Source organism: Mesocricetus auratus, unplaced genomic scaffold (genome assembly GCF_017639785.1).
Source record: "Mesocricetus auratus isolate SY011 unplaced genomic scaffold, BCM_Maur_2.0 Super-Scaffold_100048, whole genome shotgun sequence".
Lineage (NCBI taxonomy): Eukaryota > Metazoa > Chordata > Mammalia > Rodentia > Cricetidae > Mesocricetus > Mesocricetus auratus.
The window spans coordinates 6,336,277-6,399,887 of NW_024429225.1; the positions used below are offsets into that span (position 1 = coordinate 6,336,277).

The following is a 63,611-nucleotide window of genomic DNA, read 5'->3' on the forward strand; positions in this document are numbered from 1 at the left end:
ATTATCCAAATGAGGAAACATGAGTATTAGTCCTGAAATATACTTGTGTAGTGACGTTTAAAAACATGAAATGCCAGATGGGCGGCAGTGGTGTACATCTTTAATCCCAGCACTCAGGAAGCAAAGACAGGCAGATCTCAGTGAATTCGAGGCCAGCGATGTCTACAAAGTGAGTTCCAGGACAGCCAAGGCTGTTACACGTGAAATCCTGTTTTGAAAAAAACAAAAAAGTGCAATGCCAACATTCTAGGGAATGTTATTTTTTCTGCCCAAAGTGTATGATCTATCTAAAAGCAATGGGGCACAAATGAAGACAGTCTAGGGTCCTAGTCTTGTGCATACCAAAGCTAGCTGCATTTGAAATCAGCACAGGATTATACCAACTCAACCACTACCCACCAACTACACAAGGAGCATTTGAGACAGTTTTTATTAAATATACAAAAGCAAAACAAGCTCTAAGGACTAAGGGAGGGTTACATGTTAAGTTTTCTTTGGACAATGGTACCACACCATCAAACATAGGCTACATGGCTAACTACATTTCATGTTTTTCTTAGTTTTCGGGTCTACTCAGTCATCAATCCATTGAAGAAACTCTCATTCCCAGAATACATAAGCACAACCAAACAAATCTAAGTATTGAGAAAAAGCACTGTATAATAGTTAATACTGACATCTAGGAGATATCATTCTACATGTCAAGACGCTCAAGTCTTCTATAATGAGTATCAAGAAAATGAATGCAGTGCAAAACCTCTCTACCTCAGATTCACTGCCTCGTGGTTAGTAAACGGAATAGGCAGCTATTACACACTCCTTTCAGACACTAGCTAGAGATTTCTGAATTTTCCACAGAAAATGGCTCTGGGAAAGTCAACAAATCCAGCGACAGAACATCCTTTTCTCTAGGAACCACCTTGGAAGATTCATTCAGAACCATCTCCTAGGTTATAATGCTAATATCAGACACATTAACTGCTCATCTGGTCGCAAATCAACTGGTTTGAGTAAAAGAGCTTAAAGTCACTTGAAACTAACATTACTAACTTCCAGCAAGGATGACCATTTATGAACAAGGCTAGGCAATGAAGCAATACCTTTCTTTCCCCTCTAAAATATTTTTTCTCATGAAAATTTCTGACTTGCAACTGACTAAGCTATATATTTGTGGAATTAAGTGACAAATCGCTGCATATACATACTTTTTAATATAGATCATTTGAATGGGCTAGATTAAGTTCTGTAGTCACACTTAACAATGAGAGCTTACCCTGCACGGAGAGATACATAGAAATCACTAGTTACTATCCAGTAATTATATTCTAGGAACACTATTAATAAAAGCACAACTCGATGTCCTTTCTATACATTAGACACACCTTCACAATGTATGGAGCTAGGACACAAAGGTGACCTCCATGCTAGCTCCTAGCTGGAGAAGAGACACATCTTGCCAATGGCCTGTCCTTTGTTTCCTAGTGAGACTGTTACTCAACATACAAACCTGAATGAAAGGCCAGACAATTCATCGCATATAATGAAACCAGTTCCTAATACTCAAATGCAAGTTAAAAGTGGCTTACGGGGCCAGGCGGTGGTGGCACATGCCTTTAATCCCAGCACTCGAGGTGGAGGTGAGTTCACGACCAGCCTGATCTACAAGAGTTCGTTCCAGGCCAGCCTCCAAAGCCACAGAGAAACCCTGTCTCCAAACACCCCCCCCCCCAAAAAAAGGTGGCTTATGGAGTCATTTCCTGTCACTTTCCTGTTGGCATAATACAGCACTACTCAACAGTCACTGCTAAGCAGGCATTTGTTGTGGAAGGCTTCTAACTCAGAAGAATCTACAGCAAGAAACAGTTGCTGCTATAGATGGTACTACACGGTTCCACTAGATGCAATGAAGCAGGCACAGATAGGGAATGACTTCTGAATGTAACTGGTGATGACGAGATTGCAAGAAAGCATGATGTGAGCATCTGAACAACTGCAAAAGATTACAAGTCACACTCACTACCTTGGCTGAGCCAGGAAGACAGAAGCTAGACCAGAGCCAATCCCAACAGGTTGACCTACAGAACAAATCAGAACAAAGAAAACAACCAGTGGGATTCCGTCTTCTGCTTTCTCCTTGTAAGAAACTACTGCCGGGCGGTGGTGGCGCACGCCTTTAATCCCAGCACTCGGGAGGCAGAGGCAGGCGGATCTCTGTGAGTTCGAGGCCGGGCTGGACTGACAGCCTCCAAAACAGTACAGAGAAACCCTGTCTTGTAAAAACAAAAACAAAAAACAAACAAACAAACAAAAAATAAGAATCTACTTCCAGAAAACACTAAGAAGGCAAGTGAGACTGTCTAATCACAACTGTATCATCTGCATGCTAAAGTCTACGAGTGACATGGTGAACCTCACTGCTCAAACTATCTGATTTGGGGAGAAAAACCAATGAAATCTCAACTAATTCTAAAGAGAATCCAAAATAAGAGGAAGTTTCTTAAAAGTTAAAGAATAATGTCTATCCCTGTAATTTAACCTCGGCCAGATCTCTCGTGTCAGTAGTCCTTGTGAGCAAGAAAGGAAAATGAGAAGGGGCTGTGGCATAATTAGAAGGTTTAGAAACAAAATGACTGAGGGTGCCATACTCTAAATAACCCTGAGTCTTCAACGTCCAGCAAGTGCTCGATAATTTCCTGCACAGAGGAGTCAGTCCCCAGCAGGTGCTCTGCAGACTGCAAGTTAGTCTGTAAGGCCTTCTTCGCAAAACGGCCTCCTCATACTGGTTCTCCATTCCCTTCTTACACCTCTATCTTACCACCTATCCCAACGGCAGCATCTCCCCCACACTCAGGAAGGTTATCCTGCACTAAAGAAAGTACAAAGTCTCCTTGGAGTAAACAGCAGACACATCCACACACTGCCGTGGCCATTATGAATCTCCACAAATGAGTTGTCTTTTATCATTTGCTGAAGAAACTTCTAAACAGTACTTCCAATTGCCTACCCCCTCATTCTAAGAATGCTTATGGAAAACCAGACATTCAAGACTTTACACACCCCAATAACTTGAGAATCAAGTGTGTGCCTGCAACAGGGAAAGACCAGTCCCAAATGCTAAACAGTGATGCTAACAATCCGTTCAAAATTTTTAATGATTTTCTTAACTTCGTAAAATGACAACATTATGTCTTTTATTATGATGGGCTGAGTATGAGAAATAGCTGTCTGTGATCTTTAAACAACACACTGGAAACTGGAAAGGATCTTCATTTCAGAGTTTTATTGTGTTGCACTGAAGGAACAGCAGGGTGGTTACACAGTTCTCTCGTTCATTTTTGAAAATCTAAAGTACTTGCAAATTCTTAAGAATACCTTGACCACTGGATTAGGACAGTAAGCATAATATAGCCAATTTCTTAGTAAATAATGTCTTACAAATAAAAACACATTTAAAATAGCTTTAAATGCATTCTTTACAGGTAATTCAACATATGCTTATATCACTTATGCTTAAGAATTAAAGCAAGTGTACTGATTACTCTGATGGGAAGGAGGGAAATCCCTCTCTCATGCAATACATAGGGATAATATTCAAGTCGACAGGGGAAGAAATCCCACTCTTCTTATTGTCGTGTCCATACACAATCATCTACAGTGATAAGTGGGGAAACCTACAATGCTTCCCACAAGTCACATACACATTTTCAGTTCACCAGAAGCACCTCGTATCTACAGCTAATTTATATTGAGCCCTCTAAACAAAACTCCCAACGGACTCAGGGCAGTCAGTAATTAATGCAATCACTCGGAGGGGTATGGCTGTTCCTTAAGAGTGCAAGTTCAACCTGTCAACACCAGAGGTAATCATTTTATATTAATTTATACGTAATTCCATTTAGAGTCTTTATCCAAGTATAACATATGAAAACAGTCTTTCCACAAGCAAAAAATGTGGAAACATTTTAAAAAATAAGGAGTCATTTTTTTTTTAAAGTAACTGATCAGATTCCGTAGGCTACTCTTGGAAACAGGACCTTGCTGGATAGAATCCCTTCATTAGAGGCGGTTTGCATGCACTTAACTGGACCGATTCTTCTGCGTTGTTCTATGAGCTCACCAAAACATAGATCATGCTGAAATGAAGAGAGAAGCTGTTAATTCAGACACTCCTAATCACAAGAACTAGGAATACAAAGAACTGAGCCTACTCTATACGGGCTGCTCATGCATGGCATCAGAGTACCACAGAAAAGACCACTCAAGTCCAGAGTGTGATCTCAAGTTACGTTTATGGACTTTTGCCTGTTGCCCTCTAGTTCTTTTCCAATTGTAGCACGCAGCACGATGCAACTGAGCCCTCAGTGAGGACCAGAGCTTAGAGAAGCAATCCACACAGCATCTCTCTGGAGCAGCATCGCAGGAAGTGTCTGGAGGGCTGGCTCAGAGCTGCGGCTGTGAGTCCTTCACAGGCATGACCTCACGCAGCCCTCCAAGCGCTCTCATTTTATGCAAGACAATGGTCAAGGGAGGAATGCTCCAGTTAGAGCCTAGAACAACTCTTACGCAACAGAAATTGGGATAGCAGAAAGGTGGGGGGGGGGCGGGGAGGGCAGTAGCTATGTGATTTGTGATTTAGGCTCACGGAGTGCCAAGGGCAATGACATTACAAAAGGCACAGGGAGGAGCAGCCAGGGGAGGGGAAACATGATCAAAGCACAGTGTGTGAAAGTCTCAGAAAGCAAGTAAAACATTAAAAAAGAAGAAAGAGAGGCACTGTGGCTGGTGCAGAATGTACATTCTTATCTCCAAACAGACTAGGAGATGAGCCGCCGTGGACAGTTTTAAAACAAAGCGTCCTGGCGAACGTCCCCATCCCTGTGCATCCCAATGCAGCTGTTTGCTCGTGCTTTCTCTTCCTGCAAGTGTGTGTTAAATGCAGTCCCCAAAGTCAGCTAAAGAAACTTAACAACACGAGGCCTTGGTGGCGCACGCCTTTAATCCTATCATTTGGGAGGCAGAGGCAGGTGGATCTCTGAGTCTGAGGCCAGCCTGGTCTACAGACTGAGTTACAGGACAGCTAGGACTACACAGAAAAACCCTGTTTCAAAAAAACAAAATTAAATTAAAAAAAAAAGGAAGTTGAAAGTCAGCAAGAAATTGGAAAACAGATGGATTCACCGTTCAGGTTCTAATCATAGCTAGAGATGATGCAGCAGCAGAGGCGAGGGTCCCACCACAAAGACGGAGTCTAGTCACTATACTTGTGCAACATCTCCAGGTGCACGTAGGACGGCCTCAACACAACCTAACACTTCATTCGCCCTGCTCATAAATGGGAACTTAAATGATATAGAAACAAATGTGAAGAGAAGCTTAAGAGGAGACAAATATAAATTAACAGAAGCTTAATTATTTCACCTTAAAATAGCTCAGTTTTAATATTTGTATATTCCTATGTATTTGGGTGTTTGCCTGCATGTCTGTCTGTGTGTCCCTTGTGTATAGTCCCTCAGAGTCTGAAGAGGGTGTTGACAGACCTGGGCTTACACATGGCGTTACAAGTGTGAGCTCTATGTGGTTTCACACTCACCCGTACAGGTAGTAAAAAAAGGCTAGAAGGTAAAAAGCTAGCTTGCACCACCCTTCCTTCTGACAGTAGGCTAGGATGTCCGCGTTCATGATGGTCGTCGGGTCGTAGAGTCCAGGGCCGCTCATCACCGGTCTGCTCATGTACCTGCAATAAACACAGCTATTACGGGCGGGGAGGGAGCAGCGCTCCACACACAGGCACACCTGTGCTCTCGGGCCCAATTCCCTATTTACCATCTAAAGCTAGAACTGTAGATCCTGAAGAACAAGAACGGGACAGTTAGGCCTGCTCTCTGGGGTTTCAGAAAGCCAGGGAAAATGGAGTAACTGCAAAAGAGAAGTGTTTGCTTTCTCTCGCTTTGAAGACCTGCTTTTAGTTTATGTGCTGACTAACTTGCCTGTGTGTGCATCTGCACCATGTGTAGGGTATGCTCGTCCACAGAGCCAGAAGAGGCTGTCAGATGCTCTGGGACACAGTGGAGACAGCGAGGGCCACCGGGTAGTCTCCTGGAAGAGCAGCTGGTGTTACAGCGCGGAGACGCCTCTTCAGCCCTGACTGTTTCCTTCAGCGCTTTATCTCCACATAGGCTCTCACTCCGGGAGGGAGCAGGCCCCTACCCAGAGGCAGCTGCTGCTTCATCCACTCGTGCTCTGCACCCCTTTCTACCTCTAACCGTGAGCTCAGTCCTTCTGAAAAACTCCATTCAGCTACAGACACAACAGCACTTTCCACCCAAATATTCTTAAAGTGAGGTACGAGATTCTGACATGCCCATTTAAAACAAAACCTTTAACTTATGGGGAATGCGAGGAGGAAAAAACTCTACTTAGGTCAGGCATTAACTATATCAGCTTTAAAAAAAAAAAAGGATGGTTGGAATGTAAAATTAAATTAAAAAAATAAATTAAAAAACTATATAAGCTTATGGAATCTGGTTTTCATCTATAAAATAGCTAAATGCCTTAAAAATTATAAAAGAAATGAGGGGCTGGAGAGATGGTTCAGTGGTTAAGAGCACTGACTGTTCTTCTAGAGGACTCAGGTTCAATTCCCAGCACCGGCATGGCAGTCCAAAACTGTCTATAACTCCAGTTTCAGGAATCTGACACCTTCACACCAATGCACATAAAATAAATAAGTTAAATAAATTTTTTAAAAAATAAATGAAAACTTATAGTAGGAAAAAGACAAATACTGCACATTTTTTGGTGTGTATGGCATTTAAAATGGGCAAAACTAATCTTAGCTGATGAAGGTCTGTGGGAAACAACTTGATACTGGGCTCAGAAAACTCTTCTGAGGGCGGGAAGTGCGTGTCTTCACCTGTGCGTGTGCAAGACGACTCACTTACTTGTACCCGGCAGACTGGTGTGCTGTCACAGCTCCTCTGAGGACTAGGGGCAAGCACCGCAAGGGCACTGAGAGTCACCTGCTTAGCAACCTGAGTGGGATCAATGCTAAACAACCCTGGATCTTCATCCAGACATACAGTACCAAACACACAGCATCAACCTCCGCAAAATCAAACTTTAACTAGGAAAACATTTTAAGGGTATTTAAGTATTACCTCCAAATGTGATATGCCAAAAGGGGCATATTGAGACCCAGTGTGAGCCACTCTGCTGCACAAAGAAACATGACACAGAAGAAAGCATGGATGAGGTACTCTGGCAGTACAAGCTGAAAGAAAAACATAAGCCATTATCACAGCGCCTGGCTTGTCAGCCGCTTATCTGGAAAGTAAGTGGCAACCAAGTTTCCATTAAAAAAAAAACACTGTTTTCTTAGAACTGGAAATCAAAGATGCTACTGAGTATTGCATCTCCATATTTGACTTCTTACCAAAAGTATGATTATAAGCAAACTGGCCAAAAGATATGAAGCTTTCACTATAACAGTAAGACAGAGAACTTTAAAACTCATAGAGCTGCAAGTATAATTGCAATTACTAACCCAGATTGTCTGATTGCTTGTCAATCAAGTAGAATGCTTTTATTTCCATCATTCAGCAATAAAAATATAAAGATGAAATAACCTGAGCACATGCAACATAAAAAAAATTCACAAAACAAACTCCCATTTTTAAGTTTATGTTAGTGTTTTTAAGCCTTTAACGAAACCAGGATGCTACATGTACAATATTTAGCAAGTCACATCACTTTCCCACAAGTTGCTCAATGGAAAGCCAACCAGCCACCATCTCAGCACAGTTGGGGACAACACTGAGGCACACAATGCAAGAGGCACACTTTCTGCAATGTAGGAGGGAAAAGACGCAATTCTTAACTAAGAAAAAAATTGCCAGGTTCCAGAGTTCCCATTATTAGCCTTTGTGTTCCCTAGTGCCTATCAACAAGATGCTATATGGCAGAAGACCAGTAGAACCTCAGACCCCAAAAAGAAAATAAGCCTTTTCATAAGTAGTAATGAGGAAAAATTAGTTCAAACGACATGCACTTATAAAATGACCAAGACTTAATGATTTGTCTTGAATCATTTTTATCCTAAATGGTTCAATCTAATGAGTTATTAAATATCAAAACTATCTGAAGCCAATTCTAGCCCAAACTCCTAAGTCCCAGCTGTAAAGTCCAAGTTATCAACTGGCTTTACCCTAGGTTATGAGGCAGGTCCTTCCTGTGTAAGCCGTGCTGCAGGACTAAAATTACCCTGCATACTTAAGTCCATCTTCTAATACTCTCTACTTTTTCCAGCTCAAAGCCATATGGTGAACTAACTTTGCCCCATGCTAAAAATCACACCCAGGGCCACAGGTTCTGAGCCGCACTCTTCCACTGAGCTACATCCCCAGTCCCATCATCAGATTTTTAATGAACATTATTTTAAATAAAATCCTAGTAGAGCCAATTAATCTAAGTCACTAACCAGATATTTTCTACAAATTTAAGCAATATAAGTAACTAATATAAGCTCCATATATGCAAGCATGCATATTCGTGTATGTGTATTGATTTATTTCCATACACGAGAAACTGTCAAAGGCCATCTTTGAAACTCAGTAGCTACAACCAGAATAGATCAGGAAAAGCGTGCAGGACAAGCTCCTCTGCAACTGTTTTCATAACAGCAGTCTAACAAGCTTACTGACAAGCCTACTGTCAGCCCTAAAGGCAGAGCCCTAACCAAAGTGAGGACTTTGCAACTACACTGGACAGAGAGGACACGGGGCTGGAATCACAGGCCCCATGGCTCCTCCTCTCATTAGACACAATGTTGGCCCTGCACTCCACCTGCAACTTCTCCTCATCCCAGGGAGAACCAAACCGCACTGTGGCTCCTCAGAAACGTCTACTACGTACTTCTCACAAAAATCAGAGCTTCCAGCCATTCAATTACCACAAAACTCAGTCTATTTACAACCCAAAGCTCATATTAAGACTAGTATCAAAGAAAGAAAAAAAAAAGCCTCATGCGAACACGGCTGAAATTAGGACTGAAACATGTAGAACTCTATTCGCTTGTGAAGTTTACATTTTTAAAAAGAATACTTGTCTTCCCCCATACTTTGGCAGAACTGTCAAAACAAATCTAAATAGGGAAAACTGTCAGATGCACTGCTGTTCAGCCAATGATCGGCACCCTAGCCAAGCACAGCTCATGGGACTAGAGCGATGGCCTTCCCCTCCTGGAGCTGCAGGCGTCCAAACGCATGTCTTTTCTCTGTGTGAATTTCTTTCCATTGAAAAAAGTCAGAAAACACACACTATACTCTATGGTGAAATTTATCCCTCTTAAGGTTAAAATAAAGTCAGGCTGTCTAGCTTGTATCTGTGGTCTCTGCTTAACCTCTGACCTGAGCCTTGGTCAAAGCACCTGGACCTCATAAAGCAACTCAATCAACTGTCCTACTCATGAGAGCAGCTACTCACCTACCTGAACTCTTGAAAACCTCCAGGCAAATGCTTCTGTGCAGAGCCTAACACCCGGGGAAGTGTTCATTTGACTCTAGCTAGTAACCTCATCATCTGAATAGCTAAAATAATAAACTGCCCTTAGCACAAAGTACCATTAGCAAACCAAAAGAGATCCCAGCTTCCTGACTTCCTGACAACTAGTTTGAACGACTGAGGCAAAGATGTTCTACAATGCACACCTGTCACTTTCCAACCAGAAAGCGCCCTCTCGCTTTCTACTTCCTACAAGAAAGGGAGTCAGTAAATTAAAACTTGGGGTTGTACCTACACAGAGCCTTACTGTAAACGTTCTCTACGAAAAAACTGGAGACCTATACACCACTCACATTTACCTGGGGAACAAGGAGAAAGCAGAAACTGGCTTTTCCAGGTAACAGCCTGGGAATGCAACTCTGCTGCTCTCCTGCTGTCTTGAAGCAGCCTTGAGGGGTAGCCCTGCTTCCTACTGTTTGCCTGTGCCTTATCACAAGCAACTCTTCAGTTTCTGACCAATTAGGCCAAATCAAACCTACAGTCTAGAGAAGAATTTTCCTTCAGATACCAAGTATGTATCTAGACTCAACCCAAAACACCACAGAGTCACATTATCAATAAATCTGCCATGGGAAATTGTTTTAGAAATCAGAGGCAGGTACACTAGACTAGGAATAACCACGTAGACATTTGTATATAAACTGCTAGCTACAAAATTCTGGCATCTTGAGGCCAAAGCACAGATCACCACAAACAAGATTCTGTGATCCAAGCACAGAGCTGAAACAAGGCTGGAACAGCAACTGCACTAACCCATTTGTCCCAGCAGACACATAACCAGAGATGAAACGAGATATGGCAGCTAGGTCCATACCAGAGTCCATGTGTCCAAGTCACAGCCTGAGAATAACTTCCCCACGACTAAAGTCATCTTATATTGGCCACCTTTCAAATGCTGCGCTAAATAATTTAATAGAGACGTGCCTATGGCTATAAGAAAAAAATGCATAAGCATTTAACAGCTTTCCCTACTTGACTGGGCCAGCAAGCAAACATTTGCATAAAATATGAAGTTTCATGAAATCATAACCCTCAACAGGCGTATGAACAAGCACACTGAGCAGAACAATACGGATACAAATGCCCTAGCCCTCCCCGCGAAATGATGTGGCATTAAAACATTCAACTTTTATAAAAAGCAGTACACACCTTTAGTGCAATTTTGACTCTTTTAATCTTTTTGAGCTTTTCAACTGTCTTTGGCCGACAATGTAAAAAGCAGATTGGAAGAATGTTAGTATGACAGCTGACAAGATCACCAGCAGATTAACAACAGAACAGTTGAGTGTGACAGGAAGAGGGCTCTTTATTCTGCCTACTTCAAAAACATTCAGAGACAGCATGCTACCGAGAATACTGGCCATTTTCAAGTTATATCAAGTTAAAGGCAATTAGGTTTTTGAAATCTACAGATAAATGTTATGTCATAACTTACAGGGTTCAGGGTATTACACTGGTCTATAGGGTTCTTGTAATCGGTCTTCAGCTCATCAAACGCTATGATCTAAAATAAAATGACAATAGTTAGGACGGCTCACTTTAATATAAAGCAGCAACAAGCCTGCCCAACCATCAGAACATTGCTGAATAAAACAAAAGTGTAGTATTTCAGCACAATTTACACAAAGACTCAAATGTGCTAAAAAGAACAAGAATCAAAGACCTGCAAACATGTCATTATGGCTACAATGATCTGAGCCCACTCTGTGATCTGAAATTTCAGTTTACCCAATGCTTCCAGTCGTTTTCTCCATGTGATATGACTTTCCGTGCTTACATAGTTATTTATTAGAAGTTTTCCTCATCCTGAAAACCCCTCTTCCCGTAACACTCCTTCTGTAGCTGTTCCAAGGGGGTAGAAAGTGCTGTGCCCGCATCTCTCTCTGACCCTGCAGTACGGCATCTCTCACCCTGGAACACAGGTGCGTCTGCCCCAGTGGACTGTGTGGGGCTCGGGGAGAAAGACCATTTTTAATTATGTGTGCAACCCTCTCCCTTGGCACAGTGTTCAGGGACTCTAGAATGAACTCAATTCAATTTATTCCCAATCACATACATTGCTAAGGCGCTTTTTGCCCATGTTTCTAAGAGAACACGGCTTTAACCTAAATGTCTTAACACCTTACCCAGAACTGCAGAGTTAAACGCACAAACAAAACCGGGGATCCGCAGCACTCGGGCACTAACTCACGCGTCAGAGGGCAGATCAGAAGGGTCGAGGACCCGTTTTGTCGGTGCCACACAGGTCACACCTGCCTCTCATCCTCAGATGCGTATGGGCTACATCCTACCATCAGTGGTCAACGGTACATTGTCTAGCTTTCGCTGTGCTCACTTTTCAGTTAAAGTTCTTAGTCTCAAAAGAGCACAGGTTTTTCTTAATCTCCAGACATGTATAAAATACCCTAACCTTCTGTAATAAAAACTCGAACAGGAATAGGAAGAAAAAATAACGAAAGCATTAAAAATGCAATATCCAAGGAAGCCAGCAGTTTGAGAGGAGGAGGGGCATGGGAGGAGCTGGAGGAAGGGGAAAAATGGAGGGAAATGATATAAATACATTTTAATTTTAAAAATGTAAAAAAAATAATTATTTAAAAAACTAAAATTACCTAAAATTCACAGGCAAATGGACAGAACTAGGAAAAAACTATTCTGAGTAAAGTAACCCAAAACCAGAAAGACAGATATAGCATGTACTCACTCATAAGTGGATACCAAACATACAGCAAAAGATACCCAGCCTACAATCCACAACCCGAGAAGCTAGAACCCTCTTCCAGAAACAGATGGAAGCAGATGCAGAAATCCACAACTAATCAATGGGCCAAACTCCTGGAGCACAACTGAAGTGAGGGGGGAGCGATAATATGAACAAAGGAGTCAAGACCATGATGGGGAAACCCGCAGAATCAGCTGACCTGAGCTAGGGAGAGATCACTGACTCAGATCTGACAAATGGGGAACCTGCATAAGACTGAACTAGACTCCCTTAATATAGGTGACAATGGTGTGACTGGGACAGTACATGAGGTCACTGGCAGTGGGTCCAGGATCTAACACTAATGTACAAACTGACTTAGTGGAGCCCATTCTATATGGAGAGACACCTTGCCCAGCCCTGACACAGGGGTGTGGGGGTGGAGAGGTGCCTTGGTCCTGCCTCAAGGAGATGATGGGGCAGACTCAGTAGACTTCCTAGGGGAGGCCTTACCCTCTCCAAGGAGCAGACAGAGGTGAGGGGAGTGGGGGAATGGGAAGGAGGGAGGGTGAACTGGGATTGGAATGATAAAAATAAATTTTAAAAAACTAAAATTAAAAAACAGATGACTGTTGTGTGGGGGCCCCTGCTCACCAGAGGCTACACCAGCTACTTTAGTAACAGAAGCGCAAGGTAAGGGCCACAGCTGCAATAATGATTACTTGCCATTTAGCAAGAGTCAATAGCAAATTAACAGAAAGCCATTTTTGGAGGCAGGACTTTAAGAAACTCAGAATCAAATGTAGCCAAGAAGGACTTGGGAACTTGTGGTCACCCTGTCCCCGCCTCCCCCAGTGCTGGGACCATGGGTGTGCACCACTATGCCCCATTTACACGGTGGGATTCTGCGCATGTCAGACAGGCACTTCAACGGAGCCACACCCCTCTCAAAACTAACCTTTTTGACTGAACAGTCTCTTTCAGCTGGTTTCCAGTGATCTTTTGGTAAATTGCTGAATGGGTCTCTAATAGATTAATGTGCACTAGACATATACTTGAAGTTATTTCCAAAAAAGTACTGAACTAATGAATCCCTGAGCGTAAAAGCTCTCCACTGATCTGTGATACAATTTTTTTTTAACCTGGACACCCTCCTTTCTAACGGAATTAGCCATTTTTTGAAGTGCGGTTCCAGGGGTCTCTTAAACTGAAACACAGAACGTGGGGAATGTGGGAATCTCCACCATCCCAGAGGGCATTTATAAAAAGAGCAATCGAGCTAAAGTCACATCTAGACACTTTGAGACATCTAGACTTTTGAGACTTCTGCTGCCATTTGGTCATTCACACGATGGTGATGAAACCTGACTTAACACTTACACGAGGCTTCTTCATTCAATTCGGACCATTGTTCCAGAGGTACAGGGAGGGAAGACACGAATGAGATCAACGTTTTGTTTGTTTGGAGGTTTTTGGGTTGTTTTGGTTTTTTTTCGAGGCAGGGTTTTCAAATCAACTTTTAAGAGTGGCTGATCTCCAGAGAGCTCTCAGTGCTACGCAGTAGAGAAAACCATAATTTTCTACCCCAAATAGAACGGTCACCGCGGCCTATGCACAGTAAGAACATAAGTCCACCTACAACGGCGATATGCGGAGCTGAAGGTTTCTGAAGATTTTTCAAAATCAAATGAAAACTCCCTCTCCTAAATCAAGCAGCCCTGACCGCAGAGGTGGCTTGGAAGGCCGTCTCCTGAAAAAGCTCCCGCGATTCCAAGCATGACTTAAGGGGGAAAAAATCGGAAATGTGGCCAACTTAGTAATCAATCCAAGCTGCTTCGGAGTTCACCGGGAGGAGCCATCATCCGAACCAGCGTTCGACTAGAAAAGCGCCCGTCAGAGCGGAGTCGGACGTGCAGCTAAAGTAGCTTCCGATCTGGGCCGTGCTCCGAGGAAGCCTTACAAGGCAAGCTGTAAATTCAGGGATTAAGAATCCGGCAAACTTCACGCCGAGAGTCGCCGCAGCTCGGTGCGCGCTGGGCATCCTCCTCGATGGAGGACGCGGGCAGCCCGGGCGCAAACACGGCGCCGCCCGCCCCGCCCGGCTCGCGAATAGCGGAGCGCGGCCTGGGCCCGCAGCCGTGGCGCCCACACCGGGGTCCCGCACGCCGAGCCCTCCGGACCCCCGGCCCGGGAGCGCGCAGCCCCGCGTCCGCGGCCCCCGCCACCCGGCCACGTCCCGGCGCGCACCCGCCGCCGGGGCCACCCCCGCTCAGCCGCGGGCCCGGAGCTCCAGGAGGCTGCGCCGCCGCTCGCCCTCCTTCCCGCCGCCCCTGCTACTCACGTGCCAGATGGCGAAGAAGATGAGCGCGGCGGTGAGCAGCAGCGCCAGCATATAGCAGAAGGCCGCGAAAGTGAACGCCATGGCCGGGGAGGAGCTGCCGGGCGCGCCGGGGCCAGCGGAGAAAGGCGGCGCACGGCCCTCTGGGTAAAACCATTCACTTCCCCCGGCCTCAGCCTCCGCCGCCGCCGCGGCCTCCGCCCGGCGCGCCTGCGCACAGGGTCGCCCGCGCGAGCGCCCCTGATGGCCGGAGTCTGCGCAGCACGTCTGTTGTCAGCCGGCGCAGTCGACTGAATTTACTCTTTGCAAGTAGTCACTGAATGAATGCCTAGTTTGTCCCAGAGACCGTTCTTCTGCTTGAGATGCAAAAGTAAATTAAAAAGTGCCTGTATGGAAAGGATTTAATCTACTCCCAGAAACGAGCGACTAAATAATAGTGTTATAACCTGTGAGCAGGTATCTGGGCGTGCTATGAAAGGTCAACGAAAGGCGTCCATCCCTCCTCCAAGTGCCTATCCCTCCCTCCTCGAAGCTAATCTGAGGCTTATATGATAAGTCCATGCAATGAGAAGGCAGCGCTAGTAATACGGGAAAATGGTTGGAATGAACAAAGGCCGAGACGGAAAAAGGAAAGGAAAAGCTTGTGTCTTGGGTGCAACTAGCAACGGATCTGTTTGTGGAAGTTGGGTGGAAGAGTGCTGGGAGGTCATAGACACCAAAAATGTTCTGTGCAAGAGCTCAGGTTACACCCAGACCCCCGGGGTTTTCAAACGGTCTTGCTTATCAGAGGGTCTCAAAGATTTTGTTTTTCTCATTGCAACCCTGTGGCATCATAAAGACTACGAATTAGAAAGCCAGAAGAGAAAAATAAACAAAACCAAAATAAAATTTCTACAGAACAGCACTTGTTTCACTTTTAATGGGGGGATACAACCCATAAAAGCAATTTGCCACCTACCAGCTGCTGCTGATGGAATTGAAGACTTCTAAGCAAGAAAGACGATGCTAATTTTACATTGAAATGTAGAACGGTTTAGAAGGTGTATCCAGTCTGTCTGAGAGACTTTTGCAGTGGTAGACATTCACTCCACTGGAACCCATACAACAGCCACTGGCTACTTGTAGATACAAAGCGGCTAAGATGGGCAAGGAATTGGACTTTAGATTTTGCATCATTTTAATCAATTACAAAGCATTCTAAAGTTACGCTTATTTATTTATTATTTATTGTGTGAGCGCACACCCACCGGTCTGTGGTGAGTGGAGGAAGCCCTGGGTGAAAGTGTACTCTTGACATGGGCACAGCCGTGTCAAGGACCCCAAAGCCTCAGATCCACAGGAAAAGGCAAACCCTCCCACACCTCCAGGCTCAGGGAAATGGCAAAACCTTTCTCTGGTCTGCATGAGGATGTACTCCCACCGAGATTTACTACACCTGCCTCCTTGTCCAGCTGTATGCAATAAACCTTCTCCCTGTTCATTGTCCATAATAAACACCTAAGCTTCCAGAAGTTGTGCTTTCTCCATCCAAGGGCCCAGTCTGCCTGAGCCAGCTGTTCCTTGCAGCACGAATTCTATTTGTTCCTGATAATAAAATCTCAGAGTCAGATATTGGCATTAATGCTGAAGATCAGAGGAGCAAAGCGGCCAGTCACTAGAGAGTTCTCTCCTCTACCGATGCTCAGACCGAAAGGAGGCGATCCTGTCCTCAGACTGAGTCCTCAGACTTCACTGTTCCTCAGACTGCATCTCCTACCTTATAATCCTTTCTCCGCCCAGCCATGTCACTCCTGTCTCCACTTCCTTGGTGCTAGGATTAAAGACGTGTCCACTCCAAATGCTGGAATCACCTCTATGTGAGCTCCATTTCTCTTTTAGATTGGGTCAATCTCGTGTAGCCCAGGGTGGCCTCGAACTCACAGAGATCTGCCTGCCTCTGCCTCCCGAGTGCTGGGATTAAAGGTGTGCGCCCCCACTGCCTGGCCTCTATGGCTGACCAGTGTGGCTAGCTCTGCATTCTGATCTTCAGGCAAGGTTTGTTTGTTAGATCATAGATAAAATACCACCACAGCTCCTGGGTGTGTATATCTATCTGTCTTTATTAATTCACTCGACACCCCAATAAGGTCCATTCCTGGAGGCCAAACAATGACGAGGCATAGGTTAGTGAACAAGTTGCAGGAATCCGTTCTACCGTGTGGCTCCCAAGGATGGCGCTCAGGTGGCCAGGGCTAGCCAAATGCCTTTACCCACTGCGCCAACTCTCCAGCCTTCAGCTGAATGTCAGATAGCTGCATGTGGCTGAGGCACCAGACAGTGAAGGTCTGCATGACCAGGATGATATGGCAGGAGCAAAGTGCGCTTTCCAGACAGACAGAGGCCCACTCCGGGTCTGGGGATCTGATACCCTCTTCTGGCCTCCACCGGAACTGCACATACATAGTACACAGAGGCAAAACACCCATCCACATAGCATTAAAACCTTTAAAGTAGCTCCTCAGCCACACTCGTCGTATTGCTAGCACTCAGTGTCCTCATATGACTCGTGCCTGAGCTACCTTGAGTACAGGATACATCTACGATCACAAAAATATCCTCATGAACACACTGTGTGGAGTATCTCGCAGCTGTAAAAACTGCTGCAGAGCACGCTGCAGAGCACGCTGCAGAGCACGCCCACTTTAACGAGGGCAAAGCGCCAATAAAAGCAACCAACCACACAAGGCAGTGCATAAGGGAAATAATCAGTCTACCTGACGATTCAGAGGGCCGTTACCAACAGTGAACAGTCTGTGCCCTGTGTCCAAATAGCTCCCAGTATTACCTGGGATTTACATTAACTCTCTCAGAACACAAGAGCGTTTGTAGTACACACTGGGTTCCTGATCCTACTGTACAGAGAGATGGAGCTGAATGCTTACTGGTTTATGCACTCTTTCCATCTCTCTTCCTCCTTGGCTCAAACTGTCTTCCCATCAGTTGGCCTCCACATGCCCCATTGATCAGGCCCTCCAGCACATATAACCAGACGCTGTCAGTCAGGCACTGATGACCTAGAAGGTAAATCCTACAAAGTATCTAGTCTCAGAAAAAGACCAGAAGCAGTTCCGATGCACACCTGAAGAAACGTCTCTGTCCCAGACTAGGTAATGCTGGTATACAGGATGAGAGGGAGGTGCTAAGCTATTTTAAAGGGCTGCATAGGGCCTCAGCAGGAACCAGCACCATCTTGTCCAAACCTAGGGAGTCTCTTCGCAGCCCAACTTGGTTTTGCTTTCTTTCCTTTTCATCACCTGCCCACGGGCACTGCCAACTGGCAGCAGGGTACACTTCGCCCATTGTTCTTCCAGGTGGGAGACAGCTTGGTATTCTGGTCAGCACCAAGTCCAGTCCACACCAAGGGGACAATCCTCCTTTGGTTCAGGAGGCTCTGAAGTCCGTCATCCTCTGCCAGGAGAGGCAGGAGTAGGACATTTAAAGGTTGGGTGGTAACAGGAAAGTAACAGAGTCTTGGACTGATCTGAATTTACCTCCACTCAACTCCAGGACCCCCATAGAGCTAGAACAATGTGGGGAGGGGGGGTGAATGTCATCTCAAGTTATGCAATGCTTTGGGAGGTGTCTTAGTTAGGGTTTCCGTTGCTGTGAAAAGACACCATGACCACAGCAACTCTTAGAAAGGAAAACATTTCATTGGAGCTCACTTATAGTTTCAGAGGTTTAGTCCATTATCATGATCAGAAAGCATGGCAGTGTGCAAGCCGACTTGGTGCTGGAGAAGGAGTTGAGAGGTCCATGTCTGGATCAGCAGGAAGTGAACTGACTTGAGTCTCTGAGACCTGGAAGCCCACCCCCTAGTCATGCACTGCCTCCAACAAAGCCACACCTACCCCAAGGCCACACCTTCTAATAGTACCACTTCCTATAGGCCAACGGGGGCCATTTTCTTTCAAGCCACCCCAGGAGGACAGAGAACCACTCCTTCTGTAAGGATCCTCCAAGCACAAAGAGGACAACTGTAGGACAACAACAGTTCCCAGTCTGCTTTAAGAAGTTTGTGTATTTGGAGAATAGTAATCTTACCTAGAAATTGTGAGTGGCTGTGGGTAACACAGGAAGCCACACATGTTCCCAAGACATAAACCTTGAGGAGAACAGCTAGGAAATTGGGGAAACTAAGACAGGTAACAGGAAGTATGGGTAACCGCTAGTCTACTGTTATGGTGTGGACATTAAGTGTCCCCTGAGAAGGCTTCTGTGTTAAGGGTTTGATTCCCGATCTAGCAGTGTTCAGACGCAGGGCTTTGGGGGAAGTGATGCCTCAATGGATTCCTTGATGGAGTCATAGTGAGGTGGCCTTCTTGGAGGTGGTAGAGAGCAGGAAGTGGGGCGTAGCTCGATGGAGTAGGTCACAGGCTGTGTACAGAGGTCTGAATGGGAATGGCCCCCGTAGGCTCACATGCTTGAATGCTCGGTCCCTAGAGCAGAACTGTTTTGGAGGATTCAAAGGGAGCCTTGTTTTTTGTTTTGTTTTGTTTTTGGTTTTTATGAGACAGGGTTTCTCTGTATTGTTTTGGAGGCTGTAGGTCCAGCCCGGCCTCGAACTCACAGAGATCTGCCTGCCTCTGCCTCCCGAGTGCTGGGATTAAAGGCGTGAGCCACCAATGCCGCCTTGTTCCTGACGTTCCCTCACAGCAGGAGAACAGTGACAAGAGAGGATGTGTCTTGGAAAGATAAACCATGCCCCTAGCCTGTTCATCTCTGCTTCCTGGCTGCCAGAGGTGAACAGCTGTAGTCTACCTCCCTGCTCTGTCATGATGCTCTTCCAGAAACCGTGGAGCCAGCACAGCAGAGCATAGGCTATACAACTTCTGAAGTCAGGAGCCCAGATGAGTCTTCCCTCCTTAAAGTTGCTGAGCTCAGGTGCTTGTCCCAGTTAGTCACAGCCTCATAAGTGTAACACACACACACACTCCTTTCTCATTCGCAGACCTCAGAGTTTGCTCAGGGGTCATGGCCCTTCTGCTACTGCTCAGAGGAGGAAGTTTTCCCAGCCCCAAATCTTGAGGAAAGGTGGCTTTCGTCCCTGGAGAGTGATGAGTGACTCTCATTTGCACTCTGCGGTGGTTTGAATGAGGGTGTTATTTATTTGGTCCCCAAGTGGGTAGAACTGTTTAGAAAGGATTAGGAGGTGTGGCCTTCTTGGTGGAGGCGTGCCATGTTGTGAAAGACCCCGGCCCAGCGCAGGCAGCTGAGGCTTATGGAAAACTCCATTCCCCCACAGCTCAGCCATTTTTTATCAGGAGGGAGCTCAGCTCAAGGTCTTCGCAGCTGAATAGTCACTACTATCTCTGTCCAGATAGGGGCACAGGTGTCTATGGTCTGCATAGCCAGCCCAGAAAGATTGGGCAGGCACAGAAACCTTTGTTCTTCAGATAGGGCCAAGGCCGAGAATTGAGTTCTGAGAGAAACCTTAATTGCCTCTCTGTCCAGATGAGAGAAACCTCGTTCTGAGCCCCAGCCTCATTTAAATTACCCAATCAGGGTCCCGTAACTAGGCTTCTCGCTTCTGTACTGCGCTTTTTGCTATAAAAGAACCCCTGAGTCCCCAGCTCGGGGCTCTCAGTTCCCGAGACTGAGACGCCCCGGGTACCCGTGTATTATCAATAAAGCCTCTTGCTGTTTGCATCCAAGCTCGTGGCCTCGGTGTTCCTTGGGTTCGGGTCTCCCTCCCGTGAAAGTCCCCCGCCTGGGGTCTTTCATTTGGTGCATTGGCCGGGAATTGAGACCCCGCCCAGGGACCACCGACCCACTTCTGGGAGGTAAGAATTGTCCGGACTAAATTTCTGTTGTTTCTGTTGTCTGCTGTCTGTCTGTCTATGCCTGTTGTTTTATTGCGCCTGCGTCTGTAATATACAGCTGTATACATCTGTATCTGGTGGCACCGACCGCAGCTCTAGGACACGATCTGCCTCGTCTGTTTGGGGCCCCGTCTGTTTGGGGCAGATGTCCATCTGCCCCGTCTGGAGTTCTTAGGGAACTCGTCTGTTTGGGGCCCCGTCTGTTTGGGGCAGATGTCCATCTGCCCCGTCTGGAGTTCTTAGGGAACTCGTCTGTTTGGGGCCCCGTCTGTTTGGGGCAGATGTCCATCTGCCCCGTCTGGAGTTCTTAGGGAACTCGTCTGTTTGGGGCAGGTCTGTATCTGGAGCTGGAGTTCTTAGGGACTCGGTTGTTTGGGGTAGATGCCTAGGAATCTGCCCCGTCTGTTTGGGGAAGTCCCGCTGGCCGAGGGAGTTTCCATCCTGATAGGGGACAAGGACGGGAGCACAAGGCCCCCGTCCCCGATCTGAATTTGCTTTTGACTTTCGTCAAAGCCGCGCAGCGAAAATCTGTTTGTTTTTGTTTCTTATCTGTTCGTCCGTCTGAATGTCGTTTGTCATCGCTCTCGAGATGCTCGTAACCGGACTGTCAACGTGCGCAAGAAGCAAAGATCACCTTTTGCTCTTCTGAATGGCCAACTTTTGATGTTGGCTGGCCACGAGATGGCACCTTTAACCCTCAAATTATTTTCCAGGTGAAAGAGAAAGTCATGGATCCTGGACCCCAGGGCCACCCGGACCAAGTACCCTATATAGTTACCTGGGAAGTGCTGGTCTATGACCCTCCCTCCCCCTCCTCTTCCCTAACCCCCGCCGCCGCCGCTGCGGCACTGCTCGGGCTGCGGCCCATTTCCGGTTCGCGTTCAGCGTCCCGGCCGCTGCGCGAAGGGCGCCCTGAATGTGACCGGCGACAATGCGAGGGGAGCTGTGTCTGCCTCCCTGCGGCCCGCGATGGACCGGGTCAGAGAGCGGCCGCCACGCCCCTCGGCCCCGCACCCCGGCAGACGCTCTGGCCCTTCCGGGCGGCGCCGTAGCCTCAGCCCGCTCCGGATTAAACCGCCCTGCCTCCGGACGGGCCATGATGGCCAGTTGCAGTACTGGCCGTTCTCTGCCTCAGATCTTTATAACTGGAAAAAATAACCCCTCCTTTTCAGCAGATCCTGTGAGAATGACTGATCTATTGGAGTCGGTTCTTACTACCCATCACCCCACCTGGGGCAAATGGACAACCTAAGCAGCTTCCAAATGAAATTGATGCTGCCCAGACTGGGACTTCACCACTGAGGCAGGTAGGACCCATCTAATGTCTTTAATGCCAGTTGCTTGTAGCGAGTCTCCGAAAGACGGATAAGCAATCTATAAATTTGGCCCAGGTAAGACAGATAGTTCAGAAGGCAGAGGAATCGCCAGCCGCATTTTTTTGAAAGACTTAAGGAAGCTTACAGAATGTATAACCCATATGACAGGGGTATACACTACCAGATGTATTGAGGGAGACAGAACGTATTTTTTTAATAAAAGAGAAGCTCAGAGAGAGAGAGAAAAGAGGTAAACAGAATGTCAGAGACAGGAAATGAGAGAGACAGGATAGCAAGGGACAAGAAGCGTAACAGAGAAATGACTAAACTGTTGGCCACAGTAGTCGCAGAGACAGGATAGGTAGAGAGAGGGACAAAGGGGGCCTCACTTAGAAAGAAGGACCTTTCAGAGACCCAAACCCCCTGCCGGTCCCCCTGGAACACTCCCCTGTTGCCAGTCAAGAAGCCAGGAACCAATGACTATAGGCCGGTCCAGGACCTCCGGGAAGTCAATAAGCGGGTTGAGGACATACACCCCATGGTCCCCAATCCCTATAACCTCCTGGGTGGACTGCCACCTGACTATGTTTGATACTCAGTCCTGGATTTGAAGGATGCCTTCTTCTGCCTGCGGTTACACAAAGACAGTCAGCCACTGTTTGCCTTTGAATGGCAGGATGCAGACCTGGGAATCTTGGGACAACTTTGACTGAGGGGAGAGCCAGGAGAAAGCCTTCATGGACATCAAGAAGGCTCTGCTCAGCTCCCCAGCTCTGGGGTTACCTGATCTGACTGAACCCTTTGACAAATTGACGTTGGGGCAGCCTTTGACTATCTATGCTCAGGCAGCCACCGGGCCGCTGGCTCACCAATGCCAGGATGACCCATTACCAGACTCTGTTGCTGGACAAGGACCGAATTCACTCCGGGGCTCCGGTGACCCTGAACCCCGCCTCGCTACTTCCCCATCCGGGGGAAGCAGAGACTCATGACTGCTTGCAGTGCCTGGCTGAGGTCCATGGGACGAGAGCTGACCTCACGGATCAACCCCTTCCCAACCCCGACCATGTCTGGTTCACGGACGGAAGCAGCTTCGTACATCAAGGGGAAAGGAAAGCCGGTGCTGCATTGACAACTGAGTCAGAAACAATTTGGGCCGAGGCCTTGCCGCCAGGAACATCAGCCCAACGAGCAGAACTGATTGCCTTGACACAGGCCCTGAGACTGGCAGAAGCCTACCCCACCAAGCACGAGACAACAAAGGTGGTCACCAAGAAACTTCTTGAAGAAATCTTCCCCCGTTACGGAATGCCACAGGTATTGGGGACAGACAACGGGCCTGCCTTTGTTTCTCAGGTAAGTCAGTCTGTGGCCACCTTGTTGGGGATTAATTGGAGATTACATTGTGCTTACTGACCCCAAAGCTCAGGACAGGTAGAACAAATAAATAGAACCATTAAGGAGACTATAACTAAATTATCGCTTGTAGCTGGCACTAAAGACTGGGTCCTCTTGCTCCCCCTTGCCCTCTATCGTGCCCGGAATACACCGAGCCCCCATGGCTTCACCCCTTTTGAGATTTTACATGGAACCACCATTCCCTTTGTTCAGTTCTTTGACCAAGATATTTCTGACTATGCCAATTCCCCCTCTCTTCAAGCTCACCTGCAGGCACTCCAGCTGGTTCAGCAGGAAGTCTGGAAGCCTCTGGCCCAAGCCTACCGAGAACAGCGTTTGGGTCCGGCGCCACCAGGCTAAGAACCTTGAACCCCGCTGGAAGGGACCATACACGGTCCTGTTAACCACCCCTACTGCTCTCAAGGTGGACGGGATTGCTGCTTGGATACATGCCTGGCACGTAAAAGCTGCCTTCCCTGAGGATCTGGACCCAGGATGAAAGGCTCAGCGCACTCAAAATCCTCTAAAAATAAAACTTACCCGCTCCTCTCCCTCCTGCTAATAGCCCTCCTCATAAAATCAGACACTGGTGTGGCCTCCAGTCCCCATACCGTTTATAAATTAACCTGGGAGGTTCTCTCCCAAGTGGGGGAGGTCATTTATGCTGTCACGGAACCACATGCACTTGGGACATGGTGGCCTACTCTATGGCCTGAATTTTGTGATTTGGTAGCAGGGTTGGACACTTGGGACATTCCCCATTGCCACCCAAAGGCATGCGCCAGTGGTTCCCACTTTTACAGACGTCGACGTGCACTCATGGACTCCAGAGAAACCACCCCCGGGTGTGTTGATCAAAGAGCCAGAGAGCAGCTAAGTTCAAAGGACTTCTATGTCCACCCCCGAGATGGGCATGCCTGGCAACAGGCCCAGAAATGTGGGGGATATGACTACTTTTTCTGTGCAGCTTGGGGGTGCGAGACTACAGGGGACTCATATTGGAGGCCATCCTCATCCTGGGATAAAATACAGGTACGCAGAGGCTGGGACAAAGGACAATCTGGAATGATAGGTAGGCCTCTTGCCATTTCCTTCACTGCGCAGGGAAAGCAAGCCCCGGACTGGCAGACTGGGTATACTTGGGGTTTGCGTTGGTATCTGTACGGGCCAGACAAGGGGGTAATCTTTACAATCAGATGTAAGGTGGCTCCTGTCAATTCACAGGCAATAGGCCCTAATCAGGTCCTTGCTGATCAAAAGCAGCCTAGCCTACTCTGCCCAAGGCTGATACCAGGCCCATGACCCTGCCTAAAACCACAGCCGCTCCCGCGCCTACAGAAAGCACTCCCAAACCCCCCTCCTCGGGCCCCCCCTTGAAGGCACGGGAGATAGAATATTAGCCCTAATTAAAGGGACATATGCCACTCTGAATTTAACTCGCCCAGATAAGACTAAGGAATGCTGGCTTTGTCTGACTCCGCAACCTCCCTATTATGAAGGCTTAGCGGTTGTGGGCGAATATACAAAACAGGCCACAGCCGGGGCACTTTGTGGGACAGCCATGCAACATAAATTAACCATCTCAGAAGTGTCTGGAAAGGGACTATATATAGGTAAAGTCCCCGCTACGCATCAAGGACTATGCAATGCCACTGAGCCTTTGCCCCAAAGTGGCCACTACTTGATAGCCCCCAATGGGACATATTGGGCATGCAACACTGGATTAACCCCTTGTGTCTCCACCACGGTATTAAATGCCACCATTGACTATTGTGTTCTGATAGAATTATGGCCTAAGGTAATTTACCACCCCTCTGACTATGACTTGATAAAACCTGACCGCAGTAAGAGGGAACCTATCTCCATCACTACTGCCATCCTACTAGGAGGACTAACCATGGGAGGCATAGCAGCAGGAATAGGAACCGGTACTGCCGCACTGCAGGAAACTAAACAGTTCCAACTCCTACAACAAGTAATGTGTGCAGATGTTCGGTCTTTAGAGGAATCTGTCGCTGCCCTGGCAGAAGTAGCCCTCCAAAATAGAAGGGGACTAGACCTCTTATTTTTACAGCAGGGGGGAATTTGTGCGGCCCTTAAAGAAGAATGCTGCTTTTACGCAGACCATAACGGAGTGGTAAGAGACAACCTGGCCAAGATAAAAGAAAGGCTATCGGTTGTACAATCACTGGTCTTGACTCAGCAATACCAGCAGCTAAAGCAAAGGGATTTCGAGATGGCAGAAACCTCTGAATGAAAGATTTCATTCAGTTACAAGAGCAATGGGGGAATGAAAGACCCCGGCCCAGCGCAGGCAGCTGAGGCTTATGGAAAACTCCATTCCCCCACAGCTCAGCCATTTTTTATCAGGAGGGAGCTCAGCTCAAGGTCTTCGCAGCTGAATAGTCACTACTATCTCTGTCCAGATAGGGGCACAGGTGTCTATGGTCTGCATAGCCAGCCCAGAAAGATTGGGCAGGCACAGAAACCTTTGTTCTTCAGATAGGGCCAAGGCCGAGAATTGAGTTCTGAGAGAAACCTTAATTGCCTCTCTGTCCAGATGAGAGAAACCTCGTTCTGAGCCCCAGCCTCATTTAAATTACCCAATCAGGGTCCCATAACTAGGCTTCTCGCTTCTGTACTGCGCTTTTTGCTATAAAAGAACCCCTGAGTCCCCAGCTCGGGGCTCTCAGTTCCCGAGACTGAGACGCCCCGGGTACCCGTGTATTATCAATAAAGCCTCTTGCTGTTTGCATCCAAGCTCGTGGCCTCGGTGTTCCTTGGGTTCGGGTCTCCCTCCCGTGAAAGTCCCCCGCCTGGGGTCTTTCAGTTGCATGGGCCTTGGGTTTCAAAAGTCACGCCATTCCCAGGTAGTTCTCTCTGCCTCCTACTTGTGGATAAAGATGTAAACTTTCAGCTACTGCTCTGGTGCCGGCCTGCCTGCTGCTGCTGCTGGGCTGCTTGCCATGATGGTCATGGGCTCACCCACCGAACGTTTAAACTCCCATTGACTCTTCTGAAAGTTGCCTTGGTCATGGCGACTCATTACAGCCGTTAGAAGGAAGTTCTGGCAACTGGTTGTTCATGCTATTTTTTTTTTAAGATTTATTTAATATGCTTACAACATCCTGCCTCCATGTATCCCTGCAGGCCAGAAGAGGGAGCCAGGTCTCATTACAGATGGTTGTGAGCCACCATGTGGTTGCTGGGAATTGAACTCAGCACCTCTAGAAGAGCAGCCAGTGCTCTTAACCTCTGAGCCATCTCTCCAGCCCCATGCTATTTTTTTTATCTTATTTATCGTCAACTTGTCACAAGCTAGAGATACCTGGGAAGAGGAACCTCCATTGAGAATATGTAGAACAGAGCCACATCAGACAGGCCTGTAGGCAGTCCTGTGGGGACACTTTCTTGATTGATGATCGATGTGAAAGGTGACACCTGAACACATGGCCAGTCCCAAAAGCAAACTGAGCAAGGGCGTTGAAAGCAACAGTAAACAGTGTTCTCCATGGTTCCCATCTGCTTGAGTTCCTGTCCTGGTTTCCCTCAATGATGACTGTGATCAGACCATGTAAACATACTAAACCCTTTCCTCCCAGGGTGCTTTTGATTCTTATCACAACAATAGAAACCAAACACATTTCCCTTCACTAAATATGTCTTAGGGTTTCTATTACTGCAACGAAAACCATAGCCAAAAAGCGAGTTGGGGAGAAAATGGTTTACTTGGCTTACACTTCCATGTTGCTGTTTATCCTTGGGGAAGTCAAGGACAGGAACTCAAACAGGGTAGGATCCTGATGCAGGAGCCATGAGGGGTGGTGCTTACTGGCTTGCTTCCCATGGTTTGCTCAGCCTGGTTTCTTATAGAACCCAGGACCACCAGCACAGAGATGGCCCCACCCACAATGGGCTGGTCACTACCCCACTGATCTCTAATTGAGAAAATGCCTTACAGCTGGATCACATGGAGGCATTTCCTCAGCTGAGGCTCCTTTCTCTCTGATATCTCTAGCTTGTGCCAAGTTTATATACAAAACCAGCCAGTACAATGTACCTCCCCAAACACAAGGCCAAGGCTACGTTCAAAGAGAAAGCATTGAACTACCCATCAGGATGTGATTTCTCAGTATCAGATGGCCGTGTCATCCACTTTGGCCTTTGCTTGAGAAGTGCCTATTACACAACCATTATGAAAGCAATTAGTGTATGAATATACAAACATGACTCAGCCAACAATCTCATATGTGCAAAACTGTACTAGTTCATTCTTTGTCTTAATTAGGGTTTCTATCGCAGCGAAACACCATGGCCAAAAGACAAGTTGGGGAGGAAAGAGTTTATTTCACTTCCATTTCATAGTTCATCATTGGAGGAAGTCAGGACAGGAACCGGGAGGTTGTGGCTGATGCAGAAGCCATGGAGGAGTGCTGCTCAGTGTCTTGCTCCCTGTGGTTTATTCAGCCTGCTTTCCTATTTCTTTCTTTTTTTTTATGTGCACATTTGGTTTTGTAAGGATGTCAGACTTTAGCCTGCTTTTTTACAGAACCCCGAACCTTCAGCCCAAAGATGGCACCACCCACAAAGGGACTGAGCCTTTCCCCAAGCGATCAGTAATTAAGAAAAAACCCTACAGGCTTGCCTACAGGCAGATCTTGTGGAAGCATTTTCTCACCTGAGGCTTCCTCCTCTGATGACTCTAGCTTGTGTCAACTTGACATAACTCTAGCCAGTACATTCCTCTTAATTTTACGTCCTTTTTTTATAATGTTAAATTATTTAAAGTTGGAGGACAATGAGACACACAACCCACAGTGTTTCCATCTATAGCTATGCCTATTCCAGGAGACGAAGGACCTTGCCATGGCTCCACAAGGTTCCCTCATGTCCCATACCCAGGTAACAAATATTTTGCTCTTCACCACAGAGCATGGATGTTTTATGTTCTTGGATTCTGCTGAATGAAATCACTCATGTATTCTTTGTTTTGTCTTTCTTGGCTCAACATAATGTTTGAGTTTATCTTTTGCCTGAGATTCTTCCACATTGCTCTGTATATCTGTATTCATGCTTTACTAAGGTATGACTTGTACAAATACAACATGTTTCTCATTTAAGAGTACAGTCAATGAGCTTAGATGAAATTGTACACTCAGCACAGATCCTAGGGTAACTACAAGAGTCAGGAAGGTGGAAAGGGACAGTTGCCAGGGTGGGGACTGCGGGGTGCAACAGAGATGGGAATAGCAAGGTCCACGTGATCTGATGGGGACGGGCATACAGGAAAACAGAAAGGGTCTAATTAGGGAGGAGGAGGGAGGTTTATACAGGAGAAGAGAGAAGGGCAAAATGATGGTACGGATGTCTGGAAAAAGTTGTAAAGAATTATGCTATTAACTGTAACATGTAGCCTTCCTGCCAGCCGCCTGGGTCCCGAGCTGTCTCGGCCCCCAAATAACACACAAAACACTATATTAATTATGAAGCTGTTGGCCATTTGCTTGGTTTCTTATCAGCTAGCTCTGACTTAATTATTAACCCATAACTGCTAATTTGAGTATTTCCACATGGACCTCTTACTCCTCTGGTGTCCTACATCATGACTGCCTGTGCCTCTGTTTCCCAGAATCCTCCTTGACTCCTGGCTCCACCTATCTTGTTTCCCTATTGACTAACAGTGATTTATTTAATCAACCAATAAAACACTTCCCCCATCAATTAACTATATCTTTAAAAAGTCCCTGCAATACATGTGAGCTTGTGTATAAAGATTCATATATAGTTTAAATGGGATTTTCTCATCTGAGCTGATGATTCCTCCAAGAGTCAAAGAACATCTTAAAAAAAAACACCAGGCTTGAGAAGCCCTTTTTGAGTTGTTGGCCAGGGTTGTCCCAGAGACTCCCAAAACATTACAGCCTACTGTTCTTGCCCCTAGTTACCCCCAAGAGGTGGAAGGTAAGTTCCTATTGCGTGCACTTCAGACACAGGACCCAGGGGACCCTGAACTGAAACTTATTTCAAAGCATCCTCCCTAAGGAGTAGCTTTCACTATACCAGAAGAAGTACTATGCAAACTTCCAAACTAGGGAAGCATTGTGGGATACTGATGACACTGTGAAACCCCAAGACCATATTAATAAAATCAACATTGAATCAAGGGACAGAGCCAGTAAGTAGTTGACATAAATTAGCCATAGAGAGTATGGAAGCCCAGGAAAACAGAAAGAGAGATGCACAGGACAGAGTAGAGATGGTCTTAGAGATTTGTAGTCTTTTGGGTTTGGAAGGTCAGCTGGTTGCTTCTCTGCCCCTCTGAGCTATCAGGTTTTCACCCCAACATCTGACTCCCAAGTCTTTATTGGTAGATAGAATGATAGAGAGATAGAGACTCAGTTAAAAACTTCATTCGATGGCAGCCACGGAGCTGGTGCTGTAAGACTGGAAATCCCACCAGGAACGCTGACTTCAGGGCAGCAGGTCAGTGGGTCAGCAGGGCTGCAGATGGTGGTTAAAATACCAGTAGATTCAGGTGTATCCACTAAGCCAATGGTAAAACTGTAGGGAAGATGGTCCAGCCAAAGAAACACACCCTGAGCAGAACCAAAGAAACACACTTTGTTTGGCCCTGCAACCAGAACCAAAGAAATGTACCCTGACCCTGAAACCAGTGCCAAAGAAACACACTTTGTCCCTGGAATCAGAACCAGAGAAAGAAATACACCCTGGCCCTAAAACTAGATCCAAAAGGCTCAAAAGGACCAGTGAAAGAAACACACTCTGGTCCTGAAACCAGAGCCAAATCTGACCCTAAGCCTATGCAGAAAACTAACCAATTCCTGACCAGATCTAGCCATTCTAAGCTCAGGGACTGAAATCTGACCAATCTCCACCGTGGAAAACTCCCTCTAAGAATCCTTCTATAAACCCTGTATCTGTTTACCCTGTGGCTGTTCCTGCTGCCCTGATGTCCTCTGCTACTCTGGTAGAGGACAGCCACTCTCCTGGCTTCTTCCCTCCCAATAAATCTCTTGAATGAGGTTTGGGTGAGACCTTTCACTGAGCAGAGACCCTGGGCAGAGCAGAGCAGAGCAGGACTGTAACACTTTTCACAGGGAAGTTGTTAGACTCTGCTCTCCAGCTCACTGGAGCAGAACTGTAACAACTCTGCAGGGGAAACCCTCTCCTGCTGGAGCAGAGCTGATACACTGGGGAAGTCTTTCCCTGAAGCAGGGCAGTAAGCTGCTAGGCTTACTGTAACCTGTGATATTGCCTGGCTCCCAAGTGCCAGAATACCTTTCCATCTGAGCTGTAACACTCAGTATTCTTTGGCTCCCAAGTGCCATAATCCATCCCATCCAATCTGTCGAAATGTTTACAAAAACAACAGGGAAGCGACCAATAGTCCTACCCAGCTCTGAAGCATATGAACCACTGAGAGGCCAGACACCAGCAGGCAAGACTAACATCATTTTAGGCTGGACACCATCTTGAGACGAACTGAACCCAGTTACTGGAAAAACCACAAATAGCAAAAAGTTGCCCCAGGGCCCCCACATCCTGCTGGATCAGCCTGACACTAAGGAAACAGACATCTTATCATGGTCACCAGATATCCCAATAGGTCACCAGATACTCTAAAAGAAATTTCCAAATTCTTATTATTTAGCCCCAGGGCCAGTCGACCCAGGAAGCAACCCCTCTGAACCAATCAGAAAAAGAAGCCAAGGCTTGTGTTCCCTTAGCTTGCGGGTTTTTCCCTTTATAAACTCACTCCCCTGCTGGTTCGGGCCACTCCTCTCTCCCGCTCTGGAGTGTTACTGGAAGGGCTGTGTGTTTGTACTTGGCTCCGTGGTGGTTTTGTTGGGGAGAGCGGGTCCCACATCCTGGGCATAACACCACGATGATCAGTATGGCACAATAACCCTAAGGATACAGCATAGTGTCACATAGACTTTGTCAGTAACCAGCAGCTCTGTAATTGGACTTAACAAGACAGAAATCAAGCTAGGTACTGGAAACCTGTCCAACTGCCTAGCGCTAGGGAAGGCATGAATCCTAGAGAACCCATAAGTATTACGTTACTAAACCAGTATAATCCCTAGCTATACTCTAAATATTTGTCCTTACGCCTGTAGGTAAGTGTGATTCTCACCCCTCATCAAGGAAACTTCTCTTTGAAACAGACAGACCATTGCAGAATAATGGACGCGTGTATAATATGACCCCCACACCCAAGGCTCGGAGAGCCCTGAAGAGGGGATGGACCAACCGTAAGAGTCAGGGGGTGCGCTGCAGAACTGTGCTTCCTACTAATGCGAGAAGCCACACCCTTAAAGTCTCACGGGACGTGACTTCCTAAACACGAGCCCTACAGACCAGAGCACATCTCTGCTGCCCAGAAAACCCATAGGTCCTTCTGAGCATGGTAGATGGAAGCAGAGACAGTCTGACCGCTGTGAGTTTGAGGCTAGCCTGGTGTACACATCAAGTTGCAGGCTAACCATGGCTACATGGTGAGACTCTTTCTCAAAACAAAACAAAAATTCCCACAGGTCTTTTTGATTCCTTTCTGGTGTAAGAAACTGAATTTTCTCTAATCTTCTCCATCCCACAAATTTTCACTCTGCACTTCCTGCTCCTCTTCCTTTCCCAATGGGATCCCTAGCAGTATGTCTGGTGCAAAGAAGGATTTTGAAAAAGGCAAGAAAACCTGTGGCCTTTGGGGAGCTGCTGCCTTTAATCCTGCCTCCAAAACTTCCCAAGACAAGGGAGCCTAAAGGGGCCTCCTTCCTGGTATGAGGAGAGGGGAAATCAGGAAGACAGCATCAATAACTGCTTTGAGAATTACTTAACCACATGTTAAGCATGGAAGCATGCTTAACTCTCTTCATGATTATTTTATAGGTTTGATTCTCAAGTTATACACTCAGTGTCCTCTTTATTGACTGAATCTGGGAAGAAGACTGAACAGCTGTTAGAGAACATTCTGGGGGCTGGAGAGATAGCTCAGAGGTTAAAAGCACTGACTGCTCTTCCAGAGGTCCTGAGTTCAATTCACAGCCACCACATGGTGGCTCACAACCATCTGTAATGGGACCAGATGTCCTCTTCTGCAGGTGTACATGCAAAGAGAGCACCATAAATACAAAATAAATAGTCTTAAAAAAAAAGAACAGTCTGCTCTCATTTCTTAGGTTTTTCTGTTGCTATGCTATAACACCACTGACCAAAACAACATGGTCAAGTGTTTGGGAGCCAGACTGACCCAAGACTTCTCAGAGACCCCGATGAAAGAACAAAGGGAATATTAATTAGTTCTGTGTCCTTGTTGAGGAGTGGACTTCTCAAGGTCCAGTCTTAGTGAACTTGCTTAGCATAAGTCATCAGTTTACACATGTCCTCCTGGTCCCAGTTATTGCTTTTGTCTTCTTTATTTCTCATCCTTGGTCCTTTCGCTCACCATTTAAGACCCTTATTCCTGCAGGTTTAGTCAGGGAAGAAAGGTTCATTTTGGCTTTCAATTCGCAGGTTGCAATCTAATATGTCCCTGGGGGAAGTCAAGGGCAGGAACCGAGAGGCAAGAACATAAGAAGAAATCTCAAAAGCATGGTCTTGCTTGCCCTGCTTTCTTATATAACTCAGGACCACCTGCCCAGGGGTAGCACCACCCCCTGTGGGCTGTGAGATGGACATCAACCAATTAAAAAACAAAAAACCAGGCATTGGTGGCACACGACTTTAATCCCAGTACTGAGGAGGCAGAGGCAGGCAGATCTCTGTGAGTTTGAGGCCAGCCTGGTCTATAGAGTAAGTTCCAGGACAGGCTTCAAGGCTAGATAAAGAAACTCTGTCTCAGAAAACCAACCAACTAACCAAAGAAAGAAAGGAAGGAAGGAAGGAAGGAAGGAAGGAAGGAAGGAAGGAAGAAAGAAAGAAGGAAAGAAAGACAATGACCTACAGACTTGCCTACAAGCAACCTTGTACACACCATTTTCTCAACTGAGGTTCCTCACACCAAATATGTCTAGGTTTGTGTCACATTGATAAAAGCCAAGCACCACAATCAGTATGATCAACGAGTGGGTTAGTCAGGCTCACTGGGGTTGTAAGGAACAGAGCCTTGACAGTCCCATTGTTTACCAAAAGGATACAGTGGGAAGTAGCTGCCAGAAAGTCTTATGTAGCTGTCCCTTACTGGGCCGCAATTTTCTGAAGTGTAAGGAGTCTCTCTGACTCATTAGTTGGCATTTTTAAGGCTTTAATTAGTTAAAACTTCAGAGTCTTTTTGAGTCAGTGCTTTTGAAACCTTTACATCCATTGCATGTATGGGGCCAGATGTCAGTAAATTAGTTAAGTGTAGGAATTAGTGGCCAGTTTATGGCTGCGAGTCTTCTGCCTGTTGGGATTGAGAGTTCTGGCTATGAGGCCCTCAGGAGGTTGCATGGGAGGCCGTCAAATAAAGCTGTGACCCTAATGAGGACTCACACGCTCCTAGGTCGTAGAATCTGAAAGGCCCACGAAGACAACTGTGCAAAGACTGAGAGCCCTTCCTATCGTGTCTACTTCCCACTGGTCTGGGCTCGTGGCTGGACCCATGAACCTGCTTCCCCGCCTCCCCAAAGGACTGCTGGAGTAGAGCAGCGGTACAGTCTAGCGGGATGACGTCTCTGCCTCCCCATGACGACAATCCCCAAGGGATTACGTGGATTCCATGTCCCTCGGGTGTTTCCATGTGAGACACATGAGGACGTTCCGCAAGGGAGAGCAAAGCACAGGACATTGCGGTATTACAAATTACGATACATGGGATTGGGATGAAGTAGGTTAATTTTACTGGGGAGAAATCACTTACATGAGAAACCAATAACCCAGGATCAATACTCTGAGGATCCAAGCTCAACTGCCCTCCGTGACCTGACCAGAACCAACAGAGAGAGAGCTCTGGGGTCTGCCACCCCAGATTTAGTCCTGTCCACCTTCATGTCCTCACTGACCACGCCTCACCAAATGGGCGTGGCCAGTGCTACAGGCATGGGCATGGGGGATATCTCACTACGATTCCCCTTCTAGTCTAAAGAAAAAGATTTAGGTTTGGTATGAAACTATACACCAAGATAGCAAATACCAAGTATGCTCTAGGAGAAGGAAAATTATGAACATTAACCCTCAAGATCTAAAGCAAGTAAAACAACAAGAGCAAATGTCAAGAACGACATATCCAGTCCTAGGGGAAAGGCATAACACAGATTACTATAGAGCGGGAAGTGTTTTCTAATAATAAAAGTCTATAAAAATTTTAATTTTAAAAGTGTACAGCTTAAACATTAACCACAGGAAACTATAACATTTAGATATTAACAAGTAATAAACACAGATACCCTTGCACTCACTTTCTAATCTGATCGCCAAGAAGACACCGGAAGAAGACACCAGATCTCATTATAGATGGTTGTGAGCCACCATATGGTTGCTGGGAATTGAACTCAGGACCTCTGGAAGAGCAGCCAATACTCTTAACCTCTGAGCCATCTCGTCAGCCCCTTTTTTATGATTTTTTTTTGGAGATAGGGTTTCTCCGTGTAACAGTCCTAGCTGTCTTGGAACTCACTTTGTAGACTAGGCTGACCTTGAACTCACTGAGATCTGTCTGCCTCTGCCTCCTGAGTGCTGGAATTTAAGGTGTGCACCACCACCACCAAGCCAGAAGAAATTTTATAATGTGCACACACTCCTATGTGACACTGCAGACATGCCTGTTCAGCAGTGCACACATGGAGCTCAGTCGTCTCCTGATTTTAACCTGCATTTGTACAGCAGGCTAGTAGGCAGTGAGCTTTGGGGATTCTCTGGTCTGTCTTCATCTTCATAGGAACACTGGAACTACAGGCACTCATGCTTTGCATCTGCCATTTGCATTGGTTCTAGGGATTTGAACTTAGATTATCATATTTGCATGGAAATGCTTTTACACACAAAGCTCTTTCCTCAGCTTCTACATATGTATGTACCTATGTATATATCAGCTGGACATGACGTTCCTAGTCATCCCAAGACTAGGGAGACAAGAGGATCACCATGATTTTGAGACCAGCCTGGGCTACATGGTGAATTTCAGGCCAGGCTGGGCTGAATAATGAGACCCTGACTCAGTAAAACAAAACCGAGTAAGATACATTACATCCTTTATAGACACTAATCCCTTTCTACTATATAATCACAAAATTCAAATTTAGTTAAATTCAGCTTCTCGCCCTTTCCAAAGTTCAAAATCTGTGATTTAATTGTGTAACTTATACTCCAAACCTGATACAACATAATATCTAAATAATACTAATGGCTTAATTAAACAGCAAGCCATTTTTAAAACATTCAAGGGCTATTATCAGGATGTCTTTATCACGCCTCTCCCCTTCAGGCTCAGGGATCGATGTGGAAAAGGGGACAGTAAGATTATAAGAGCCAGAGGTGGTGGACAGCTTCAAGGAAATGGCATTTTCCAGGGCAGATGCACATGTGAACACACAGAGACTATAACAGTGTGCAAAAGACCTGCATAAGTTCAAGGCAGACATGGAGGGGGAGGCAGCGGGCATGAAGACCTACTGCTAGCCAAGAGGCGACTCACAGCTGATAGCTGCTGGGGAAGGCACACCGGACTCTCCAAAGGAGTGACACTGAGCACACCAAACATGCTGGGGGGGCGGGGCGGGGCGGGGCGGCGCATGCTCAGAAGACACAAACTGGACTCCGTGACTCTTTTGTCCATTTCTTTAAGAGAGCGAAAATCATGAAGTTAGGTAGTTGTGTTGGATAGGAGCTGAGAGGAGTTGGGGCAGGTGAGAGACACGATCAAATGTATTGCATGGGATTCTGAAAGAATAAATAAAAATATTATTTAAAAAATGAGCTATCAAGAGCTCAGGGGGTAGAGCTCTTACCTTGTAAACTGGACATCAGTCCCTGGAACCCATGGTAAAAAAGAGAAGCAACTCTACATGGTGTCCTCTGACCTTCACACACGTGCTGAAGTGGGTATCCACACACACTAGTACCAAAAAAAAATTTCTCTTTTGGTTTTTTGAGTCAAGGTTTCTCTGGCTGTCCTGGAACTCACTCTGCAGACCAGGCTGGCCTTGAACTCACAGAGATCTATCCTCTCTTCTTTCCGAGTGCTAGGATTAGAGGTGTGGGCCACCACCACCTGCCATACTAATGACATTTTTAGAGGAACACTGAAAAATCCAGCTATTTATTCCAATTTACACACACTAGTCAGGGAATGGGGTTGGTAACTGCTTCGAGATCTGATCATTGAGAACGTGCAAAAAAATTTCCAGAGAAACAGAGTGAGAATTTCCATCTTTAATGCTAAATTAATACAAAACTAGAAAAGCCAAAATAATGTAATATTTACATAAATATAAACATGTAGTGATATAAAATGAAGAGTCTGAAGTGCACTCTCACCTCAATGGCCAGTTAAATTTTAACAGGAGCATGGAGAGAATTTGTCGTGGAAAGGACAGTCTTCTATAAATGCAGCTGAGGCTGGATGTCTGCTTGTGAATGAGTGAGGCTGCCGCTGGGCCTGGGCTTTTCCACATCTGGACACCATGAATTCCAGGAGAATCACAAAACTACATGTAACAGCTCAGACCGTGAACCCCTTTCATTTGTGTGGGTGTGGTGTGTATAGGGGGTGGTGTGTGTGTGTGTGTGTGTGTGTGTGTGTGTGTGTGGTGTGTGGTGTGTATGGGGGTGGTATATGTGTGTGTGTATGTGGGTGTGGTGTGTATGGGGGTGGTGTGTGTGTGTGGTGTGTATGGGGGTGGTATATGTGTGTGTATGTGTGTGTGTGTGGTGTGTATGGGGGTGGTATATGTGTGTGGGGGGTGTGGTGTGTATGTGGGTGTGGTGTGTGTGTGGGTGTGGTGTGTATGGGGGTGGTATGTGTGTGTGTGTATGTGGGTGTGGTGTGTATGGGGGTGGTGTGTGGGTGTGGTGTGTATAGGGGTGGTGTGTGTGTGTGTGGTGTGTATGGGGGTGGTATATGTGTGTGTGTGTGTGTGGTGTGTATGGGGGGGTGGTATGGGGGATGTGTGTGTAAGTGCCTATAGAGTTTAGAAAAAGGCACTAGATCCCCAGAGCTAGAGTTCAAGGCAGGTATGTCTAACCTAGGTACTGGAAACTGAACTTTCCAATTCCATGAAAACACTTAAGAAGGAAGTATAGGAATGGGTTTTTGTTTTTTGTTTCTTACCTTTGGAATATACAAAACATTCTTAGCTATGATACCAAAAGCACAATGAAAAAAAGGTAGATAAACTCAGCTTTACCAAATTAACAACTTTTGTGCTTCACAAAACATCATCAAAAGGTTAAAGAAAATAGTTCAGTGAACAGAAGAAAATAATTTGCAAAACAAATGTCCAATGAGGGACTTTTGTGCAGTACACGTATGGGACACTTACAATACTAAAATATATGTAATCCAAGCTAAAAATGGAAAGGGCTTGAAATACAAAGGTAACAAGTGTCCAGTTGCACACATCATTAGCCACTAGGAAACTCAATCAGGGCCATAATCAGATGCTACTGCACAGTCCAGTAACATTGCTATATTCAAAAAAGACAGTGTTAAGTGCTGACAAGGGTGTAGAGAGGCTGCAGTTCTCATACACTGCTGGTGCTGATTTCATAGTAAATGAAATGGATAAGATAGATGAATACCTGACTCTCTATGCATTCCATAGTTATAGATTTAGACAAATACAGATTAAAAAGTTAGAAAAGGTTTCACCTATGTCAAGCAGTTTTATAGTTGTGGTAGTTTGAATGTAATTGGCCCCCATAAACCCATAAGGGAGTGGCACTATTAGGAGGTATGGTTTTGTTGGAGTAGGTGTGGTCTTGTTGGAGGAAGTGGGTCACTATGGGGATGGACTTGGAGGTCTCATATGCTCAAGCCATGCCCAGTGTCTCAGTTCACTTCCTGTTGCCTGAGAAAGATGTAGAACTCTCAGCTACATCTCCGGTACCATGTCTGCCTGCATGCCTCTGAATCCTTAGATGAATCCTAATAGGTAGAGCTTACCACACAGCAAAGATATCATTGCATGTTTATCAATACTTCCTGTTATATTTATATAAATAAAATATCACAGACAGACCACACACAGTCTAGAAGCTTCTCAGTAGAAACTACACAAAGACCTACACTGAAATTAAGTCACCAAGAATTTTTTTAAAGATGTATTTATTATGTTTATACAGTGTTCTGTCTGCATGTTTCCCCTCAGGCCAGAAGAGGGCACCAGATCTCATTACAGATTGTTGTGAGCCACGATGTGGTTGCTGGGAACTGAACTCAGGACCTCTAGAAGACAAGATAGTGTTGTTAACCACTGAACCATCTCTCCAGTCCCAAGTCACCAAGATTTTGCTTGGATATTTCTTTTCCAAAGAAGAAAAACAGGTTTAATGGTAAATATTCATATATATATATATGTATATATATATATTCATAGTACTATCAATCATGATTGTGCAGTACTATGAAAAAAATCAAGCCTGCATCTCTAGTTTACACAAAAATGTAAAAAGAGATTTGTATAAGCATAAAACCACAAGCAAGCACACCTTTCACTGAATAAATTAAAACTTTAAAGATTACCCTGGTGTGGCCCCTCTACCTGGACAGTTATCTCCAAGACATAAAACACTTTTTTTCTTTTTTGGTTTCCTACCTCTGTAGACTAGGCCGGCCTCAAACTCACAGAGATCTGCTGGGATAAAAGGTGTGAGCCGGGGGGCTGGAGAGAGGGCTCAGAGGTTAAGAGCACTGGCTGCTCTTCCAGAGGTCCTGAGTTCAATTCCCAGCACCCACATGGTGGCTCACAACCACCTACAATTCAATCTGGTGCCCTCTTCTGATATGTACACTGGCAGACCACTGTATTTATAATAAATAAATAAATCTTAAAAAAAAAAGGTGTGAGGGGGGTTTGGGGGGAGGGCACGGGAGGAGGGGAGGGAAAGGGAGAGGGACCTGGAACTGACTTGTGAAGCAACCTTGTTTCTTATCTAAATTTAAACTGGAAAATAAAATAAAATAAAAATAAAAATTAAAAAAAAAAGGTGTGAGCCAACACTGCCTGGCCCACAAAATGTTTTTTGGTGCTACTTCATAACTGTAATTTTGCTAGTTATGAATTGTAATGTAAATATCTGATATACAAGCTCTGTGAAAGGGTTGTTTGACCCCTTTGGAAGGGGTCGTGCCCCACAAGTTGAGAACCAATGTTCTATACTTACTGAACTCCAAGTTGCAGGGCTACAGCCAGCAATCTGTGGCTTACCCGGTTCTCCAGGTGAGAGTTAAAATACACAGGAGTTTTAAACAGATAAAACTTTTTTCCAAAAAAATGTATCAAAATGGGTCTGAGTCGGCTATTTTGTTATTTTAAAAATAACTATTTCAATTGAGAGCCCTCAATCAGACAAGTTACAAAAATTAGGGAGAAACCTATCAGAGGGAAGGAAGCAGTGAAAGGACACGGTGTGATGATGACTGGTGGCTGCCTTGGGGTGGATGAGCAGGGGAAGGCCCGGGAAGGACAGCTTTAAGGACAGCTGAGAACGGAAAGCCAGCCACAGCAGGGTCTGGCTGGAAAAGGACGGTGTGTTAGACTAGAACAGGCAAAACGAGTTGAGAGAGACATATGGAGTCCACAGCTGAGAGGTGACTCGTGACAGAGGGAGTGAGCAGGACCAGGCTGGAAAAGCAAGGTGACAAACATCAAAAGACTATGATGGCCCCTGAAAGCCGCCCGAGGCAAGCAGATGCAAAACCGCTGGCCAGGGAAGCCATAACCTGCACCAAAAGACCTGGAGCCCAAACTGAGGAGGGGCAGAAACTAACAAAAGCACCTCACGAGGAAGAGATGGTATTTGAGACTGGCACCCAAGGGCAGCTTCTGGTGACTTCTCCATCAAGCTACTGAGACTTTATGGTTTTTCTCTTTGTTGCATTGGTCCTCTCCCAATCGCAGAGGGACCAGAGATGACGAGTTCTGAGGGACTAGATGCTGGCGTGGGACAGACACTTCTGGGCAATTAGAAACTTCTCAACATTATTATACTTGAAGGTGAGGTGGAGTGGTAGAAAGGGCAAGAGAGGAAGTTTAAAAAAAAAAAGTATTGACATTAGAATAGACTGGAATCCTTATACCTGGAAAAAGCAAGCATGATTCAGAATGGGTCACCACAGAAGCTATGAGGCTACATATGAGAGAATATGTGTTCAGAGACAGAGAAACATATGACTAAAATGTCACAACGAATTTCTTTGGTCGGGGAATGTTTCTTCCTTTGCTTAATTTTTTAAAGAACACTATTTGGCTCACAAACAGCACTCTGTGGTTTGGAAGGCCTTTGAGGTGGCTCCTGAAGGTCACTGGTTTGGGCAGGTGGGGAAGCATGAGAGTCGGCTCAAGAAGCTGAGACTCACAGGGCGAATCTGTAGACTGGGCTGTGTGTTGTAATCTTAAGAAGCGGGGGGGGGGGCACGCTAAGATGCAGCAAGTGGTGTTATGTTACGTTCAGGAAGCGTTCTCCACTTGCTGCACAGTGAGATCAACGATTAATTAATGGGGCCTCCTGAAACTGAGAAGCTTCTGTAAGGCAAAGGACACAGTCAGCAAGACAAAAAGGCCCCCACAGAATGGGAAAAGATCTTCTCCAACCTCACATCTGACAGAGGGCTGATTTCCAAAATATACAATTAACTCAAGAAGCTAGCCATCAAAACACCAAACAATCCAATTAAAAAGTGGGGTGCAAATCTAAATAGAGAATTCTCAATAGAGGAATCTAAAATGGCTAAAAGACACTTAAGGAAGTGCTCAACATCCTTAGCCATCAGGGAAATGTAACTCGAAACAACTCTGAGATATCATCTTACACTGGCCAGAATGGCTAAAATCAAAAACACCACTGACAGTCTACGTTGGAGAGGATGTGGAGAAAGAGAACACTCCATTGCTGGTGGGAGTAGAAACTTGTACAACCACTCTGGAAATCAGTATGGCAGTTTCTCAGGAAAATGGGAATGAGTCTACCTCAAGATCCAGCAATTCTTCTCCTGGGCATATACCCAAAGAATTCATACAACAAGGACATATGTTCAACTATGTTCATAGCAGCATTATTCATAATAGACAGAACCTGAAAGCAACCTAGATGCCCCTCAACTGAAGAGTGGATAGAGAAAATGTGGTACATTTACACAATGGTGTACTATTCAGCAGGAAGAAAAAAAAATGGACTCTTGAAATTCACAGGCAAATGAATGGAACTAGAAGAAACCATCCTGAATGAGGTAACCCAGTCACAAAAAGACAAACATAGTATGTACTCACTCATTTATGGATTTTAGGCATAGAGAAAAGGATTACCAGCCTACAATCCACACCACCAGAAGAGCTAGAAAACAAGGATGACCCCAAGAGAAAAACTCATGGTCCTCCGAAGAAGGGAAGGTGAACAAGAACCCCTGAGCAAGTTGGGAGGGGGGATGGAAAGAGAACAGGAGAACTGAGACAGGGGAGGAATAGAAAAGGGCAAGAAAGGAGATGCCTTGATAAAGGGAACAGCACGGGTTTGGAGAGAGTTTTGGCACAGAGGAAATGGTAGGGGATCCACAGGGATAACCACAACTAAGAATCTAGGCAGCGGTGGAGAGGCTGCCTGATGACTACCTAGGTTACCATTCCTAGAGCCTTGACCCAGTAGCTAATGGAAGCAGAAACAGGCACCCACAGCTGAGCACTAAATCATACTCCCACAATCCAATTTCGGAGAGGGAGATGACCAAATGGACCACTGGCAGAAACAGTTGACCCGACCTAATAAGAGCACGCAGACCCTACTCGTAAAACGGGGGAACCAGCATTGGACCAAACCAAGCCCTCTGAATGTGGGTGCCAGCTAGGAGGCCAAGGCAGTCTATGGAACCTCTAACAGTGGAGCCAGTGTTTATTCCTAGGTCACAAATGGTCTTTGGAAGCCCATTCCCTATGGAGGATACTATTGCAGCCCAGATACGGAAAAGAGGGTGTGGGCCCTCCCCCAAATGATGTGATGGACTTTGATGATTCCTCGTGGAGGGTCTCACTATCCCTGGGGAGTGGGTGGGGGGTGGGTTGGGGAGTCATGGGAGGGCGAGGGAATGGGGGATGGATATGTAAATAAGAGTGCTTCTTAAAAAAAAAATAGATGCAGCAAGTGGACCCTTTGGAGCCAGTGACTTCATTCTATACTTCAGAGCCTCCAAAACTGTAAAATAAACCTCTGTGCTTTATAAATGACTTATCCTTAGAGATTATGACACACCATCACAGAGCAGACCAAGACAGGTGTCTAGCACAGGAAACAGACTCCAGGGTGCTCAGCAATAAGCTCTCACACCTAACAAGCCCTTGATATAGCTAAAGACACTGCACTGTGACGCATGGTCCACTCGGGATGTCCTCGTGCTGGGCCACGATAGGACCCGAGAGCTAACAGATTACTTTTTGTTGCTGAAAACAAGGATTTGGGGGTGGGGGTGGGAAGGCATATTTTTTAGTGAAGGTGAATTAATTTTAAAAAATGGTTGAGTAGCTAAATGAACAAATTTGAGAACTAAGAAAAATGTTTCCTGGCTGTGGCCAGTTCTCCTCTTGAGATTCTAAAAGGCAGGAAGGCACTAATTACTCCTTTCATAAGCAAAACAAATTGACTATTAGCCGATTTAATCACATGTAGTGCATGACAAACCATGGAACATAACAGTGATTTGCATTTATCCATTCTAGTACACCCTTGGCATAAAGCAGGGTGAGTTTTCAATGCATGATTATAAACAATGACACGATTTTCAATACCATAACCTCTGACAGGGCTGCTTAGAGGCACCCAGACCTCCTAACTTCTCATTCTCCCTCTTTTTCACATTTACTTATTAATTTTGTATATAGTATGCCTGCCTGCATATCTGCCTGCAGGCCAGAAGTGGGTACTGAATTCATTACAGATGGCTGCGAGCCACCATGTGGGTGCTGGGAATTGAACTCAGAACCTCTGGAAGAGCAGCCAGTGCTCTTAACCCCTGAGACATCTCCCCAGCCCCAATTCTCCGTTCAAGGCTAGGTTCATCATCTGGAACCGGTGCTTCTGCCTCTATTGCTGTTCGCTGACATTCTTACAAGCCCATCATTTCCACATCAGACTGAGTTTTTACAAAGTCCATGTCATTATGCTCTCTTTCCATCAAGTTGCCCAGGATTCCTGTTTTTCATTATTGCTTTTTGGTTTTCCCCAATAAAGAGAACTGCAAACAGGCACGTGGCTCACAGAAACTGACAGGCAGGCATCAGTTGCTACATAGGGGAGGTGGAAGGCAGGTCAAATGAAACAGCAGAAGTCCTTTCAGGTTAGCATTTTATTTAAACCAGACAAGCACCATGCTTACCAAAAGACTCCAAAATAAACATGCGGTATGAACTAGCAGAGACTGAAACCACAGCTCAGGAGTAATGCCAGTTGTTGGTTTTCTTAAAGAATGACAGAGAACTGTTGAAGTCCACAAGACTAAACCACTGATGCTTCAAGCCTCCTGAATGAGATTATAGTGGACCATCAAAGTCAGTGGGACTTGCCCTGGCATGTTAGTGATCTCAAATAATATTCAAGTATTTATATTCTAAAAAGCAAGAAATTGTATTACAAGCTTAATGTAGTTGTTTTAAACATTACAGGAATATGATCACTGATCTGAAATGTCAAATGGTTTAACAAGAAACATTTTGTCTTGGAACCATCAGCATGAAGAGGCCTAGGAGATTATTTACATTCTTCCAGAAATACAAAATAAGGTTCATCCAGAAATGTTTGCAACATTTCTTCCCATAAGTTGTAAAGGCTCAAACTTTATGGATTCCAGTATTATCAGTCTACAGAGCAAATAAGGAGTGCAGCCATATTAACACTCAATGGAACTGATAGAATATACTCTACTCTCTACTTCCCAAATATTGGCATTTCAGCCCTTATGAAAATATCTATTCACTAGTTCATATACACATTGATGTTGTTACATGAGTTCTAAAGCATCTGAACATTTATTTCTTCTGTGCATCTTCTTTAGTTTCTATCTGGGTGGGATAAGAGCCAAGCTTAATTTGGCAATAAACTCCTCTATCTGGAAACCGTTAGTGAAAGTGGCAGACCAGGAAACAGTTTATGGCTAAGTTTGGCTCCTGAAAATAGGAGACAAAAAGGGAAGGAAAATGCTCGCACACGTTTTGCTACAAAGTATTTGGTAATGACAAAAAAATCTAGCAAAACTCCTTATACAAAAGAATGTTTAACTGCATTAGGCATCTGATTCAAACAGGGTGTAGAAATCAATTAAACAAAACAGCCAACTAGCTTTTTTCCTAACACATTTGCTTCAATATCAGAACAAAGTGATTACTGTTCAAAACTCAAGCCATTTTGGAATTTCAGCACAGTAACCTGAGAATACCTTTCTTCATATGTCACTTATGTGGTCACAAAAAAAACTGTATTAAATACACAATGTGATTCCTAGTTGGTTCTGACATTAGATGCTATGCACAACTTAAATAAAATCAGAAATTCCCGAACCAATGCTGACTTAGAAAACAAAAGAGGTTCCTGGAGAGAGTGGCTTCCAAAAAGGAAAGATTAAGATTTAAGGCTGAGTGGGAATGTTTGTTCCAGAAAGACATGGAGTGTAAAAGCTGGAATTAAGAAATCTGGACATGCTCTTTATGGAAAGATACAAAAGGAATAATAAAAATACTCTAAAGGAATATAAATTTTAGCTAAAGGGAAAATTACATAAATATTTGAGGAATACTTTGGAGCATAGGACTTACAAACTTGCCTAAGGACAGACAGAATAAAAATTTTGTTCTACTGATGCCCCAGTCCAATGTGCTGCCTTACAAAAGGGACACTTACTGGGAAGACTGGACAAGCTTAAAAAGAAAGCTGCTGACCACCCTGTGTTGCTGCTAGAGAGCTGGACATAGAGTTCTGTGTATGGCAGGTCAGTGCCATCAATCTGATGGAAGACTTCAAAATTTGCAAAACTAAGTTAAATATGCACGCCAAAAGAAAGAACCGTGTTTAAAATGTACACTCTTGTAGCACTACTTTCAACAGCGTACTTGTGCAAACAGGTAAAACAAAACCTTATTTATTTCATTCAAAATATTAAAGTTACTCTCTACTTGGATCTCATTTGCTTTCTGTAGGATTATAAGCAAGCAATTCTCTAACCCATAACAAAACACCTGTATAGTAAACTCTTAAATTTCCTGGGTGAAGTTTTCTCACTCTCTGGAAACTGAAAAAAAGGAGCTTTTCCATTCATGAGCCAATGCAAACACCTCCTCCTGCTCTTGCAATTCCTTCCTGACATACAGGTTAGTGAACACACATCTGGGAATACAATACAGGCTATTCCACCGTCAAATCCAACTCTTTGCTCCAGTAGAGCTGGCAGAGCTCTAAATATGACGAATATTATGCAATGAACACATAAAAATGTTTTGCTTGTTTTGAAACGATTTTTTTGTTTTTTTTTTTTGTTTTTGAGACAGGGTTTCTCTGTGTAGCTGTGGCTATCCTGGGACTTGTTGTGTGGACCAGGTTGGCCTCCAACTCAGAGATCCGTTTGCCTCTGCCTCCCAAGTACTGGGATTAAAGGTGTGTGTACTACCACTGCCCAGCTCAAAATGACTACCTTCTTAATGTAAGAATTTGGTTAGCCTCTACAGTCTCTCTACTTTTCTTTTTAAATCAACAGTTTCTTACATGTTTTCTTAAGTATAATATAATAACTGCAAGTAGATTATAATGCCTGCTTCCTAAGCGTAGTGTCACCATCTAACATGACTGGCTTTGTACATTTAGAATTTCTTCTGACATTTAGGATAAAAGGTATGACATCTATCGATGTGTTATTATTAACTATGACCAAAGTATTAAATAATGCTTACATATAGCACAAAACTAATAGTAAATATACCCCAAATTATAACTCTCACCACCATATATTCATGACTTTGGGCAGATAGTTGGATTTTTAAAAATAACAAATTGGTTTTATTACAAACTTCAGTTACACATATTAGAAAATTGTTTTACTTGGACCCTTTAAAAAATTATTAATTTCACCAAATCTAGAATACTGGCAGTGTAGAAGTCTTAAGCTAATGTTAATGCTGACAAGTCAAAGGCACAGTATCGACACATTTCAAACAGTGCTCACAAGACTTAGGAGGTGCTTTAGAGTGTCACCAAGCTACATTCTAAGCTCCCTATTAGTGACATAATCAGGAACGAAGCCCTTGATTATATAACTCACCAGTTTCTAAGACTAGGATTCTATTTCCCATAAGAAGAAAAGCTAATAATCACAACTCTACCATAAAATTGAACTCCCAGACCTTGAGAATGAGTGATTGATACAGTTTCTATACTTGATTAAAAAGATACAGGACACCAAGAAAGAATGAAAACTCATGGGAAGTGCAACAGAGGTTCTACTAATTCACTACTCTTGGCTCAAAATCGGTTACTTTAAGACTTTAGCCCCAAATGAACCTCAATGATGTGACAAGTGATAAAATGCTCTTTGCACTTGTAAACTGCCAGTACCCAGTAGTGGTCACAGGAGGAAATGTGTCTATCACAGTCTAGTACCCACCTTTCAATAGTGTCTGCAAACAGTAAATTCTCAATCATAAATGATAGAAATTAGTCTCGGGGTGCAAACCACCCTGGAGGAAAGTGGTCCGCCTAACAATGACAAACACAAGGAAATGCTTCACAAAGTCTCATTACTATGAAGATGATTTCCCCTTTGTTCAAACTGCACAAATGAAGAAGTTTTCTTTACTGCAGGAAACAAACTGTAAGTAACAGTGCATTTTTAGGCATAAATTAACTATTTATGTCTGGTTCCAGTATGGTCAGGTTAATACATAAACACTTTAGAAACACAGACGTTCACATTAGTGGAAAAATCCAAGTTTCTCCCGTAGCCATTCTTCAGTTAGGTCTTCAGTATTTCTTATTTCAAATACCTTAAGGGAAGGAAAAGAACAAACAAACTGAAGTCATTCCATCACCAAAAAAAAAAAAAAAAAGAAAGAAAGAAAGAAAAAAAAAACCCTAGATTGCACTGAATATTTGTTTTGCTCTGTTTTTCGAGACAGGGTTTCTCTGTATAGCCCTAGCTGTCCTAGAACTAGCTCTTGTAAACCAGGCTGGCCTTGAACTCACAGATATCCACCTGCCTCTGCCTCCCAAGTGCTGGGATTACAGGTGTGCACCACCAATGCCTAGCTTGCACTGAGTATTAAATACCATGTTCTGTTTCTTTCATATTGGTCATGACCATGACTTAATCTAAGTACATTAAATGTACCTTTTTGGCAATATCTAACATTTTAAGTGCTAAATACTTAATTTACCAAAGTGTAGCAATCAAGATGGCATAAAACCTATACACTCTTTTAAAACCACAAATTCTAAACAAGCACATACGTGCTAAAACCTTGTCCATTAGAAAAGACTATCAGGCATACATATCTAAAATCAACCTAGCTGGGAGCTGAAGAAACATAAAGCCAATCTTCCAGTTCAACATGTATCAGATGCTAACACCAGCTGCTGACTAACTTGATAAGACTGCACTCACAGTCCCTAGTTATAGTTCTCCAGCAGGAATCTGACTGCACGGTCCAGAGAGCAGGCTAGAGGAGATGAAGTATTAAACTACAGCAAACAGATGGGATCTGGAACCATATGTAAATCTGAACCTTAGCTCCAGCTAACACACAACCCGAGCAAGTCATTCATCTTCTGAACCTGCTTTTATTTTTACCCCTAAAACGACACTTGCATTTGTGTGTTTGCGCACAAGCACAGGCGTGCACATATGAGCCACAGTGTGTGTATGGAAGTCAGAGGGCAACTTGTAGGAGCCGATTCCCTGTGTTTCTACCATGTGTGTCCTAGGGCTCAAACTCAGATTGTGAGGTGGCAATTCCCATTATCCACTGAGTCTGTTTTCTTAGTTACAGAAATATGACTACCAATCTCAACACCTGTACAGAATGAGACTATAGACGTTAGAAAAGTAATGTGGAGCCGGGCGTTGGTGGCGCACGCCTTTAATCCCAGCACTCGGGAGGCAGAGGCAGGCGGATCTCTGTGAGTTCGAGGCCGGGCTGGACCGATAGCCTCCAAAACAATACAGAGAAACCCTGTCTTGTAAAAACCAAAAAAAAAAAAAAAAAAAGAAAGAAAAGTAATGTGGAGACTGTAATGTCAGGTCTAATACATCAGGGTGCAGACAGTATAAAAGACCTAGTATCTTCGTGGGTACCATGACCTTTTCTTTTCTTCTTCTTCTTTTTTTTTATAATCTCATTATGTGCCCCAAAGTAGCCTAGAACCCATGATCCTTCTGCCTTGGCTTCCCTAGCGCTCGGTTTACAGGCATGTACCACCACAGTTACAGTGGCTTTTCTGAAGCTGCTCACATTTTGGAAGTTATTTTTTTCTAATCAAATTATTTTAAAAACACATTTTGGTTCAAAGAGTACTAGGGTTCTCTTTCCCACTGATACAAAGCTTTATTATGTACCACAATAGTCTACAGGGCTTCAGTTACAGAAAGTATGTTTGCATTTGCACATGTCCAGCACAGACACTACCTTGGTTAGCTCAGCTGTCTGGACTAGCTTGTTCTTACTCCCAGCGTACATCATCTGCTGCTCAGGCTTGCATCCTGGAAAACATCAGCACAGAAACAAAGGGTAGCTTTTGAAGAGGGAATGGTTCCCATTACTTCTATCTTTCACAAAGACCTAGTTAGGATTTCCTTTCTACTGAGTTTTGCTGCAGAAGCTCCGGTCTAAATGTATAGGGCTACACTGTGATTCCTCCAGTGCACATTGTCTGCACAGAGACATAACAAATGCAAGTGAGCAGATCATTAGAAACGGCTCCAGTCTCCGCCCATCCTGATTGTCAGTCTTGGCACTTAAACTTTATTCAACACTAATGTAAATCTGATAGTACAAGGACCATCTTCAAGACTACAGACATATCACTGTAACTTAAAAAAAAACATAAGCATATTACCAAGGTCACACAAAGATCACACTTAAACAAGACTAAAATATTTATTTCTGATTCCAAAAGGTGTCATTGTATTTCTGAGTCACTACACTTGTAGGAATTAACCAGCAGAGGTAAGCACATTCCGAGAGATGGCACTTTACAGTGCCTGTTCTCTGCAGTGTACACATTGTGCACAGACACACATCAACTGACCTCAATATAAGCCATCAATAACTGCACCTTATAAATGGCAGAAATCTGTCTAGCAAACAAGGATCCGAGCCAAGTACACATTATTAAGGAAACTGACTTACCAACAGGACTGGAGAAAATAAAGCACAGAGGGTAAGAAACTCTTCCATCATCATGCTGATACTTATAACTATACACAATGAAGGTTTTTCTCAAGTTAAAGAAACTAAAGGCGCTGCTCTAGGACAGACAATAATCAACACCCGGAGCTAGTGAATGGCCTCATTCATTAAATTTACACCACACTTTGATATCGTTCTACAAACAGGCCCCAAAGGTAAATGATAAAGTCACACAGCCTCTCAAAATGTTGACTTTTTTTCTCAGTTTTTTTTTTACTATGTGCACATTAGACTAAAGAGAATTGTTTGAAAAAGAATTCCAATTATTACATCAACTTTCCTTTTTCTTGTCTACTGCATGCATATGTATTTTAACTTGGTTGTGGTCATGATGTGGAAGGGAGCTTTTAAGACGTTTTTAAACTTCTGAGTCAGCATAATGTAACAGTTTCATTCATTCTTTAGTGCTCTGCTCCCATTTGCCCCTCCATCCCCTGGCTGTCCTTCTCCCAACAGTCCCCACTCTGTTACAGTGCCATATAAAATACACCTTTTGAAAGCTTAACAAATGGGGTCATAAGTAAAAACCTGATGACTAACAACAATCTTTCCAAACCACTTAGAAAAGGATATCGAGGTTGCCGCTCAGGTAGTTCATCTTTAAGTTCATCTGGGGAGATGCCCTGGCACCACAGAGAAAAGAAACTGTGAAGCATGTCCTTACCCAAAGATTCATGCATTTATTATCATATCCCAAAATCACTTCCATTAACAAAACATAGGGCTGAAGGTCAGTGTTCCTCCTATGTTTATGTCCCAACTATCAGGAAACACTGTGCGACTGAGTGACATAAGCAGCGTCTCAGAGGAAGCAGTTAGATACATCAGCCACTCGTGACTGACTTTGGTTTGATACCGCTCTGTGCACAGCTCACCGGTTACGAAGCGGACTCCTCTTTACTAGGTACAGACTTCCAACTTCTATTTCCCACACTGGATCTCACCAATGCTTTAAGGCAGGCAGTTAAATCAACAAGACAACGTGGAACCAATAATTAGCCCATGTTTTTTCATGCATAATTAGCGCATATTTAAGGAGGTCCAGAACTTGCTTTAGTACATGTAACTAATATAACATTATTTGGACAACAGTCGATTAACTATAACAATAGTATTTAGCTCATTGAACAAACCTCAAGTTCCTCGTCCAGTACCACCAGGCGCTTATCCTTGTCAATCTTCACTACAAGAGAAGCACAGAAGAAGTGAAGAGTGATTCTAGGTGACCCTGACTGCCCATGCCATGCAGCTTTAGTCTATGGAGGAGGGAGCGCCTAAAAACTAAGGCATCAAGAAACACAGCATGAACGCATGTAAGAAGCAGCGTTTCCATTTGGGGGTGTAATTCCCAACATGGGCCTGCTTATTTAGAATCTTGTCAGCTCCTCACAAGACTGAGACTGTCAATATACAACAGGGTTAGAACTGCCAAAGAAAAGCTGACCAGGGCTCAGGAGAAAGAGATCCCAAGACACCCAGCTTCTCCAACATTACAATTCATGGCATATGATTATTAGTCTAAGAAAGTGAATTACCAGTTCCACCTCTTTTCAGATATAACTGGCATAATCCAAACCCAAATCAAAGAACTTAGGTGACCTATGCCTTTATTTTCTACCTGTCTAAAGAATCAACTACCTTTGAGTTTGTACTAAATTCACATTAAATTCTATGGACATATGATCACTTCAAACAGTCTCATCTGTTGGGATGAAAGGCACTATTACATATTTTCCCTATTAAGAACCATATGACGATTAAAAAACAAACAAAATAGCAAAAAGGGACTGGAGAGCAATGGCTGAATTCAATTCCCAGCAACCACAGGGCAGCTCACAACCATCTACAATAGAATCTGATGCCCTCTTCAGGCAAGTAGGGGTACATGCAGACAGAGCACTCATCAATTTAAAGAAAGAAAGGAAGGGAGGAAGGGAGGAAGGAAGGAAGGGAGGAAGGGAGGAAGGAAGGAAGGAAGGAAGGAAGGAAGGAAGGAAGGAAGGAAGGAAGGAAGGGCCCACATGATAGTATTTATTTTTTTAACAGAACCAAAACTCATGGTATGGTGTCAGCACCTGATTTAATGCACCCTGCCTGATGGATCTGTTGTGCAAAGTCTATACTTTTACATCTTCACCCTTAACCTTCATCCTTCTAAATGACTGCCCACAAAGTATCCACTAAACAAGTAAAGTGCTCTCCATGATACTAAAGTTTAGTGCAGAACTCTACCGTTTAGGTGTGGGCAAATGTTAGCCCTCTGAGAAGGACAAAGATCCACAGGTCACTACAAATGGGAACCCTCATTCCTCATGACCAAGACAGTCAGCTTCTCCCAGCTGAGTGGGCAGCTGACAAGGGGCGTGGGACTATCTATGGCCACAGCATGAAGAGCTGGTTAACTTGTAGAGGTGACAGTGACAAACACAGCAGGTGGAAGGAGAATCTAAGGGCTTGGCACATTCAAAGGAGCTTTAAGAGAACACAAACTAACATCACAGAGTTCGAGACAACTTTGGCTTACTTATAATGGCAGCATTGTGGGTTTCTTTTCGAAAACGAAACTTTCTCAGCTTTTCCACTAAGTCTTCAGCAACATCACAAACCACCAAAGACTCACTCTATAAGAGAGAGGGGGATACAGACACTTAAAATGTCATGACTTCAATATCTGTGCATTTAAAGAACTTTCAAATCTACCAACCTTGGCTCTACATGGATTAGTCATGCCTTTCATCCCTAATGTAAGCTTCACTTTAACTGTCTCTTCGGCTAACACATATTTCAAAAAGCAAGCACACACTAGTGAGCACTGCCCGTGAAGTGAGAGGAAGGGAGGACACGCGGAGGGGAAGGGCCGTCACTACGTCAGACCAGCAAGTGCAGCGGCTCCCACTGGGCGGCAAGAATGGGAAACCATTTTACTGTTTTGGAATTCCACGAAGAAAATAAAGATAAAGCTAACAGTAAAAACGAGGCATGTATATCTTAGTTGACCAAATACACACAACTAGCCATTAAGAATGTACAAAGGGAGGACTGGAGAAACGGTTCAGCAGTTCACAGAACTAGCTGCCTTCCAGAAGTCCTGAGTTCAATTCTCAGCAACCACACTGGTGGCCCACAACCATCTGTAATGAAACCTGATGCCCTCCCTCTTCTGGTATGTATAAAGACAGAGCACTCATGTACATAAACTACATATGTAAATAAATCTTTAGCATGGAGAGTGGTAGCTCATACCTTTGATTCCAGCACTGGGGAGGCAAAGGCAGAAAGATCTCTGTGAGTTAGAGGGCAGCCTGGTCTACAAAGCAAGTTCCAGGACAGTCAGAGCTGTTACACAGAGAAACCCTGTCTCAAAAAAAAAAACAAAAAACAAAAAAACAAAACTTGCCAGGTGTGGTGGTCCATGTCTTTGACCCTAGCACTTGGCAGGTAGAGGCAGGGGGATCTCTGTGTTTGGTCTACAGAGCAAGTTCTAGGACATCCAAGGCTATGTAGAGAGACCCTGTCTCAAAAAAGCAACAAAAGAATGTACAAAAAGGTAGGCGATATTCTGGTTACTGCCCAGCCCATTGCCCCTTGGAGCATACTCTATGTTTCCTTGAAAAAGAAAAACTGTACAAAAGCAAAAACAGATTAAATAAATATAGAAGCCAAAAGAAATGCTTAGAGGTTATGAAAAAATAAAGCTTTTCCCCAGAAATCTAGCAAGGAAATCATCAAATGCTTCCTTCTTTATTGCCACAAGCAAGAGGACAGTCATAGTTTTATATTTTTGTTTTGCTTGAGAGTCTTGGTAAGTAGCCCAGGTTGGCCTGGAGCTCACTATGTACCTCAGGCTGGTCTTGAACTTGCAACCCTCTTGCCTCAGATTCCTAAATGCTAGTATGTTACAGGGTATGATTATTACATCCAGGCTGTTTTGTTGCTGTTTAGTTAGCTGGTTCTCTCCTCGGGTGTATAGATGGTAATGATGTGTACATAGACACACATCTGTGTGAATTTGGGCATACATGTGCCACAGTATACACATGGAGATCAGAGGATGACTTTGGGTGCTAGTCTTAGTCTTTCACTATTTGAAGCAGGATCCTTTTGCATAATGTGTGTAAACATAAGCTGGCTGGTGAGCTTCTGTGCAGTCCCCTGCCTCTAGCTCCCACCTGGCTGCTGGATCACTGAGATTATAGACACAGGCTACAGTGCCTGGCTTTTCTTAGTCTCGGTGCTTCACTTTAAATAATACTCACCTACTGGCCTCAGCTTGTTTTTTTTTAAACAGAGGATTTTTTTTGTTTTTTTTGCCCAAGCTGGCTCAAACTTAAAACTTATGATCCTCCTCGCTTTAGCCTCTCCAGTAGCATAGGTATGGCAAGCGTGTTCCACCATGCCGTGCTATGATGTTTTTAGTAGGTAAAACTGAAAAAGCAGCCAGGCATGATGGTGCATGCCTTTAACCCTAGCACTGGAGAGGAAGAGGCAGAAAGATCACTGAGTTTGGGGCCAGTTGCAGCTATAGAGTGAGACCCTGTCTCCAAAACTGGGAAAAAATAAATGAAGAAACCTTCCAACATCTGCCAGTGTGGAGAATAGAGCAGTGACCCACGCATCAACCACTCAGCTCCAGTCACTACCATCTACATTTCACTGCCCACAGCACAGGTAACCAACAACACCCCATGCATGTCTTACCCAACGGCTACACACAAGTCAGTCACCTGGAAATACTGCACTAGTCGTCATGTGAAGATATCATGTGACACAGAAGCAAACACAGTAAAGCCGTTCTGCTCTAAAAACTCCCAGAATTCTAGTCTCCAGTACACAGATAGTGTTCGAATCCCCTCGCCATTTTATCTTTTTCAGTTGGCTTGAGTCAAGTCGCAAAAAGTTCACTTACTTTGGACTTTTCATATAGTAGTTTCTCCTGCTCCTTCAAGAAAATTTGAACACATCAGGACCTCAAAAGCATTAAGGCTTCCAATTTTAAGTTAAAAAAAAGAAAAGTAATGGAAGCCTAGGTACCTGATCCTCTGTTGGGTTAAAGACAGCATCCACTAAAGCAGGACATGGCTATCATCTTAACTTCCTTAAAATTCTAAGCTCTGGTAGTCAGCAGATGTGACATGTAGCGTAGGATGTGCACCTAGACAGCCAATTGGGAAGTCTACCCGGCCGAGGGGTGCGCTTCCTGGGCTAGGCACATTTAGTCTTCTATGTTTCTTTAGACAGAGGCCTGGAGCTAAGATTCAATCTTCTTTGATCAAAGATAGAATTAATGAAACTAATAAAAAACTTCTGATTTATATGTAGACAAACAAAACCAATTTGACACAGGAGTCTTACCTTTCAGCTTTGAGAATCAGAGCCACGAGTGTAAGTTTGACATCACTGGGCCAAAACCCCATGAAAACATGCTCAGTGTGTAACTGTTTGTAAGGTACTTGCCTCGTGTGACCCCCCAGCACAATTAAAAAGATGAGAACATGCTTTGATTTAATCTGTAATTCAGTTGTTTGCTCCTTCCCAATGCCACAACAAAGCCAAAAATTCCAAAGATTCAGGAACCAGGAGTGGTGGCACATGTCTGTAATTTCAGTACTTAGAGGCTAAGGCAGGAGGACTGATGTCTCTTCTAAAGAAGGAAAAGGTGAGCGGGAGGGGAGAGAAGGGAATGGACTCAGGCTTAGCCAACTCTCACTCTTGTTTACACTTGGAATTGTTTAAGAATGAGTACAAAGCCATAAAAACAAGTCTAGGTGGCAAATGGCATTAAAGGTAGTTGAGCTCAAACATTCATTTATTGGTGTATTCAGTAAACGAGTTCTGAATGAGCACCAGCACTGTGGTAAGTGCTAGCTTACACTATAGTCCAGTAGAGAAGAGACCTACATCAAAAAGACCTATGAGAACTGACGTGTGGAGAAGAACACCGTGGTCGCAGTAAAAGCCAGCGAAAGTGATTAAAGTGAGCACTGCAGCCCAAACCCTGAAGTGACAGTGTGACTCAGGTGCCACAAGCAGGAGTAATGGCCTGCAGGTACTCAGATTTCTATCCGATCAGCAAGTGTAAACTCAGCTTTAAGTGATATGTTTTAAGTAGGATCGTGGGAAGGCAAGCATGCCCATATTTGAATTTTGGTAAGATTATATTTGTTTTTATATGCAGTCAACAGGGAAGAACACCGAAGCCAGCAAGACCATTTCAGGTAAGAGATGACAAGGGGCTGAGAGGTTGAAGATCAGCATGAAAGAGGAGTAATCAGCTAGATTACTATGCATGTAGCATGAGGCTGACTCCTGCTTCATGTCCCAAGCCATCCATCTACACTAACACCATCCCCACTGGGCAGCAAGTGTAAGGCTTAGACGGGCTACAAGCATCTTCCCCCACATCTAAGACATACAGGTAGTGGATCCAGGAAGCAACTATGCCCAGCTGCACTTAGCCACTACATAGGAATTGGGCTAGATTCGTTATGAAGGAAATAACGGCCTACAAAGGTAACTTCTCGACTTCTGGCTTGTGAACACACACAAACGGCACCTTTAAGCAAGTTACAGTATTCTGGCTGAGTGAAGACCAGAAGCGAGAGGGAAACTATGAGTTCTTTTTGAACAAACCGAAAAGTCTCTGTAGCATCTGTGTGGTGAAATGCTTCCCGAGTATATTAGCCAAAAAGTGGAATATACCTTCTGGTTGGATCTCAGAAGTAAGGTCAGAGATACGAACTCACAAGTCAACTCAAAGTAGGTGGTAACCAAAGCCAGGAATTCAGCAAAGACACATACAGTGGAAAACGAACCCTGAGGACGGAGCCTAGGGCTCTTATGGGCACAACCCAGGAAATGGAGAGGGAAAACAGATGCATCAGCAGAAGTAGGAGGAAAGCCACGAGTTCTGAATCCCAGAAGCCTAAGGGGAAGCTCCACTAAAGGAATGCTTCAAACAGGAGTGTCAACACCCTGGAATGTGGCTTTAGGGTCGTAATGCAGAAAACCCGCGAGTTTCCTGGCTTCAATGACCACGGCAAGACCTGATAGAAGCTGCTGGCAGCTAGATGCAAGTGATTCCCGAGAGAGGAGTTACAGATAGCAATAGTGTTTTCCTGCTGCTGTTTCCGTGGAACTTGGTCGTATTCAAAAAGCGCCTCGGGAAGGATCCAGAAGATCCTCGATGGCAACTGACTTAATTCTCTACTTCATCTTTACGCTTAGGGTTCATTGTCAAGGGGAACAGAAGTCACGGCCCGAAGCACAGGAAAACTAAATCTCTGACAGCTGCTTAAGGGAGGAACCAGGGAGCCTCGGGTCCCCTGGGTTTCCAGTGGCGTCGACTTGAAGAACGCAGGGATCAGGAGCTACTCAGCGGGAAACTGGGGGGGGGGGGAGTGCAAGCAGACGGAAACCCCGGCGAGGCCAGAATGCACTCTGATCCCAAGCACTCCCCCCCAACGCCCAGGCCCAGCCCGTTCCGCCGCGGGGACCACCAGGGCCAGACCCCTGTCCACGCGGAGGCCACGTTCCAACCGCCGGCCCGCGGCGCGGGGGCCTTCCAGGCGGCCGAGGGAAGCCGGCGAGCCCGCCCAGGCCCGCGGTGCCGCCCTCCGCCGCCACTCACCATTTTCCTTCCGGCCGTCAGCGGCCCGTCGCCGTGGGATCTCTCGGGCCCCTTTAAGAATGGCTCCACAGCCGCCTCCCTTCCTGCCTCGGCTGGCGCCCGGCTCGGCCGCCCCCACCTGACTACGCGGCCTCTGCGGCCCGCACGTGACGGCGGGCGGCGGACGGCGGGCGGCGAGGCCCAAAATTGAGCAAAACGCGCATGCCGACCTCCCCTCCGCCCCTTAAGGAAGGACGTTCCTCCCTCCCAGTTGCCACGGAATGAGCCCGACCTCGGAGCGCAGGCTCTTGGTACTTTCAAATTTTCTACAAGCCTCAGCGGCAGGGATTTCATGATGACGAACCCGGGTCAATGGTTTTAATGGTAAATGTGCGTGCAGAGTACAGCGTACTTCCAGATTTATGTTTTCCAATGGTGGGCACGGCTTCCATCCTTCTGCCTGCCCCAGAGATCCATTCCTGACCGTCTGTGTCCCAGCAGTTGCTGAATACATTTCTTTTCCAAGCAGTATTCATATACTGCAGTATGAGTAAATGGTGATCAGTGTTGATTATGCGGGCTCTTTCTTTGAAGTCACTGCCAAATTGAGTTCTGAAACTAAAGTATGACACGCAAACCTATGGCCTTTTTATCTTATTACTATTACGGAGATAAATTTGTCCTTCTATGAAAGAATATGAGGTAGAAGAAAGACTATGTGGACGAAAGGGTTGGCAGCTGTACGAAAAACAAAATCAGAGATTTTTAAAAACACTTTAATATTTTGTATCCCGTTGGGACTTTCTCCTTGGTAATCCAGAAGTAACTATTATCCTCAAAAATTTTATAGAACTGTGGCATCAGAAATTCAAAAAAAAGAAAGAATGGGGATTGGAGAGATGGCTCGGCTGTTAAAAGCACTGGTCCTCCCTCTGGGGACTCTGGTTGGATGACCAGAACCCATCCACATGGTAGCTTCCAGTGAACTCCAGCTCCCAGGGATCCAATACACTCTTCTGGCCTCCAGGGCCACTGCATACACGTGGTACAAGCAGGCAAAACGCCCATACACACAAAGTAATAAAATAATTTAAAAAATAACAGAAGAATGGAAGGAAGGGAGGAAAGAAGAAAACCGAAGAGTAACTCTGAGTTCTAAAAGTAGAGTTTTGAATCTCCATAACATGATCATATTAAAAACCCAGACATTTCCTTTTCTTTTATTTCTACTTTTCTTTAGTTAATTAATTAATTAATTAATTTACTTTGCATGAGTGTTCTGTCTGTATGTACACCTGCATGCCAGAAGAGGGCATCAGATCCCATTATAGGTGGTTGTGAGCCATCACATGGTTGCTGGGAATTGAATTCAGAACAGCCAGTGCTCTTAACTGCTGAACCATCTCAGCAGTCCTAGAAGACTACACATTTTCAAGAAGGGGTGTCTTGTACAATTCTGAAGTTCTATTAGCATTTTTAAAAATCCAGACATTGGCAACAGTAAAAGTGGGACTTTCTGTACTCCACTCCTCAGGGAAGCTGAGAAAAGGTCATTAGCAGGAAGGAAAAACATTCTGTTTTGGAACTGTGTCCTCTGCAAGAGCAGCCAGGGCTATAAACCACTGAGCCATCTTTCTAGCCTCGTAAGTCACCATCTTAAAAAAAGGTGTGGGGGCGGGGAGATGGAGAGATAACTCAGAGGTTAAGAGCACTGACTGCTCCTCTAGAGGCCCTGAGTTCAGTTCCCAGCAACCACATGGTGGCTCAGAACCATCTGAAGTAGGATCTGATGCCCTCTTCTGGCATAAATGTGTACATGCAGATAAAGCACACATATACATAAAATAAATAACTCTTAAAAACAAAACAGCAACCTTCGCACTCCCCCATCCTCCACACATACTCTAAATTCTATAGAATCAGTACCTAAAAGGCCATACCACCCTACTTTTATTCTCAGTGGTAGGGAAAGTTTGAAGCTTGAAGTACTCTAATTTGAATTAAGCTTAAGTTTTGAGGGGAAACTTGCCAGATCTTTTTTTTTTTTTTTTTTTTGGTTTTTCGAGGCAGGGTTTCTCTGTGGCTTTGGAGGCTGTCCTGGAACTAGCTCTTGTAGACCAGGCTGGTCTCGAACTCACAGAGATCCACCTGCCTCTGCCTCCTGAGTATTGGGATTAAAGGCATGTGCCACCACTGCCCGGCAAGACTAGCATTCTAATACTTAAAAAAGTAGCTGCAGGAGCCGGGCGTTGGTGGCGCACGCCTTTAATCCCAGCACTTTGGGAGGCAGAGGCAGGTGGATCTCTGTGAGTTCGAGACCAGCCTGGTCTACAGAGCTAGTCCAGGACAGCCTCCAAAGCCAGAGACCTTGTCTCAAAAAATAGAATGCAAAAAAAAAAAAAAAAAGCAAAAAAAGAATGCGAGCAAGCACGTGACTTCCTTCAGTAGAGTCTGTAGTGTCTTCAAACTCCTTTGCAGCTAACTTGGGACACAAGACAGTGGAATGTGTGGTATGTCCCCAGAATCTTCTTCAATGGAAGTTGTCTCTCAGCTTTCCTCCTCCACACTAGCCGGGGTGCAGATATGATGGTAGTCCCTGGATCAACCATATTAGCAGGGGTGCAGACATCATGGTGGTCCCTGGATCAACCATATTAGATCATGAAACGATCTGAGGAATAGGGGCCTGAACAGTGGAACCAAACAGAAGGAGTCTGGATTCCAGAATACAGTTTTGGCTTCTCATTGCCACATCTGGACTTCCAGTGGAAATTGTGATTATGAGATCTCTGTTGGTTTCTGTTTTTCACAGAAGAGGAAAAAAACCTCTCCGCAGAATCTACTTTTCTAAAAGTCCTTGTCACTATCTTAATCAGAATTGCCAAGATTTCTTGCCTGGCCTTTTGAAATAATCTAGTAGTTGGTGTTGTTACTTTGTTTCAGTTAGAAAGGCACTGAGATGGAACAAGAACTAAGATACATTAACCATGGAGTTTACTAAAGGGCGGGGAGTGAGAGAGGGGGAGAAGAGAGAGAGATAGAGAGAGGTAAGAGAAGAGAGAAGGAGCGTGAGAGAGTGAGAGAGAAAGAGAGCAAGTAGAGTAAGAGGGAGAGAGTGAGTAAAGAGAGCTTAAGTGGGCGGGGTCTATCTTTTTCCGGGGTCCTTTGCACCTGCGTGCAGATTGGTTCTCATGGAACCCTGGGCTGGCCAGAGTGCTGCCTGAGTGCATTCTGCCAGGTAACAGGGACAGGCCTGTATGATGCCCGAACCTTTCCGTTGGTGATCCATCATTTACATACACCCTACTGTCCTTCCCTTCAGTTGTACGCTAGCCATAGTGATTTATTGAAAATTTAGATACACTACCAGCCTTGTTGTTCTTAGGGTACATGTAAGCAGTTAAAATGCAAGACCCCTATTTGTCCAGGGCCCAACCCTTCTCCTAGTTGTCCATACCCACCCACCCTAACCTTTCAGCTTCTCAACTTCCTGTCTCAGGGCCTGCGTCTGTGCTACACTGGCAGGTGTGCCCAACCTCTTGACATTGCAACACAATGTTATCATCTACGAACTTCATGCTGGAGAACTGCACAATTGAGCTAGGAAACACACAAACAAACATTCTTTCTGTCTCCCTCCAGACAAGGTTTGACACAACCCAGGCTGGTTTTATTCTCACAATGTAGCCAAGTATAACTTTGAGTTTCTGATAGTCTGGCCTCTGCCTCCCTTGGGCTGGAATTACAGAAATGCACCACTATGCCTGCTTTTACTTAGTACTGAGAATAAAGTCCTGTGTATATGTTTGATTGGTATAAATAAAGCACTGTTGGCCAATAGGGAAGCAAGATAGGTAGAACTAGGAGTCAAGGAGGATTCTGGGAAACACAAGCACAGTTAGTCACGATGTCAGACGAGGGAGAATTAAAAGGTTCAGAACCGGGCTGGAGAAATGGCTCAGAGGTTAAGAGCACTGACTGCTCTTCCAGAGGTCCTGAGTTCAATTCCCAGCAACCACATGGTGGCTCACAACCACCTATACCAAAATCTGGTATCCTCTTCTGGCCTGCACACAGATGTGGAGGTAGGATGTTGTATTCATAATAAGTAAATAAATAAATAATAAAAAAGAGGTTCAGAACCTTTCTCTGGTAAGAGACATGGAAATACTCAGATTAGCAATTATGGGTTAAATATTAAGTCGGAGCTAGTCGATAAGAAGCCATAGCGAACGGCCAACAGTTTCATAATTAATATAGTGTCTTGTGTGTTATTTGGGGGCTGAAACCGTGGCAGGGCCTAGGCGGCTGGTGGGAAGACTACACATTACAAAACCTCAGACTTTAAGTATGCTGGTAAGTATTTGGTCAACTGCATCCATAGACGTCATACTCTTTATGTAAGCGTATGGTCTTTTGTTATTGGGATGCAACTATAGCTATCCTTGTCTGTTTGCATCCTGCAGGAACAGGCCTGGATCTTCCCCTCCTGTTCCTTAGACTGGCAAACCTGTTTCTGTCAGATATCATGTCAAACAACTGTTTTATATCTACCTTATATTTTTCCCTATCCCCCATTTTAAGTCCAGATAGTCCCATGTACCTCTTTTTTTTTAATCTTTAACTTTTTATCTATTTATTATGTATACAGCTTTCTGCCTGCATGTATCCATGAGTTCAGGACCTCTGGAAGAGCGGTGGGTTCTCTTAACCTCTGAGCCATCTCTCCAGCCCCATGCACCTCTTCTAACAGAACTTGTCGTTTGCATTTATTTTGTTGAAAGCTCTTTGGTTGATGTTTATCTTTTTCCAGTAGACGATGTGTTGGTTTTTAAATCACAGTGACAACATTCCCCATAGAAGGAGGGTTTATTTGGCTCATGGTTTCAGAGATTTTTAGCGTATGCCAGCTGACTATATTGCTTCTTGGCTGTGGTAAGGGCGGAATATCATGGCAGGAGGGTATGGCAGGTCAGAGCTGATCATCCATAACATCTAGGAAAGAGCTAGAGAAAGGGAGAAGATAGAGTTCCCATGGCTATTCTCCCAGTGACCTGCTACCTCCAATGAGACCTTACCTCTGAGAGATCCCACTACCTCATAGTAATGCCATCAAACTATGAACCCATCAATAGGGTTATTCTGCCCCCACAATCATCCAGTACCCCTCCTCTCTCTCTCTCTCTCTCTCTCTCTCTCTCTCTCTCTCTCTCTCTCTCTGTCTCTTTGAGATGGGGCTTCTTTCCGGCTGTTCTTGAACACACTACGTAGATCTACATGCCTCTGCTTCCCTGAGTGCTGCGACTAAAAGCATGTGCTACCGTTGACCAGCATAGTGACTGTTTTTTTTTTTTTTTTTGAAACGGGGTTTCACTATGCAGTTCTGGCTGGCCTGGAACCCGATGTATAGGCCAGGCTGGCTTCAGATTCACAGATTCCTTCCTAGGTGTTGTGATTTTAAGTGTACACCACCAAGGCCAGACACTGTGGTCATCTACCAGAGGGGATCGATCCTTTAACACTGTGTCTTGGAGGGATGCTGCTAATCCAAAGACAGTGTCACTGTCCTCCTCCTCCTCCTCTCCCCACTGTCCTCCCCTTCTAGCATGTGGTTCCAGGGGAACCAAGTCAGGCCATCAGGCATTGTGGCAAGTGCCATCTTGCTGGCTCTCACATCCTAAATCCCTTTGCTGTAGGCTCAACAGAGTTTGAGCAGGAGAGAATTCCTATCTCCGTGTTTAGTGTTTAACTTAACCTGCAACTCCCTACATTTTCATTTCTCCATATTCATTCTTATTGTAATAAAGTTGCCTTCAGATTGGCCAAGAATTTTGTTAACGCTGTAGTTGGAATGGTGCTTTTGTCTATTCAACACAGCGTCTCTAGACTCTAGTCGAAAAATTTAAAAAGTCCTACCTGATACAGTCTGAAGAAACAATTTAGCTTTATGGATGTTCATTGTAGTGCTTGGTATAGGGCTGAAAACATTTCCAACAACTGAGCACAGACTAAAGAAACACAACCTTTACAAGTCAATATCTGCTAATGAAAAGTTATATAGAGACAAGTTCTCAAATAGCAGTACTCTAGAAAACACATGGTTATTTGGTCAAGGCCATTAGAGAAAAGCAACTCATCCTTTTGGAACAGAAATATCCAGGTGACTTAGGAGTATGGCTGGGACCTTTAGTTATGCTCCTAGTGCCCATCCCCCCTGGCTTCCTCCTCACAGAATTTGTGGTGGG

The 63,611-nt window shown here is 44.9% G+C and overlaps 2 protein-coding genes across 5 annotated transcripts; both read right to left on the bottom strand.

Annotated features, from left to right (window-relative positions):
- Positions 1-3,265: 3,265 nt before the first annotated feature.
- Cnih1 (cornichon family AMPA receptor auxiliary protein 1) lies at positions 3,266-14,766 on the bottom strand. Of its 3 annotated transcripts, none has more exons than XM_013125053.2 (6): positions 14,601-14,766; positions 10,994-11,062; positions 10,708-10,755; positions 7,158-7,270; positions 5,591-5,734; positions 3,266-4,133 (listed from the first exon to the last, which is right to left on the bottom strand). In XM_013125053.2, the coding sequence occupies exons 1-6, from the start codon at positions 14,679-14,681 to the stop codon at positions 4,106-4,108; spliced, it is 483 nt and encodes a 160-aa protein (XP_012980507.1). In that variant the 5' UTR covers positions 14,682-14,766; the 3' UTR covers positions 3,266-4,105. The 3 variants fall into 3 exon arrangements, with proteins under 3 accessions (XP_012980507.1, XP_012980509.1, XP_005085857.1); XM_013125055.3 differs by lacking the exon at positions 14,601-14,766 and adding an exon at positions 13,640-14,137; XM_005085800.4 differs by lacking the exon at positions 10,708-10,755 and having other exon boundaries at positions 14,601-14,759.
- Positions 14,767-43,642: 28,876 nt separating this feature from the next.
- Gmfb (glia maturation factor beta) lies at positions 43,643-57,510 on the bottom strand. Of its 2 annotated transcripts, none has more exons than XM_040735739.1 (7): positions 57,388-57,510; positions 52,285-52,381; positions 50,894-50,943; positions 50,334-50,383; positions 49,701-49,783; positions 48,978-49,051; positions 43,643-47,339 (listed from the first exon to the last, which is right to left on the bottom strand). In XM_040735739.1, exons 1-7 carry the CDS (start codon positions 57,388-57,390, stop codon positions 47,268-47,270), a joined length of 429 nt encoding a protein of 142 aa, XP_040591673.1. In that variant the 5' UTR covers positions 57,391-57,510; the 3' UTR covers positions 43,643-47,267. The 2 variants fall into 2 exon arrangements, with proteins under 2 accessions (XP_040591673.1, XP_040591672.1); XM_040735738.1 differs by having other exon boundaries at positions 49,701-49,786.
- Positions 57,511-63,611: the final 6,101 nt, after the last annotated feature.

Excerpts from the sequence above, each read along its gene's own strand:
- Cnih1 (XM_013125053.2), bottom strand. The coding sequence starts at position 14,681 with ATGGCGTTCACTTTCGCGGCCTTCTGCTATATGCTGGCGCTGCTGCTC. Across the intron at positions 11,063-14,600 it reads TCTTCTTCGCCATCTGGCAC|ATCATAGCGTTTGATGAGCT; the intron begins GTGAGTAGCAGG and ends ATTTTATTTTAG. Across the intron at positions 7,271-10,707 it reads GAGTCAAAATTGCACTAAAG|CTTGTACTGCCAGAGTACCT; the intron begins GTGTGTACTGCT and ends TTTTTCTTTCAG.
- Gmfb (XM_040735738.1), bottom strand. Across the intron at positions 50,944-52,284 it reads CCACAATGCTGCCATTATAA|TGAAGATTGACAAGGATAAG; the intron begins GTAAGCCAAAGT and ends CTTCTCTTGTAG. Across the intron at positions 47,340-48,977 it reads AGACAGCTGAGCTAACCAAG|GTATTTGAAATAAGAAATAC; the intron begins GTAGTGTCTGTG and ends CCTTCCCTTAAG.